The sequence below is a fragment of the Centroberyx gerrardi genome, chromosome 5 (assembly GCF_048128805.1).
Source record: "Centroberyx gerrardi isolate f3 chromosome 5, fCenGer3.hap1.cur.20231027, whole genome shotgun sequence".
NCBI lineage: Eukaryota > Metazoa > Chordata > Actinopteri > Beryciformes > Berycidae > Centroberyx > Centroberyx gerrardi.
In genome coordinates this window covers 2,295,951-2,368,039 of record NC_136001.1, presented here as the reverse complement: position 1 = coordinate 2,368,039, position 72,089 = coordinate 2,295,951, and the positions used below count along the sequence as shown (strand labels likewise).

The 72,089-nt window shown below is 40.9% G+C and overlaps 1 protein-coding gene across 1 annotated transcript; it reads left to right on the top strand.

Moving 5' to 3' along the window:
- Window positions 1–15,769: 15,769 nt before the first annotated feature.
- On the top strand, window positions 15,770–71,539 carry pparda (peroxisome proliferator-activated receptor delta a). Its single transcript, XM_071902305.2, has 8 exons — window positions 15,770–16,033; window positions 50,758–51,175; window positions 54,635–54,786; window positions 56,509–56,647; window positions 56,973–57,178; window positions 59,651–59,860; window positions 66,805–67,048; window positions 67,158–71,539. Exons 2-8 carry the CDS (start codon window positions 50,827–50,829, stop codon window positions 67,403–67,405), a joined length of 1,548 nt encoding a protein of 515 aa, XP_071758406.1. The 5' UTR covers window positions 15,770–16,033; window positions 50,758–50,826; the 3' UTR covers window positions 67,406–71,539.
- Window positions 71,540–72,089: the final 550 nt, after the last annotated feature.

The following is a 72,089-nucleotide window of genomic DNA, read 5'->3' as shown; positions in this document are numbered from 1 at the left end:
AACAGAGTTAACAAAAAGTACAGTGATCACAACATAGAGTGCATGTTATCCATCTACAATTGACTTTCAGATTACATTACAGGCAAAGAAGTTCGGTATCATAGTATCCAATATGTCATTCAGGATTCAAAGTAAAATATAGCCGCAAGCGGCGATTGAGGGGTCCAAGCACAATTTGATGAGACAGACAGATAGACAAAACATTACAGAAGGTAGAAAGACACACACAAAAACTGACATGTTGTGAAGATCAAACATGCAGTGTAACACCGGCTTTTGAGTTGGCCCGTGACTTCTGTCAAGTTCATTATTTCATTGCAACCACATTGTTGAAATTATTCACAATGGCTAGACTTTATATTAAAACACATACCACTTGTTCTTGACAACTAATGACTTCAGAAAGGACAAGCCTGGATTTGAACCCACATCTTTCCACACAAATTTTATGCATTGACTGAGTAATGACCCTAGATCGTGCGAACCGAATTTCGTACGAATCCATGTAGCCGATTATGAGATATAAACTTTTTGCATTTATAGCGCCCACTAGTGATGGAACTCCAAATGCTTTTGGGGGTGTATTCAGGCAACACTTCTCAACATGTGTTTAAAATTTTGGCTTAATTAGATGAATGGTTAATGAGTTATGGGCAATTTAGTGTTATGGCGTGTTTTGTTAAAAGTTTTTTGGTCGATAAAAGCCAAACCATTTGACCTATCAATAACCTTTTTGCAACTTTGAAAGAGGACGGTCCCAAGATTCTGCACACACAAGTTTCGTGTGAATCGGATGAACGGCCTAGGAGGAGTAGCGAAAAAAGAGTTTCGGACAAAATTCAAAATGGCTGAAAATCTAGTCAGACGGAAATGGGCGTGGCCTATGCAGATAGATGCAGAATGACCCAAGGAATCCATGGGGAAAGGAATTTTGATTCTACAACCTATGGTTCAGAAGTTATAGGCCAAAATGTAAAGCTGCTTGTTATAGCGCCACCATCTGGTCGACATAGGCGAATGGCCTTGCCTGAGTAGTGGGGGGCCATAGGAACCCACCTGCCAAATGTGCTTGCTCTGGGACTTACGGTTTCTGAGCTGCACATACTTTTAGCGGAGAAAAATAATAAGAAGAACTAGAAAAGGCTAAATTTTCTAAAGAAAATTTAAGTGTGCTTGCTGCCCTGGCAATGCCCCTGCCCTTAGACTTGGCGTTCACTAGTTTTGCTAAGCGGTGCAGCATTGCAATTGTTAGCATTTTGCTCCGTAAATCCGTCAACCAATTGAATTTTGTCCAAACTGTGTCTGATCACAAAGAGTTTTAATAATAATGTCCTAAAATATTTTTTTTATTTCCTTTATTTAAACAGGTAAGTCCCATTGAGATCGAGATCTTGTTTGCAAGACAGACCTGTACACAACAAGAAAACAAAACAACAAACAAAATCCAAGACAAGTTATTTCCAGACCATTCACATGGAGACAAAATAAGAAAGTCTACTAAGAAAAACGAGCAATCCCTATAAAATGCATCACCCAGCAGCACCCTAATCGAGCACTGATAACAAGTGTTGCTTATACAATCTGCATCCTACTACTCATGGTAAGGCATTGCTTATTTCTAAAAAAAAGAAACCCAGTTTAAATTTTAGTTTCTTAGTCAGTTCATTGACATGGGTTTAAAAGACAATTTTTCATCTAACCAGATACCTAGGTAATTGTAACACTGGCCCCTTTTGAATTTGACAGACTAGACTCAGTAAATAGAGCCAGTTGCGTTCAAAGGCACTGGGATACTTTTCTCATCACTCTACAACAACATGTTTGGTATCGAACAAAACTACAGATTCCCAGCTTTCCAAAGACCCTAAACGCATCACAAAGAGGCAGCCGAGGCTGACAGAAAGCCCATGTGGGGAACTCATGGTCTCTGTCGCCATCTGCTGGCTGTGTTGAAGCACTGAATGAGCTCGACCATTTAATTTTTATAGCCTAGTAAACTCTTGTAGCCTAAATAAAAATTTAAATGGAAAAATATAGGGCTACACACCAGGGGCAATAACAGCAATAACGTTAAATGTATAGATTACGTGTGTTTGTTTTGACTTACCAAGGTCCCTCTGTCCCAAGTGCATCAAGCCAGCTGGTAAAAAACTCTGTTCGGCGGACACAACCGGTGACGCACTGGCGTCTCGACCCGCGCCGAAATGTCGGCCGGATCACCGGGGACAAATCGGCGCCCAGCTATCGGCACTGGCCGGCACCGTGTGCCCAGGAAGCTCCGTTAAGCGTCGGCCGACGCACCAAAACCACCATACTCTGTGTGTGTACCTTAGCTTCAGTTAGCTTCAGCTACTGTGTGGGAGAAACGAGCTACCTCCCGATCTCAGCGGCGCGGTCCCTCTGTCCCAAATGCATCAAGCCAGCCGGAAAAAAACTCTGCAGTAGACTTTTATATGCAGATATATAATATACAGAATAATAGTCCAAATACATCCATACTGATCTGATTCTACCTTAGCTTCAGTTAGCTTCAGCTACTGTGTGGGAGAAACGAGCTACCTCCCGATCTCAGCGGAGAAACAAGATGGCGGAGAAAACGAAACTTAAATTTCTGGCTCTGTGATCCTATGATTGAGTCCACATGGTTCTCATCGTTTTACAATGGGTGTGTATTGCATCTAAAATGGCATTTAATCATTAATATCTCAAAAACCTTATGAGCATCTCTTAGAAAAGTAATAGCACACTTCCCCTAAATGAGCCGCACATTTTGATGTCTCATATGTCTATGTACTGTAAAAACTGTAGGAGGAGTAGCGCGCACAACTTTTGTCCAGAAGAAGTAGAAAAATAAGAAGTATGTGAGATAATAAGAGTGTGCTCTGCCTACGGCAAGCACACTAATAAGAAGAATCCTTACAAATACAATAGGGTTCCAGCACCTTCGGTGCTTGGACCCCTAATAATAAGAATCTGACCAGAAACAATAATTAAAGCTGCAAGCAGCCTCGAAAGGTATTCACAGCGCGCGACCGCCCAGTACAGCGACCGCCTAGTACAGTGACCGCCTCTGAAAATCACTCAGGACCGGTGCAAGAAGCATCCACAAGCAATCGGGAATGAATGCGAGTCCCAGCTATGCTGTGAATACCTAATAAGAAGAATCCTTACAAATACAATAGGGTTCCAGCACCTTCGGTGCTTGGACCCCTAATAAGGATTCCTTCCTTCTTTCCCACGCCTTAGAGATATATCGGGCAGTGTCAAAGTCATAGTTTCTAAACAGGTATTCTAGTCTTTGACTGTCTTCCATCAGAAATAAATCACAATGAATTAGCTTATCACACAACTCAATTCTCAACTCATTATATAGAGGGCAATAAAACATAAAGTGAATTTCCTTTTCAATCTCATTTAAACCGGAGTGAATACAATCGCTCTTCCTCTGGAGTATTACTGTATCGTCCAATTTCAATAGCGAGAGGTAATGTGCCTTATCTTAACTGTGCACATAATGATCTTTTACCTTTCGTTAGATTGTGAGTAACATATGGTTCAGGTGCAAATTGGTGCTTAATGAGCCTGTATGTCTTAGGCTTTGTCCAAACATCTTTGGCCCAACTATCCTTATATTTTGAAAACAATTCATTTTGCAAACCAATCTATTCCAAAGCCGCAGCATGTTTCCCACATGGCTCCCAGCCCATATCTCCATTAATGGCTAGAGTTGGGGTAAGCCTGTGTACACCCAGGAAACTACGAATGGCTCTGTTTTGGATTACTGTTTTGGGTATGCTCTTTAAATTCCCAGATGCCAGAGGCATAATCTAATACAGGACAAACACATGCTTCATGTAGTTTGGTGTAGGAATGATATCCAAGATCTTTACACACCATCTTCACAACTCTTCCCAGAGCACTACCTGCAGATTCTGAAAGAGATTGGACACCTGCCTCATAACTCAGAAATTAATCTAAAGTAAAACCTAGATATTTACATGTTGTACAATAAGATAATTCACAGTCTCCAAAGGAAAAATTAAATGAACCCCTCTGTCTGAAGTGAACAATTTGGGGTTTTTCTTGGTTTATCATTAATCTCCATTTTTCACACCATGTCTTCATGATATCCAACGTACTTTGAAGATCATTTTCCTTTTCAGCCATAAGAACTACATCATCAGCATACAAAAATATCCCCAGTATCAGATTTTCCACTCTAATTCCCAACTCACTATTCTTTATTTCAATGGCTAGGTCATTAATATAGGTTGCAAATAGAGTGGGTGACAAAATGTCCCCTTGCTTGACTCCAAAAGGGGTGGAAAAGCAGTTTGTCCTGAAACCATCAGTGAACTTTGTTCTGAGTCACCAGCACGCATAAACAAACAGAATCACATATACGCGCGAGTTTCTCCTGGGATTACAATGGAATCGCCAGGCCTTGGATGATCTAACACACTCTTCACTGCATCACAACCTTAACCAGGAGGCTTTTGATCGGATCAACAGAAATAACTCTGGGAATACTTATGTTAGAAAGCGTGGGAAAAAAGGTAGTGTGCGCCAGCGCATCAGGAAGCAACAGCGAAATGACCGCATTCCCCTGCCTTCTATGATCCTTGCTAATGTACAGTCTTTAAGGAATAAGATTGACGAGTTGCAAGGAAATGTCAATCATCTTCGCCAGTACAGGGATGCCTGTCTTATGGCGTTCACTGAAACTTGGCTCACAGACTCGGATATGGATTCGACTTTGGACATTACCGGCTTTGGGGCTTCTCTTCGACTAGATCGAGTCAGTGAGGTAACGGGGAAATCACAGGGAGGAGGTGTGTGTCTGTACATAAATCGCAGATGGTGTAGCAATATCACTGTGTGTGAACGGCTGTCTGCCCGACATTGAGTTACTGTCTGTGTCGGTCTTTTTACCTCCCCAGAGAGTTCCCCCAATTATTCGTTACCGTTGTCTACATTCACCCGAAGGCTGATGTCAGATCTGCTGCTGACACAATTTTTAAAGTGACACAGAAACTGCAATCCATCTCCCCTGATGCCCCTAACTTCATATTGGGAGATTTTAATCACTGTAACTTAAAGAAATCCTTGAACAGTTTTTATCAATATGTCACATGCCATACACGCCGCTATAAAACCCTTGACCTTTGCTATGGCTCCATTAAGGGGGCGTACAGGTCTGATGCGGGACCCCCACTAGGATCCTCTGACCATAATACAGTGCACCTTCTGCCCATATATAAGACTGTCCTGAGAAGGGAGAAGGTGCTCAAAAGGCAGGTCAGAGTTTGGACTGAGGACAGTTCTCTTGCCCTTCAAGGTTGCTTTGATTGCACGGACTGGTCAGTGTTCCAAGACGCTACTGACAACATTGATGAACTCACGAATGCTGTGTGCAGCTATATCTCCTTCTGTAAAGACTCTGAGATCCCTACCAGAGATGTAACGATCTTTCCCAATAACAAACCATGGGTTTCTAAAGCTTTGAAGGGTCTTATATGTAAAAAAAAAAAATTGCTTTTAATGAAGGTGATGTTAATGCCGAGAAGGAAGCAAGGAGGGAGGTGAGGTCTGAAATAAAAAAAGGCTAAGCTGAGGTATAAGGACAAGATTGAGGCAGAGTTCAGCAGTAACAACCTAAGGAGTGCCTGGAATGGGATGAAAATAATGACAGGATCACATGATCAGGGCAATAGGGGGATCAGCCTTGATGGTTCTCATTCAGATAAACAGCTGGCTGATGAATTAAATAGGTTTTATCTAAGATTTGATAATCAGTGTTTTACAACACAAATTAATGAGATTAGGGACAAGACTAAGGCCGGTCAATCACTACATATTGATCTTAAGAGTGTTGTAAACCTCTTCCGCAATACTAAGTGCAGAAAGAGCCCAGGACCTGACAACATTTGTGGCAAGGTACTTAAAACTTCAGATGCAGAAGGTTCCAGAGTTATGGAAACACGCCACAATTGTCCCAGTTAATAAGAGTAAAACCCCCAAAGTGTTAAATGACTTCAGGCCGGTAGCTCTCACTTCATTGGTTATGAAGGCATTTGAAAAGCTCATAAAAAAGGAAATTTTAGGGCAGGTGGAGGAATCGCTAGATCCCCTGCAATTTGCTTATAGGGCCGGCAGAGGTGTGGAGGATGCCACCCTTACATTATTACATTTTCTGTTCCAGCATCTTGAGGGCCCTAAGACTCACGCCAGACTCCTATTTATAGATTTTTCCTCCGCATTTAACACTATCCAGCCACACCTGCTTGCAGAGAAACTTCTGTCATTTTAAACTGGATCTTAACATAATTGGCTGGATAGTGGACTTTTTACCTGATAGGTCACAGTGTGTGTGTCACGTATGTGAGGAGGGGGGCTGGACCCAAACGCAAGACCGGCTCAGACAACTGGGGTTACGAAAAAAGGCTTTAATGATGAACAGAGGAACATACAAAACCAAGACAGGCAAATCCAAAAAGGCAAAAGACAAAACAGGCCGACAGGCAAAAGGCAAAACAAACTAAAGGCTATCCAAAAGTAACTAACCACAACCAGGCTGGCAGAACAAAGGCAAACAGAACCAAACCTGGGTAGTGACATGGCAAGGAGATAGGAAACACAGGGTCAGGTAACACACGTGACAACAGAACACTGAACAACGAACTGGCACAGACTACAAGGAAACAAGACTAGATATACACACAGACAGATTACAAATGAGGGACAGCTGTCCGGGAGGTGATAGGCAGAGGCAGGCAGGAGAAGAGGGAACAAGGTAACTGGACTAATAGGTGATGGAATACAGGTGTGTGGGAGCAGGAGGGGGGGAACAGGTGATGAGGGGAAGTCCGAGGACATCTGGTGGTTGGCAGGAGGAAGGCAGGGCTGGGGAGTGAAAGGAAGCAGGCAGGGGCAGACAATGACAGGACACAAGGGCTAGGGCTGAGTAAATGGCACTCTCTCCAAACGGCTCACCTCATCCACTGGTTCCCCACAAGGTTGTTGTCTTTCCCCCCCTGCTTTACAACTTGTACACAAATGATTGCCGCAGCAACTATGACAACAGACACATCATAAAATTTGCTGATGATTCTGTTATCGTAAGCCTCCTTGAAGGGGAGGACCAGGATCATGGGCCAGTGGTTGATGACTTTGTGTCATGGTGCAATGAGTCTTTTCTCCATTTAAATGTGTCCAAGACTAAGGACATGATTGTTGATTTTAGGAAGTCATCACCCCGCCCCAAACCAACAGTTATCAAAGGTGATGATATTGAGCTGGTTGACAATAATACCTGGGTATGGTTCTTGACAACAAACTGTGCTTTGAAGCCCATGTGGATGCCATCTCAAAAAAAGTGCAACAGCGTCTTTTTTTTCTGAGAAAAATGAACTCTTTTAATGTTTGCTCTGAAATGATGACTCTCTTTTATAGAAGTTTTATTGAATCTGTTTTAACTTTCTGTATTGTAGCCTGGTATGGAAATCGTAACCTGTCCAACAAGTACAGACTTGGTAGCCTCGTTAAAGTGGCAAGTAAAATCTCTAGAATGAGTCAGGCCCAGCTCATGGAGATTTATAATAAGCAGGTCCCCAGGATGGCCAATTCCATTCTGGTTTGTCCTGACCATCCCCTGCAGAAGGAGCTTGAGCTCCTGCCCTCAGGCTGCCGTTTCAGGGTACCTGCTAGAAGGACTAAGAGACATAAGGTCTCCTTTGTTTCTGTGGCTATTGACAGGCTTAATAATAAATAGCCGTTGTATACTCATGGCTGTATAGCCTTTGCATACTCGTTGTATTTCCTCTTTGACAGGAGTTTGTGTATTTATTGTGTTATTGCTGTTCCTAATGTTTGATCATGAATGCTGTGTTGTGTTTTGTTATTGTAATTTGTTTTTACTTGTGTAATTCCCTAACCCCTGGCTGCAAACCAGTTTCCCCTAGTGGGACAATAATGTTTTTGAATTGAATTGAATTGAGATCATACCAAACATCAATATCATTCTGAGATGTCAAGCCTTTATGAAGCTTATTATCAAGCTTCATCAAGGTAACACAACAGCTATCAGGTGATAAAAAATTGTCTGGAACTTGTCTCAGCATCTTCCTTTTATTAACAACACTAATATTGTTTTTAAGCTTAAGTGTATCATTCTTTTGACATTCGTCCATTAGGCCTACTTCAAATTTCAAAACAAGCATAGAGCAGTCTGGTAGTCTACATTTATCTCCAATCAAACTCATGCCTTTCTTCCCTAAACGTTCGACCAAATCAGAGGGTGTGATTACACTGAACTCAACACAATTCTTCACACCGTCATGCGGTAAAATAATATAGTCCACCACAGCTCTCCCCCTGGCTGTAAATGACGTAAAATTATTATTTTCTGGGCATACCCTTCCATTAAGTATACAGCACTTGCCATCCTTAAGAAATTCTAGAAGAGTCTGCCCATGCTTGTTTAATACTGTGTCTATACAATCTCTTTGTGTTACATCGTCCACATCAACAATATAATCCTCAAGGTCAGCTATTCGACAATTCAAATCACCACATATGTAAACTGCATCGCATTCAGAGTAGGTGTACAGTTGAGCCAAGAGGTGGCTAAAAAAAGTATGGTCATCACGGCCCCATGTTGAGCCCTATGGCGGTAAGTAACATGAAAAAATAAGGAAACAATAATCTGAGACTGTGCTCAAATCTCATCCCCAATATCCCATCCACTTCTTTGTCAACAACATCCACCTTATAGTCCACCTGCACACAGTCCCTTATCAATAGTCCCACTCCTCGTGGAGCCTGAAGGGGCTCTTACGTGTTTGGGTCAATTGTGCCCATACCAAGTATATCCAGTCATATTAATGATATTTGACCCCGTCAGATGTGTCTCATTTAACGATATAACGTTTGGGTTCAATGATTGTAGCATCAATGTTCTAAGCTCACTGTTCAGTGCTGTCCATCCATTTATATTCCAATGAGCAAGACAAAGAGGATCAGCACTTACAGACTGGGCACTTGGTGTTCAGGATTCTTCTTCATTTCGACGGACCCGGCCTCCATCCCTTCCCTTTGACTGACCGTCGGGGCTGTCAGAATGTAATGGCTTACATTCTGATGCAGGACTTTGTGGGCAAAACAACAATGGAATGATATTAATTGTGTAGAAAAAATAAATATATTTATGTCGTGAGCAGAGTGATGCCTCTTCAGAGCAGTCAGTGGAGCACAGGGCCGTTAAACTGTCAATCATGAAGAAATTAATGGAAATCAAACGGCAAGATGTCCAATCAACACTACTGGTCCAATACAGGTGCTGATAGAGAGAGAAAAGAAAATAGAGGATGTGCAAACACAAATGAAAGGTATGTTATTGCGCCAAGGAGGAATAAATGTATGTAAAAAGTTAGTTTTCTTATATCATGACTGCCAACAACAAAAAGTCAACATGCTTTGTTGCCACTGCCTCCAAAAAGCACAGATAGCTCTGTCCGTCAGTTATGTAAAGACAATATTGGCCTCTGTCTATTTGCCTCAGTCTCCTGTATGCTTGTAAGTATGCAATCTTTCTCTGATATTATTACAGCACTATATTTTTGTCTGTGCTGATTTTGAAAATGGCAAGGTAGGTTAGGCCTAGTTGTTTTGCAGCTAAACTGACTGCAGTCTTGTTAACATGGTTCGGTAGCTAGCTTCAGTAGGGCTTGAAACTAACTCCGTCCTGGAAGCACAAGTAGCAGCAGATAGTCCTCCTACCGCCTCAGCAAAAAAAGGCTGAGGTTAGCCTGCTGCCAGCTGTCTACGCTGGCAGTTACCAGCATGACTATGAATATGTTAGGTACTCAGTAAAGCTAGTGTTTGGTGACCATCAGTTTAAATACGTAGGCTACTGTGGCTACTGAACTGGGTGAGGTAATGTTAGCTAACTTTATTCTTCACCATATTGGATAGCTTGCATCTTGTCTGAAATGTTTCTTTGCATGGCTCATTATTCTACTGTAATAGAACAGGTACTGTGCTGGCTTTTTGTATGTACTTTATAATTAACATCTTTTCAAGCTAAAGCCAGTCAGTGTTGTAGCAAGGCTTGGAGAAAAAACACACTTAGCTCTTAAAAAGGACCAGTGCACCGCAAAAAATAAATGACTAGAAACCAGATAATATCAGTGCAGTTAGTTGGAAGGAAAATACAACTACATAAAACACAGTAATACCAAGATGGAAATTATTATTATTGTTATTGTATTATTATTATTATTAATGACAAACAGGGCTAGATAGATTGGCTGAAAGCCTGCTGTAACCAACACCGTCACCATCGGATCTGTCACTTGTTTAGCACCTGAGTCATTCTTTCTTTATTTCAGATAGCCTTTTTAAAAGTTACTAGAAATGAGTATTGCAGAGCTGTTTTTTTATTTTCCTCCCGGGGGAGCATGCCCCCTGACCCCCCTAGTCAAATCTGTCCCCCCCCAATGGCCAACTGCTTCCTACGCCCATGGTGGCTAGTGCATAAAAAAGTTAATTTTCCACCCTGCTCCTGAGGCATAGGTCTGGCACACAAACTGAGAGAGTTCTGCCCAAAGTGACTTATAACACTAATCACTTACTTACAAGCCTTTCAAACAAAGAAGAAATTGTCCGACGACTTTGATATAGAGGAGGAACAACAATTCTTTGCCCAGCCTTATTTATTTGAACTGAATACACAGACGAGGAATTCAGAAAGATCGACGAACCGGCAGCAATAGCAGCAAGGCAAGATCCGATTATATGATCATCGGTACAGTCCTTATAGTGTTATGAGCGTTTTTGTTGCAAAAAGATTTCACTGTCAAGCTGGTGGCTAGTGCCTCATCGCTGTACCTTCATGTTGTCCAGGCTCCTTATGAATAACAACTTGACAAATGGTCTTTGCATGGTCACACAATGGATTTGTTTTAACATTTAAATATTAACATTTACATATTAACAGTAACATTAACATTTAAAAAGTATTTTAACTAAAGCTTCAGTTCATAAAAATCAAAACATAAAAATTGAAATAAAGCATTCACCATTCCTGCTTGAGCTGTAGGAAGATTACAACATTCAACATAACTGAATAAAAAATTGTGCTTGAAAGTACCTTTGTGTACTTATTCCTTTGGATCGGAGTTTTCAAGCTTGAGGTGCCACCACTGCCTCAAAGCTGGCATATAATAGAAATTGCTATCCCATTATACAGGTTATTACTTTGCAAAAACCTTCCCTGCAATGTTATACAGGCGTTACTGAAAACTGTAGGACCAAATACAAAAGCCTAAAGCTAAAAATAATTTTAAAAATTGTTGACACTCACCTTGGTGTAGTCAAAAGGTGCCTCAAGCACAATGTATAGTGCACAGTGGCAGTTCTGGCGCTTTTGGCGCCCTAGGCAAGATAATTTCCTGGCGCCCCTTCACAGTGGGTGAAGGAGTGCCCGCGCTGGCCTGTGTGCATCCCCGACATGAGTGCAAAATTGAGAGGGACTGAGTGAGTGTGTGTGTGTGGGCACGGGCACATGCAGGCAGCGGCCATGCGCCCAGGGGCTCTGTGCCCCCCAAGCAATTGCCTATGTCACCTATGCCAGAAACCGCCAGTGAATAAAGAGTTGGCAAGTTGGCCTACCAAAAGTTTGTTCCCTTAACTTTTGAGTTGATGGCTACAAAGATTGAGCACAGCTGCAAACAGGTGACCTGTCATCCTCATACACACAGCTTCACTGAAACATAGTACTCTTTATTTTCCAACTACTTTCTATCTACGTTTTCCCTTGGAAATACATATCAACTCCACCAATTGAACCCTTAGTACATAAAGTCATGTTCTTTCCAGGAAACTTCCAAAGAAATTAACAGTTACATAGGCTATGAACTCCTTTCTAGGAAATTATTAGGAAATAGTGGACCTGGAAAGTAGAGTGTTACCAAACCCTTCGCTTCCTCATTCGACTACATGTCAATACAGATACACAGTACTGTTACGGTCAGGTGTGGTGAGGACCCAAGTGCAGACACAGAGACAAGGGGCTGGAGCACAGTTCAAAAGACAGTTTAATACTGGACTGGTAGCTGGTAGCTGGAAGCTGGAGCGAGGGCCTGGGCAGGCAGTCGGAACCCTGGAGCTGAGGATTGGCACGCAGCTGGGCCAAGGCAGGACAGGGAAAGAGCAGAGGTAAGCCAGGCAGAGCGGGCTCCAAAGAGCGGGGAGCCGAACCGATCCGACGAGGGAAGCAGGCGAGGCAGGAAGGCTGGAGTCTGGCTGGCAGGCTGAACGGTAGCCGAGTCCTTGGAAAAACCAAGTGTATGATCCGGCGGAGAGTGGATGGCAAACTGGGGATAATATACTGTGGGCTGATAGGAAGCAGGTGAGCAGACGAGCAGACCGGTGATGAGCTGATTACAGGCAGGTGTGGAGGGAAGGAGCAGAGAAGGGAGGAAAGACCAAGGGCATCTAGTGGCTGGCAGGAGGATGGCAGGACTGGGGAGTGAAAGGAGTAGTGACCAGGACACAGGGGCAGACAGGGGCAGACCATGGCAGACACAAGGGCTAGGGCTAAGAGGGCAGACACAAGGGCTAGAGCTGAAAGGGGCAGATCATGGCAGACAGGGGCAGACCATGACAAGTACACTTGAGGTTTGTTTGTGGAACCATTCCTGGACAATCTTAGCCTTGTGGCATGGGGCATTATCTTGCTGAAAAAAATCATTTGCAGATGGATACACTGCTGCCATGAAAGGATGCACTTACATCCTTAAGGATGCGCTCACATGTTGCTCCACTTTTATTAAGGGGCCCAATGTGTTCTGGTGGCTCAGCCGTCTAAGGCGCATACCATGTAAATGCAAAGTACTGGGTTTGAATCCGGCCTGTTTGTGACAGTCCAGCTCTACATATTATCGTAATAGCTATTGTTTTATGCACTCAAACCGTTAAATTCAGTTAAATAGTTTAGGAAGTATTTTTTGTGACTTTCAGTAGTCTAACATTCACTCCTCAGAATGCCTGGTGAGTCTAAACAACATTGATTGCTTGGTCTGGAGGCAGAGAGAATATACAGAGCTCTTGCACTTGTAATGTTTTGGATAATTCAACATGCAGTCTTTCCTATGTGTTCATGTGCAATACGGCATTATGCCAATGCCACTATACCATTATGTCATTGTGAATGTCATTATGCCAATGTGCCATTATGTGCAATATGTCAATATGACAGTATGTCAACTGGGGCAACATTTTAATTGACAACCAACATGTGTGCACAGCATGCCAAGATGTTGACTTGAGGATACAAATCAGGATGTGGATAAAAAAATTGTGCAACATCTTTCTTGTATGTGTGTAAAGTTTGGAATTTTTGTTTTGTAAAATTTTTGTTGAGATGATTATTAAATTTTAGTATAATTGTTTATTAGAATTGTTGTTTAGTAGTATATCTACTGTTTATTGCTTACCATGCCAAATGTTGATTTTTTTGTTGGGCAGTATGTATTGTGGTTAGAGTTTGGCATTTTAATGAGTTGGGTGATCAAACATGGGAGTACACAAAGAATTTAGATTTTTTTTAGCAGCTTTATCATAGCGTTTTGTTATGGGATATTCAACTTTACCTGATATTAAATAAACAAAAAAATAATAATTATGTCTGTCACATTAATTTTTGTCTCAAAGCGAATTATCACCTATTTTGCTATGTCCCTCATCAAATTCATCTTGTTTTCAAATTTGGTCAGAAGGGGCATCTAGTGGCAGATCACACATAGTAAAAAAAAACCAAAAAAAAAACAAAAAAACTCCATGAGCAAGTTATTCTGGCAGTTTACAGATCTATATGTTATAATCTAAACAGGTGGTCAGTATTTGCACTTGACAGTGGCACAGTCCTAAATACTAAGAGTAGAAATTTATGGGTTAGGCATGTATGAGAGGTGTGTGGGGCTTTATTCAGACTTTTAAAACTTTGCTGTTTACAGTGCACACATGAAATAATTGCACATACACATACGAAACATTGCACTATACATAGTCATATTTACTTGGGCTGGTCATAGACTGGTGTCAAGCCAGCCGGAAGATAGGACATCCAACGAAGTGTTGGTGTACACTATCAGTCAAAAGTTTGGACACATGCATTTTTCTTTATTTTTACAATTTTTCACGTTTTAGAATAATAATAGCAGCTAAAGACATCAAAACTATGAAATAACACAAATGGAATTATGTAGTGACCAAAAAGTGTTAAACAAATGAAAACTATCTTATATTTTAGATTCTTTAAAGTAGCCACTGTGCGCTGATGGAAAGGCAAAGGCTTAGGAAAGAAATTCATATAGGCATCAACTTCACAATTTATTTTTCTCTAAAAACAAATTTTAAGCATTTAAGAATAACCCTTTAGATCAAAATGGCTTTAAGATAATGAAAAACATAGTACATTCGATCAGGTAGTGTATGTATTATTTTATAAAAGTTTATTTTAACCCATTTTCAGTGGCACAATTGTTCAAATTTTTGTCCTTCTTTCTCTCTCTCTCTCTCTCTCTCCCTTTCTTGCACAAAGACATTGCACAACTACCAGGCATTGTCAATGTTTGAACACAAAGTTCAACGTTAAGTCAACAATCTGTGAACATTCCCATACACAAAAGTAAAGCAACAACCAATAATAACAATACTACTACTACTACTACTACCACTACTACTACTACTACTACTACTACTACTAATAATAATAATAATAATTTATTATTATAGCAAAATAAAATAAATAAAAAAGAGATGACACCACATGAAATACATCTTTGCAACAACTCAGTGTATTCACTTCTATTGTTAAGTAGCTTTAGTAATTCTAGCAAAGAGGCAAATTCATGACAAGGCTTGAAATCTGGGTTTCACTTAGAATTGACTAAGGTGTTGTTTTTGTCTTATAGAGATAAACGGCATTCTTTGTATTCAAGATCTAATTGTATAGTATATGGTTAGATCATCCCAGAATTTTGCAGTAATATTACAACCCCAGAATAAGTGACATAAAGAGTCTACTTCCATCTCACAGAAAAAGCATTTTATCTCAGTCTCTGTAAACTTTGAAATGAAAATGTTTATGAGGTAAAAAAGTGATGCAAGATTTCGAAGTGCACTTCTCTTGTCTTATTTGGTATAGGATCTACAAGTTAACAGCCATGCTTTTCTCCAATTTACATTTTGTTTATGTTTTTTTGTATTCTAATTACATTTTCCTCTTGGAATTACTATGAAACATCTCTAATTTGCTCACTGGCGCACCTGGAATCATTTATATCAATCCCTCCCACAACTAATTTATAATCCAATTTTAATATCTCACCAGCCGTTATATGGCTTGGCATTAGTAGTCTGTAAACGACAGGAAAAGTGTGTTTTATCATGAAGCTTTTGTATAAGTGGATATTACCTGAACTATCAAACAAGTTAGGAAATCTACGTTATAGGCATGCCAGGTCAAGAAGTTACAAGTCAGTAAGAAATTCAGCTTCCCTAGTTTTTCCAACACATAGTTTGGAATGAAATACCACATTGAATCAGGTGATACGATATATTTCTTCAACCAGTTCACTTTAAATGTGAAAGAGTTTACATCCCCGCGTCTCTCTCATAGGCCCAAGGATGCGCTATGATACGCTGTACGTTCGTGCGTCATGATGTCAGGACGCAGTGTGCGTGACAGATCGAGAGTAAACTAGAGGAAAACAACTGAAGTTTGAGAATCACCCCCCACGATTAGCTAACATGTATTATCATTAACATGTGCAGATGACGAAAATAAGCAGTTTAGTTAACGAGAGTGAGTTGGGGTCGGAGTCGTCGGGGGTCGGAGTCGGCGGTCTGGTATGCGGTTAGCCAGCCTGGCACATCGAGCAAAACAAATCTGACTGGTGGCAAGGACATGACTAACCTAATTGTTTACTAGCCGGTCGCTAGTTTTGGACCTATTGTTATGCCTTCAACGGTAAGTATTTCTTTTCCAGCTATTTCGTTGTAGCCCATTTTCATTAAACTAACATAAACCTCTCACTTTAAACAAGCACTGTTGCATAAGTTACGAGTGTAATAACGGGGGAGTTGGCTATGGGTTACTGGCTAAATAACTGTTAGCTTGCTGCAAAAGTGGATAGACAACACATCACGGTAGGGATGTGATCCGTTTGCCACCTCGGTAGGCTGGTATGTTGTTTTCAGCGTTACTAGCCGAAAGGTTGCCATTGATTTTCCCTGCTAAAGCTAATGTTAACGTTTCAGCAGTGCCTGGATAGCTGCCCGGCTATCCTTAAGAATCTGTAATCACCATGGGACTTCCACACACACAAAATTGACTTTAACGATGAAATCGGTGAAATGTGCGCAGGTAAACCTATGGAATCGTTTTATATGTGCATTTACACCTGAAAATGGTTTCTGCTTTATAAGACAGAAATTATAATACTAATTTGGCAATGTTAACGTGCCTTCTTGCCTGTAGTTAACTCTGAAATTAATTGAATCGTAAGACATCTAACATCAGTATAATCATCAACATGCATTTTATCACAACAGAAACTCATTGATCCCAATGGATAGTCTTTGATTCTTACTTTGGTCTATTCAGGTGACCTAACACATTACAGCTGTAGTGTCATTCAGAGCCAACCCCTGTCTGGATAACATGGTGGGTGTTCCTCTTCATTGGTCTTAGTTATACTGTGGGAAATAGCCTCTAAATATTTAATTAGGAGCAAACAATGGCATTTCTATTTGAAGACCTCTACCAAAGATCTTCTCTACAACAAAGTGAAGTTTGAGTTTTTGAGTTCTGTTTTGAGTATGAGAATAAATGCCCTACCAAATATTCAGCCGTTTTTCCTGCCATGTATTTGTTGTTGTTGTTGAAATGGTAAATGTGACTTCTCTTCTGGTTCATTGTCTTTTTCTGTCCCGCTTGAGCTAAACTTCCATTGGCTGTTGCCAGGATCAGTGTCAGCTGTCAGTCTTGGCGAGTCTTGGACTGTTTCACACTACAGGAGTCTGAGCAGACTGAACTGACCAAATCAAACATGTTGGAAAAAATCTTGTCGAGCCCTTACTGGTCTAGAGTCATCCGAAGTGTCGAACTTGTTCACACTACAGGGTATTCTGACTGACTGTTGGTCCTGACTAGCCCAGAGTCACCTTAGGCCTAGATCGCTGATCCCCAATGTGTGTGTTTGGGCACACATTCACAAACACACACACACACACACACACACACTGTGTGTGTGTGTGTGTTTGTGAATGTGGCACGATGATTTCAGTTGAGACATAGCTTTTATTTTATTTTATAGTTTAAGCCCTCCCAGTCAAGAAAAAAACAAAAACACACACCAACTTATTTTTGAAGCTGTGTGTATGTGTTTCAGTTTTAGCATTTCCCCCAATGTGTTAGTCAAGATTGTAGTCGCTGAGTAATAGGGCATATATCCCTCCCTCTGAGATGATTCAGTGTGCATCTTGATACATGCTCAACGTTCTGATGTATAGCCTACCTTTTAAGCAGCCAACAATTAGATAAGATTCAATTCAGCCCTTTGATGCGATACGATTCAATATGATTCAATATAATGCAAAGGGTTCCATTTTAGTTATACTACCTCCTTGACACTGATTGCAAGAAGAAATCTAGTAGGCAGACTTAAATCTATACAATCTAGTTAGCCTATAGGGGAGAGAGTGAAAGATGTACAAATGACACCAAATGTCATGTTCTGTCTACCATTTCTATGAAATACACAAGGGCAATTAAATTAGTTTGCATTGCTATTTGAAAAGTCAGTTTTGCATCAGCTTACTTGCAGGCCAACAAAATATACCGGTATCCCTGATGCATTCGTCCAGTCGCTCAACCCCAACCTAGACTGGATGCCCCAGTTAGACTGCTTTTTGCCGTGGGGCAGGGGTATTCTCCCTCTATGCTCTGATGGTGCTGCTTGGAGCCTTGTGGACAATAAATGTCTTGATGTCGATATAGGCTAGGCCATGCACAGACATGAAGTAACCAGTAAGCTGTAGTTGATTTCTGTAATTAACGTCTGTGATGATCAGGCCAAAATGTCTTTACATTTGCTGTTTGGATAATGTAGGCCTGCCAATAGACTAAGGGCACGCCACCAAACATGTTTGGACTGGTTCAATGCGCACCAAATAATGGCAGCGAGACTGCCTGAAAAAGCGGGTCTTGGTCCTCTTCCAAGCTGACTGTAGTGCGGTTCATTAGAATTGAGAACATGAGTGAGAACAGTGACAGATAGCCAGAAGTTACTCATGCATGGCAAACAAAATGAGGGCAAACCATGATACTCATATTCAGCTCTTCCTTTGTGTTCTTACCTGTTATGAAGACCAGACATGGTAACTTATGGCAAAGAGCACAAGTTCATAGTTAAAGTTACAGGAACTGCGTTTGGATTTGTTTTGACTAAGGGTGCTCCGATTGATCGGCCACCGATTGTTATCGGCCGATATTCGTTCTAAATAGTTTGATCGGTGGTCTCTATAAAGGCCGATCAGAAGCGCCGATCAGATGACGCAAAACACACGAGACAATTTCTCTACGCGCCGCTAAAATGGCTTCACCAGTCTGGCAGTTCTACCAGGTGTCTGAAAAAGACAATACATTTGCAAAAATGTTAGGGAGAGACGAGTTGGGAAGAGATCCAAACAGAAGTAGTCTCTTTGTGCGGTCTGTCTCTCTCTCTCTCTCTCTCTCTCTCTCTCTGTGTGTGTCGCGCTCTCTCTCGCTCTCTGTCTCGCTCACTCTCTCTCTCGCTCTGTCTCGCTCGCTCACTCTCTCTCTCGCTGGACCCGTCTGTTCGCCTCCCATTGCACACGCGGGCGTGAGGGATATTTTTTTTTCCATGCCAAGAAGACGACCGGCTGAATTCCTAAAAAGAAGAACTAAGGGTTATTAACGTTATTCGGAATTAGGGCTGCAGCTATCGATTATTTTAGTAATCGAGTATTCTACCGATTATTCCATCGATTAATCGAGTAATCGGACAAGAAATACTTTTGCTTTATTAAAGAGCAATAGTAAATATACAAAAGAGAAAAGCTGTCCGCACGAAGCTGTCCATACGACACTGTGATTTACTGAAAACGAGGTGAAATAATTATTATTATTGATATTTATTACTAGGCCTAAATATCATACAAGTTCATAAGACTGGCTAATGTACATTTATTTACTATGTTGAAGGGTTGCCCTACAATATACCTGCTGTATTGGACTGGTGCATTTTAGGCTCCAATTGCTACTTACACCACCTGATATTTTGCTTTCTGGGGTATTTTATGCATCACTGTGAGGGGAGTAGGTGTGTGTGTGTGTGTGTGTGCGTGTGTGTGTGTGTGTGTATGTGTGTCTGACTATCATAATAATAACATGAATGAAGCTCAGGCTTTCACAAATTGACCGCAGCATTTTATTTTCTGTGGTTATTTTCTTGAGCAAAACTTAGCTAACTTAGGGACATCATAACTAGCCACCATATTGATTTACGTTCTTAACTAGCCATTACATATAGCCATAATTAACGTGCATTCTTTACTAGCCTTCATCTCATCCCGTTTTAATATTAAGTGCTGACTCCGCCCACCCGGGCCAGTTTCGGCGTACGCCGGTAGCAATTACAAGTGGACCCTATCCTACAGTCCCTGTTCTCAGCGGAGGGAGGGAGCTACACTGTGTGTGGGAAGCGCTGTGATCGTCAGACCTCTCTGGATTAGACAAGCAAGTAGAGAAAACCGGCATCAGCCGAACCAATTTATTGCCAAATGCTTTGGGATTCAACACATTAACATTGCTTCCCATGGTCAGAAAAAGTCGGCAGATTTGTCGCTTGTCGCTTTTGAGAAATAAAGTCGCCAGGGGGGTCTGAAAAGTCGCTAAGTCTAGCGACAAAGTCGCCAAGTTGGCAACACTGGATCCGAAACTTTGGACACTTTCTGTCGTTTTCTCTGGCCTGTCTCTTCTCTTCGCCCCTCGCTATTTTCTCTCTCTTTCTCCAGCGCGTTGTGCAACAGTAATAATCATCCGTGCGAAACACTGAGTGTGTATATAGTTATATGGATTAAACGAAGCTTCGATGCAAAGAATTTGCATCGATGATTTTTAGTAATCGAGTTACTCGAGTTTCTCGAGGAATCGTTTCAGCCCTATTCGGAATACAGCTGGGTTTCCGAGACTAGCAGATTAGCTTTATATAGGCTACTGTAGGTACTAGTCAGTATCCACTGAGTGGACTGAAAATGTTAATATTTACTTTTTAGCTCTGACTCTGAATGCTCCCTCAATCCAGATTAATATTGAAAAATATTTTGTTATGTTTCAGTTTTTATAGTCTCTAAAGTTGGAGTAAATTGATAAAGGCCCTGTGTTTTCCGTCTATTGGAATTGATTTTTGTTGCCTCAGTAGGCCTATATATAATTTATTGTTCTAACTTGGTGTGTTGTGCGCATTTAGCTTTTATTCTAATTTTTATTTTATAAAATTTTATTTATTTTATTCCACAGGAAAGCTATATTTGTTAAGCTCTAAGCTGCTCCCAATAACCAAGCATAGGCTGCTATGGTTTAAGTTGTGTCTCTAAGAGAGAGAGTGGAATATGTTGCACATGTTGCCTGCCAATAAACAGTTGTCAATTCATGATACTTTCTCATCTGTTAATTTTAATACTTAATATACAATGTTGTTAAGAATAGTTAAATAAATAAATAATGCTACACGATGAATAGAAGGCTTCAAATAGACCCCGTGATCGGTATCGGCCGATACTGCTTCCAGCGATCGGTGATCGGCCCCAAAAATCCTGATCGGAGCACTCTTAGTTTTGACTCTCCCGCTCCATGGCTGCCAAAATCTTTGATCTTGTGGTATTACAGGTTACCAAAACTTGGGCAGTGTGAACCTAAACAAACCAGATACAAATATAGCTGCATGGCAGCAATACACCAGGGTTCACTACATGAGGACAAAAGATGGGAATGACGTGGTTGCTATTGGAAATGTTTGAAGCATATGGAGTTACAGTTATGCAGTTTTGCGGAGCAGATTTACTCCAATTCACAGGTGAAGTGTTACATGAATTTTGACATACTAAGTATTGACTAATAATATGTTTTCCATATAAGATGTCTTCTACGTGAGATTGAGAAGTACAGGTGTTGCTTATTTCCATTGATAAGCAGTCTGTTATTGTTTGGGCAGAGATCCATAGCATTTATACTTATGCAAAAGATGGTGAAATAGAAGTGCAGTGTGTGATGTTAACATGGGTCTTTGATGTTACAGAGTATTTGGCTAGTTAGACAGAGATTCCAACCACTACGCTTTTTGCGTAGTTTGTACAATTTTCATGATCAGCTACGCTACTATGACACACACTAGGACTACTACGCTTTTTAAAAAAATCCACCAATGTGAAAGTGATTGACATGACGCCTCATGGTTACGCATTTGTAGCTGATATTCATATTAGGCTACCTTCTCCTGTATACATCACTGATGTTTTTGTCAGTTTATTGATAGCCTACAATATGGTCACTGTTCGTTTATTGCAATGTTTTTTGTGTGACAAATAACCGTCAGCCCTAGTGTAGGAAGTAGTCAAGTTCTTAAATACTCAACAGAGTTAAGAACTGACTAGGCCTCCTATGACAGAATGTGTAGATACTGGATACAAGCAGTAGAGTGCTGTTGTGTATTTGGTGCTATTTGGTGTCATTTTGGTGCCATTGTCCAGTGTGGTTTTATTGTCCAAAATCGCTTTGCTGAAGGGAGAGCTTGGAAGATGTAGTGGCCAAGGTGGTAGGGATCGGCAGGTTGCAGCCGATTATCTTCTCTGCTGACCAGATGATGTGTTGTAGTCTGGTCCTGTCCCATTTGGTTGCTGAACTGAACCAATCTAATCTGATGGTAACTTGGCAACTAACGGACTGTGGAAGTGTCTTCTCTTAATTTATTTTTGTTTTATCAGTGTATTTTCAGCACTGCTAACTAGCTGAGTTCGTCAGTGTTCCCACAGATACAGTACCTTGCAAATGTTACTTGGCAGAAATGAATACAGTAGTCACATTTCTTGTAAAATATAATGTTGGCTACCTATGCTTTGTGAAATAGGCTACTTACAATATTTAGTATTGTCATTGAATTTCAAGAAGTTAGTTGTGACCCATCTTCTCTTGTACGTATACTGTATATCTTGTTAATTTGTAGCTCCATATACACGATATTGTTTGCCAAGTTATGTTAATCTAGTGCAGAGAAGGCGAAATTCCACGTCTTTGCAGAAGTGTTAAAAAAAAATATCAAAACTTAGGCTACACATTCATAAGTCCTCCAAAAGATAAGAGAATAGTGTTGTCACATTAGCCAGAACTGGGGTTTGCAAGTGTGTTCCTCCACAGGTTGGAAACATGTACAGTGCACACTTGTGAGTTGTCATGGACACTCGTTTCCCTTGCTTCCCACATATCAGAGGAGTGAGGAGCACACTCTGGAGAGGGTTGTGTTGGCCCACCTTTGGCAATAAACTGATAGACCCCGATGCCACAGCTAAAAATGAAACTAAACACTAATTCAAAAGGCCTTGGTAAACCTGATCTGAAAAAATGGTGGTTTTGAGCACTAGCATATTTGTTTGTCTGTTGAGTTTCAGTGGAAAAGAACTGGGTAACAACCTCTTGCTATTGAGTTGTTTGCATTTCAGCTCAGCTCTTCACCCACTAGATAGACTTTAATATTCAGTGGCAGATGTCACTGGGATGAAGGGCATAAAGCCACAGTCATCTATTTGTTGCTGCTTCTTACTTTACTGCCTGAGATTTTCTTTCCCTTTTTAACATACAAGCCTAACTGTATGTTAGAGATCAGTTTAAAGCCACAGGAAACTGAAATATGATTTCTCCATAGTTGTGTTATCTTGTTACCTTTTGGGATTTAAAGGATAATACCAGTGTCATTGTTTTTTCCTATCGCCATTAATGTCTATGAAGAGTCTAAACCCACCAATGTATTTACCACATTCAGAAACTACTACTGTCTGTTCTACTGCAGGTTTGCCTTACTTCCCAGGAGTCATTGGCTCCCATTGCTTTTCAGAAATACATCAAAAACAGCAGAAACATATTGCTGCCTTGTCTAACGTAGTCCATCATTTTAAATTCCCAAACTGAAGATGGATGGGAAAGGCAATTTCAACCAATTTCTTCACTGGGATTTGTAAGTTGTCTGATCAATCTCTGGGTTGCCTGGGCTATGGTGTATGATTGTTAAAAGACCCAAAACGCACACTGTATACTAGGGTTGTCGCGATGGGCATAAACTGGGAATACCGTTATTTTGTGATCCAAAAAATAAAAGCATATATTCAGAGCTTCCATGTTCAAGTTAGGCTACTAAATGATAAATGGACATACTGGCAACATACCAGTCACTAATATCTAATCACTAATATGACAGATTAGGATGAATGGGATTAATTAATTGTCCTTACCTACATTGACAGTAGTGGGTCCAGTAGAATCCAATGGTAAACAAGGGCAATATGCCAGAATCTGCACTGCACTCTCGTTAACTCTGTGTTGAGCAGCATTCTAAATCTCTGATTAAAAAGTGTTACTGTTTACAAATACCGTTACTAACACATGCGAGTTTGGAGCAAATAGTAGAATTTGAAGTTTCACTTTTGTTTTTGTGACTCTGACTTTCATAGCGCTTAGACCACCTTTTAGTGGCGAAAGGCGATATCACCGGTATTCATTAATAGGGCTGGGTTTAAAAAATCGATTTTCCGATTCAAATCGATCTTCATTTGAATGATCTGATATCGATTCATAAAATCCCGAGATCAATCTTTTAATATATGCCCAATATATGCCTGTAGAGTCTGTAGAGTTGCACAACTTGCTAGCGCCGGCTGCCGGCTATTTAGCCATCTACTCACCTCTGTCTGGCCGGCTGCTTTTATAACTGAATGTCACTAAATGTTCACACTACCAGAATTTGGTAGTGACAACATAATTTTTGAATGAGAGTGACTGCGCATGTCTGGTAGCCTACATACTGGAGCAGACTTAAGTAAAATAACTACTGTGTCTGTATGGGTAACAGGAGTCACTCCACTCCTCCGATCTCACGATGGCTGGAAATAATGTCTGTAACCATAGTAAAGTTTACTTCAGACCAATATGGCGGCTACCATCGCCTGTATTTTCAGTTTATTTGACACCAGTAACACCAGTAACCAGAGGCGTCAGTTTATCCATAAGATCTTAATAAACCGCCACTGACAGCGGCGTCATATTCTCTTTTTCCATCGCAGGAACTTGATACTTTTAACAGCAACATTTGGGCCGAAGGCCGCAGAACTGGAACAACCGCAATGTTGAGGAAACAGACTGGATTAGGGCTGCATGATATATCGTTTCAGCATTGTCATCGCGATGTGCGCATGCGCAATAGTCACATCGCAGGACGTGCGATGTCAAGTAAGGCAAATTAACTCAAACACGTCATGCTACAACTTTTTTGCTGCTTGATACAAAAGGAAAACTCACACGGTTCTCATTTTCCATGACTAATCTACAAGAGAAGTCTGTCTGATATAACATAATTTACTCCGATTTAAGGGTTTGTTATAAGAGTAGCGTATGTTACCTTTCCAGCTTTCGCGGCTTCGAACCGTAGTTGGGAAGCCTCTGGTGTTGTGCTAGCCTACTTTAGCTTAGCCTGGCTCGTAGCTGGTAACAAGCTTTTTACTAAGAGTCCGGACCAACTCTGCAGTGGAGAACTGGCACTTTATTTCGGTACAGCAGCGAACATAATGCACGGCCTCTCAGTGACGTTCTAAGCTCTTTTCCCGCTAACTATGGTAACTTTACTCACTTAGCATCCTGCAACTCACTCTGGCTGCGGCTAAAAACACACTCACTTCCTACTACGTCACCCGCGCAGGTTACCCACAAGGCCACCTTCTTAAAGGAGCAAGGCTTGATAGAGCTATTCAAGTCATTTGGTGAAAATTCCTGTATTTTTTCATATCGCAATATATATCGCAGAAAAAAAAAATATTGCAATGTCAGTTTTTTCCAGTATCGTGCAGCCCTGGATAGAAAAATTGAGAATGTCTCACAACACTTACCTCCGTCTCTTTCAAATTAACGATGATACGTTAACGTCACATAACCAGCTGTCCAGTCCCGTTCTGGTTCACACTATTCGGACTAACCGAATCCGCTCTCAAATTCAGTATCAGTACCTGAATTTTTCAGGTAGTGAGTTTGGTTATAGAATGCGGTTGTCACTCTCCTTAATAACTGAACTGTGTGTGAAATTGCAAGGGGAGTTGTGCGTTTTTTTAGATGTTTCAAAATAATAGCGATCTGTGCCGAGTCTCTGCGCAACGTGCAGCAAACGGTTGCCATGGTAATGACAGACTCAACTGAAGTGTTACAGCTGAAACTACTGTATAACGCTAAATACAAGGCCTTAGCTGAGGAGATCATTTTAGGGGCTTCATTACCATGACCATGTAAAATCATTATTTAAACTGATTTATGTTTCCATCATTATTGGATCTCAGTTCTGTGAGTGCAGTAGTAGTCAGGAGAGAGATCCAGTCTTGCTCTGAGAAGACTACAATATGCACTTTGGTATTATATTTATTACTATTTGTAGTAATATTTTTGTTTTAGACTACTTATTTCTTCTGCACTGACTGAAGAAAGTACATTAAACATTCACAATTAAAAAACATTATCAGTTTATTTTTCAATTGAGCATTGATCCTGTAATAAAAATGTTTATGTTATTTTAAGTCATGCTTTCATAAACATATTTAAAGGTCCCATATTATGAAAAACACGTTTTTCCTTGCCCATACACATATACTTTAGTCATCCTTCAACCTACCAACCCACAGAATGTGAGAAGTGAATGCCTCTGCATTGTTGCCCTGGCCTCCTTCCTGGGAAAACATGTGCTTCTACAAGCCGTTTTGATTTGGCTCCCCTTGTGACGTCCCAACGGGAGCAATTTGCATATGCCGACCTCCGAGCTGGATAACCACTCCCACTCCCCTCTGCTCCTCTGTGCGCTTTCGGCCGCCATTGTTTTACTTCGCTACTTCGCTTAGAAGATATCAAAAGCAAGAGCAAAACATGCTAAATGTTGCGTTGTTGGCTTCAAGGCTGAACACAAAGCTCTACATTGCCTCCCAGCATCGGAAGATAAAAATATTGTTTTTACAATAACGTTCTGACTACAGTAAACTTAGTCCAAATTTGCATGTTTGTGCTAACCGCTTTACCTCGGACTGCTTCGTAAACGAGTGTCAATACAAAGCAGGATTTTCATCAAAACTGCTCCTGAAAGATGGATTTATCCCAACTGGATGTGGCCCAACAGCAAATGTGCAATCGGTAAGTGTCGCCACTTTGTGATAATATTTACAGTTGGGTACATTCAGCTAGGCTTGACAACATGTCCCGCTTTGCTAACGTGTGTAAAGTTATGTTCCATTTGCTTGTTTGCGACATTGTTTTCATGTTTATTTTTTAATACAGTCTATGGTGCTTTGTTGCTAAATCCGTTGCCTTGTCTGGAGAGATGTGTCCGCTAACGTAGCTTGAGAATGAGAAATGGATACGGTAGTTCATGGTATTTCAGTCCGATTAGCATCGGGTAGCGATTTAGCTCCAGTCTGATGAGAGAGAGTTTGATGGGGGCCTGTGAATACGAGGAAGCCTGTTAGCCACAACGACAACAGTTAGCAATAGGGGCAAAAACATGTGCAGCTAGAGTCGGTTGTAGGCTACCTCAGCCGGCCAAAACGAGCACCTCGTCTCGTTAACCCGGTGCCGTTAGGACACATGTACTATAATCAAGGTTAGGGGCTAGTTGAAGCAAGCTAATCTAGCGTTAGGGCTAGCTAAGGTTAGCTCCTCTGGCTCACTTTGCGGACACATCTCTGTACACGAGACAACCGCAACTGTAACGTGGCAAAACTCGAAAAGTACTTTGTCGATCAGGGACTCTTGTCATCATGAATATTTCACTTCTAACACCAAATGAATGGATGGTTGATGAGATGTAACATTTCACGTTCTTCTCTTTGCACCTAGCCTTGTAAGTCTAGTCTTGTAATCAGCTGGGGTTGTGGCAACCTAGAAAACCTAGAAAACCTGAACGATGACAAGAAATACTACCTCTCTGGAGGTTATAATGTCCTATTTTCCTTGACTGTGGAGGAGACATTTAGAATCAACTACATAGTAATTATTGAGGCTGTAGTTTGTGGTAATGTAGTTTTGGATTGCAGAGATTTCAGAGTTGGCTCTTCAGCTGTCCCCTTTGTTCCTCCACAACCTTGCCCCACCTATCAAGAGACCATCCAGGAGACCCGTCTTGACCTAACAGAGGAGGAAGAGGAGGATGAGGAGGACCCTGGGTCTGCTTAGCCGACCCCCTGAGCCAACTTTCAGTATGTTTACCAACACATTTTTATTGCACACACAAAACTTTGTAAATATGAAAATTAAATAAATATACAAATGTCATAAAGTATAAACTATAGTATAAAGTAATCTATAAATGACATACACTATACTATACACTATACACTATACACTGCAGTAACTGCTACAGTGGAACACTCCCCTGTGTAAACTCACAGATGTAGATTGAATGTGAGATGTAGATGAACATAACAGCACCCCATTATGGTCCTGCAGCAGTGTTATGTTTTTACATGTGCCTTTTTTATGCCTTTTCTATAATAAAATAATTTTATTCTGTATGAACAGTCAAGTGTTGTGGTTACTTTTTGGTTTCACGTTTAATTTACATGGGTGTGTAAAGGGAAAAAAATATATAACCCCACACACACTGTCTCCACTTACATGCAAGTGTAGACAGTGTGTGGGATTATATTATTTTTTTAGTAACTTTTGTCCGATGCCCCTGTCACTAAAAGACTTTTAGGTGTGCTACAGTTGTTTCTCTACATGGATGTGTAATAAAGTAGAACAACACAGATATTTTACTCAAATTTATTGTCATGTACAGTATTATCCAAAGTCACATGTTGGCCATATTATTTGGCAAATCAATTCATGCACAGAATGCATAAAAGAAACTTATTGTTCTATACCTCTGCTTTATAAATGTTCATTGCATTCTGCAGTGAGAACACATTCAAACATACAGGCTCCAGACCAGGATGATCAACATGCATGTAGGTGGATCCTGAAGCCGATTCATTCTTCTGGTAACCTAAGGAATGAGAAAGGGTAACTTATTGAATTTTGCTAGCTTCATAAGAACATTACACTGACAATGACGTTTATATTATATGTTTATCATTTAGCACAGACAATGCAGAGTAAATGTGAGTACTGTACAAACTAATGTAACATACGACATAAACAATAAAGGTGTCAACTCTAAAAGAGGTAAGATGTTATGTACAAGGGGAATGACCAGCAGGCCTCCATGAGATGCAATGTTTGAATATTTCAGCTACAGTTCTAAAACTGTTGAGCTAGCGTTATAGATGAATAACACTGGCATAAATTACGACAGTCATATGTCCAAATGGTAGATAGCGTGGGACATAACCATATGTTTACGTAATAACTACATAATGTCTGGTGTGGATTTTTTTCCTATCGCTAGCCAGTACAACGGCAATTGTAAGACACTTCATGGAATAACATTACAGCAGCTAAGTAGCCAGCTAAAAGCTACCGACACCTACTATGTTGACTAGACAGCCTCAAACCACTGGCACCGGTGAACGTCAGGCTAAAAATGAATCAAACAAACCATACGGTACAGTTACCGTGCGAGACACTCCGGCAGGTAACGTTAGATATCCTTTTTATGGGATATAAATTTGTTCGCTATGGCTATCCAGAAAGACAACATAGCCGACGCAACCACATACACACGCACGGTAAGAAAGTACGAAAACAGTGAAATTTCAACCTACCGTTCAGAGACATCCTGCTGTAACCGTGTCTGTAAAACTTCGGCAGTTGCCTCCTCTTGTTCAGTTGACAGATTCCTTCTCAAACATGTACGGTTTTACATGTTGTGTCACGGAGTTTTCTTCTACAAGGAGCTGCCATGCTGGTTTTGGGTTTTTTCCGTGTCTGCACCCTCTCCCCTCACCCAGCCGATCAGGCGGCCAATCAGAGCAGCGCCTCATTATCATAGCAGCCCCACCCACTCAGAACAGCGCATAGTTAATGAGGGGAGAAACTGAGAGGATGGAGAGGCTCCACAGAGCCTGGATTTGTGTGTTTTTTTGCAACAGAATTCGTAACCTTGTTTTAAAGACCACTGAGAAATGTTTTAAACAGCTAAAAAGAGCATAATATGGGACCTTTAAGGTTTGTTTATTAATTCGGTAAAAATGCATCACCGGAAAAATGTATCTTGCCATCGCAAACATCCCTTAGCCGGCTACTTTTCCCATCTGGCTGGCTACTCGCTTGCACTATATTGTGTTGACTGCTGTAGTGTGTTGGAATGTTATATAAAATTATCATGTTAAATAAAAAGTACATTAATGTAACTGCTTTGGGGTCAATTCTTAATGTAAACATTAATTTTTTTAATAATGCACCAGGTTAGAGGGTTCCTTGTACACTTTACAGCATTAGTTCTCTGAGAATTTCTTTCATATCCAAGCAAAATTGATATTGTAACTGAAATATCCCTAACCGAATCGATATTGAATCGAATCAAATCAAATCGGAAATCAAATCGAATCGGGACCTTGTGAATCGGAATCGAATCGATTCGGTAAATCAGTGGCGATACTCAGCCCTATTCATTAGTGGGGTTTACTACCTCACTTTTACTGCTTGGCAACACCGTCCGCTAATGATCATTTGCATGTCCTGTTAGCGATTCATAAAAGCACACCACTGCGCAAAAAATAGCACTTGCTCTGGCAAGGCGGACTGCTAGTTTATCACTAAACTGGAATGCAGTTTGTAATGACTAAACGAAAAGCTACAGACAGTGCATATTAACTCTGATTTAATTTCAACATATCATGGCCGGTCGTGGATGGTAGATTAATTACTTAAGCAATATCACACGAGGGGGAGTGCTGTTATACTGTATATCAGCACTGCTGTGATTCGGTCGAGTGTGATATTGCTTTTATACAGTTCTATAAACAAAAGTATTTATCAAGTAATTGTAAGTTGAGACAACAGATTATAATTTTTTGTCTCCACCAACAAAAACCGTTCTCAGGATTCCATTACCAAGTGTTGCCAAGCAACACATGAACTGTTATATTAACATACCTGTAAAGCAGAGTGACACGTACAGTAAAACATCCCAGAGCTGTTATACTGTATATCAGCACTCATGGAATGCCTCCTGTCCAGTCAAATTACTCGACCGGAACTAACTGTGAATAATTGTCCTTACCTACAGTGACAGAAGTGGGTCCAACGTAATCAATGGTCAAATAGGGGAAATATGCAATATGGGGGGGCAAAATGGGAGTCTTTGCACTGCACTCAGAACTTTCTATGTGTGTTGGGCAGTTTTACATATCTCCCATAACTAAAAAGTGTCAAGTTGCTGTATACAAACTAGAGATGGGACCGATCCGATCCAATATCGGTATCGGGTGCCGATACTGACGTAATTCACTGACGTCGCCAATCCACGTACCGATCCAGATTCCATTCCATAGCTTGCGCTGGACCATGAACCTGCCGTAACATAACATGAGACAGTGCTAGTAAGTAGTAGTAGTAGTGAGCTAGTAACATCTTGCCGGCATAGAGGTGTCCGTGTTGCTGTGTTATCGCTGCATTTGCTCTCTCTCTCTCGCTCTCCCTCTCTCTGTTTGTGATGTCGGAGGCCACCGATAGTAGTATTGGTAGAGTTAACACATAGCGACACAGTCGTAGTTTTACGCATTTACACAAAACATTAAAATAAAAATACGAGACGTATAGTCTTGGCAATTAAATGTATATTTATTAATATACTTTTCACAAATGAATTGTTTGTCACCTGTCTTCTGTGCTGCACTGGACGATCCTCTGTTTTAGACCCGGAAAACCCGAGGCAGAGCGTTCCACTTCCTTTTCTGGAGGGGGTTTCCGGGGGATCGGACCAAGTGTGATAAAGTGGCAGGGGTGTTTAATTGTGGGTTTGTTGAAAAGTTATTTTAATACTTTTGAGTGGATCAATTGTTTTGGAAATGTCTAATGACCTTTATTAATTGTTGAATTTAATATTGTGGAATATTATGAACCAGGTAACTAATGCTATGAGATAATTGATTACCAAATACTAATTGATGTCTCTTAGTAGGAGCCAGCTACTATATAAAGGTGGAGGCTGGAGCTCCTTGGGAGAGTATACCAGACCTTGCTGGCAGAGGCAGGCCAGATCGCTGTCGTATTCAGAGGGCCCTTATCTAAAGGAGCATTGCCTATAGTGCAGATTTGATTTATAAGTATATCCTTTTTTGCCTTGTATATTTTTCTTCGTTTTGTCTACTTTTTGCAAGTTGTATTTTTTCCTTTTTTCATCAATTGGCCAAATTTGTATCTGTATATTCAAGAAAAAAGCTCTGGTATCGGTATCGGCAGATATCCAAATTCAGGTATTGGAATCGGATCGGAACTGAAAAAAAGTGGATCGGTGCATCTCTAATACAAACACCTTACAAACGTGAGTTTGCAGCAAATTGTAGAATTTTAGGTTTCACTTTAGTTTTCACATCGGGGGGCTGTGTCAAATTGGCTGCAGTGCAACAGAAGAAAAGCTCCTTTCTCCTGCACTGACAATACTAAAGATAGAAGTCTGATGTGTAACTACATACAAGGCTCCTCATTAAAAACAAAAAAATACCATCACAAAGTAGCCAGCAGGAGAGGAGTCAGTATCTGCTATCTCTGTCATCTGACAGTTTACTAAGGGCAGGAGATACATAGCTTAGGTGTTGCATCCCATGGTTTGTCAGACAGCACAGAGGGCAAAACTGACACACAAGCACTATGTACAGTAGGGAGTAAGCCACCAATGACTAAATGAGTGAGTAATGTTTCAGATAACAGAGTGGAAGTGATGACACCAAAAGTAGAAAAGAAAACTATGCCTGAAATAGGCCTATGCTTTAGAATTACTAAAACCAGACAGGTTGGGATTGTGGACTATTTGTGACTGAATTGCTGAAATTCACCTTATGTATCATTAATGATAGTGAAGTCAAACCGCGCGCTTACCTTCCTTTGTGCTATATGCCTAAGGCTGTAACTGCAAATGAATTGAAATGTGCTACTGACTGAATTTTGTCATAGCCTAATTGTTAATTAGGAGCTGTGGTTAGATGTGATCAGTGGTGGGGAAATTGTTATACCAAACCAGCATTAGCCTTAGCACCATTGTAGTTTATGCAGCTCCTGCTGGAGAAAGGGAGTGCAGGGTAGTTTACGGGTTTATGCTGCTTGCTATACTGAAAATCTGAGCTGCAGCCTGGGCTGTGAGTTGCAACAAAGGTGTGGGTCTTCGTTTGGAAAAGTGTTGAAATACTGTACTTAAGCAAGCATTGCCAAGTAAGATTAGATCATCTGAATTTACTGGATTAGGCCCTATAAAGCATTGGCAATTTGTGATGTGTGGATCGTATGGATCCTGCTATCCCGGTGGGAGTGCCGATAAAAACACTGGAGAGTGGATGAACTTTAGAGCCTTTAGCTCATATTTATTCAGTCACACAAGATGAACAGTACGAATGAATGTGAACTCAGATGGTTTGAAAAGGTAAAACGCATCCATCCTGCTCTTCCTCCAACAAACCTTTGACTAAAGTTGGCTTGTTGGGAAAACCAGGTGTGAGTAATCAGGTAGTTACTGGAAGTAAGCCCTCCCCTGGAGACTGCTGATTGGGTGTTGTTTGGGGATTGACAGTGGTTACAGCCTACAGTTTAGCACAGGCCCTATATGGCCTTGCTTCCACTTAATTAAGTTAATATTATTAATATTTTGTGGATAGTTTACTTGTTTTGTCTTGTCCATGATTAATTGGTTTCTTAACATATCGGTAATGATTAAATAATATAGCTATGCAGTATCATTCAGCCCACTATCAATTAGTAAGCAATGTATATAATTAATTAATCATGAGTTAGGCTAGTTGTTACTTACCCATTAAAATAATAATTAATAAACATAAAGTAAAGATTAATGCACCATTTATTAATGATGCTGGTTCTGAAATGTTGGGCTACCTGAGGATAGGCTATACTGGAAATTGCCAGAACAGTGAATTTATGCCCCTTAGTGATTATTTGGAGGTGGGGTTAGAGTTAGGGGCATGGGATTCACATTGTGTGTCAAACATCTCCCCTCTCTGTTCAGAAACAGTGATTAGTCGCTAAGCAGGGTTGATTGGCTCTCTGTATCAGCACCTGCCACAAATTGCTAAACAGCCAATCAGATGCTCAGTTGTCCTACTTAGCTTATTATGGGTTTAGTTTTAGTGAAGCTAGTAAGCTAATAGAGGTGCTTAGTGGTCTCCATTTGGCGGCTGGTCCAGGAGAGGGGTGTAGACTGATGGTTTGACGATAGAAGCATAATACAGACATTACATTATGTGTGCTCCTGTTAATGATCTAAATTATGATCTTTTATTATTGTACATATTTTTGTATTTGTCTTTTTTTTTTTTACCGTTTTGTATGTTTTATTGTGTAATCCCTGCTGCTATTTCTTGGCCAGGTCTCCCTTGGAAAAGAGATTTTGAATCTCAATGAGACTTCCTGGTAAACTAAAGGCTAAATAAAAAAATTAATCAAATAAAATTACTTGATTGTCTTGTAGTTTGTGAAACCAATTAGCCTTAAAGTAGTGTGGTTTCTCTTACTGAGTGATGCTCTTAAATGACTGAATGGAGGTCAAAATGGTCTGATTTTCATTCTAAAGCATGAGGAAAAAGGCCTAAATGATCTCCAATCATCCAAATCAACTTTGTGAAGCCTCAGCAGTTCTTGCATTAGTTGATGGCCATTGGGATGAAACAATCCACAAAAAGTCATGTTTTGATGCATTTTAGGTAGGATTGGGAGAAAATGCCTGCTGGTGGCTTTATTCCTCCTTCCTCATAATCTACATTCAGTTTCCATTGACATACAGAATATTGTGTCATGAATATATAATGTGATGATTCCACTGAATATTTTGGTATGATTTTTGCTGTTCTGTACTCCCAAATTCTTGTTAATTATTATTATTATTAGCCGAACATGTGGTATTATTCAAGTTATCTGTGGCTAACTTGATGCAGCTCATTGTCTATTTGCTGCAGAAAAAGTTTCTTTGAGGGCGTGAATTGTTAAACTGTATGCACAGTTTGCAAAACTGGGAGTACAGATTTCCACATCGACTTTTTCTCTGCCAAGTGGCCCCCCCGGGCCTCCTTAGATTCCTGTTAGCCTTCTGGGGGTTCTGCTGTTATCTGTACTATGGTAGGGTAATAGCACTACCAAGTTGGTGGAACATGTTTCATGGTTTCATACATTAGTGGAAAAGGCAATAATGACTCAACAAAATCCTTCATTACTTGTGTAGTCATTGTGGTTTGTTAGCTTGTCAATGGCATAAGAATGAAATGTCAGTTTTGTGGTCTTAATGTCTTCTACAGCCTGTGTATTAGTATTCTAAGGCCACAGTCCTTAAAGATTCATCCTCGAACACAAGCCAGAGATAATGTGTTACTCTGGGACCCAGGCTCATTGACACATGTTGCTACCCTTGTCATGTGGGCCATTAGAGGTGAACTTGTGAACCATTTTAGGTTATGATCCTTAGTGATCTGCTTAGTGATATGATCCTCCTTATAACTCTAAATTAGCCTATTTTGTAACAAGTCTCTTCATTGTGACAAGTATGATGTGATGTTAGAATGTCTACCTCCTTTATTCTTCATAAGGAAAAGAAATAGGCCAGCATTGCTATTGTTGCCAGCCCTGCACAGTTTGACTGGTTTGTGTTGGCTATGGCCTATGGTGCAATCACTTTCAGGGTCACATTAGGCTTCATGAGTGGGCTTATGGACACTCACTGTCCCTGCTTGTAGTAGTCAACAAATCAAGGTTTTTACTCAAAATGAGGCAGAGGTGATACTTTAATTGAGATCATGTGTCACCTGTGCATGTGCACCGTGCCTTCATCTGGCTCAAGCACCACCGTCTTCAAGCAATATACTTAGGAATTCTCATAATTCTATGAGATATAATATGCCAAAATGACAATTATATCACATAATTGTTTTTATTTATTTTAATTTAATAAAATGAAGGCTCTGTTTAACATAAAATTAAATATAACCTTAAAAAAGCCACTTTTTTCATTTACACACGTCACAAAAGCGGCCTGTTACATGGCAGTTGAACATAAATATAGAATAAAAGCCATTGTTTTCACAGTTCACAAACAGCAACAATTGGCCCTGTTACAGGAAGCTGAACACTTCATTTGCACAGTTCACAACCAGAAGCAGAACATTTCAGCCTCCTAGTTTTCATTTTTTTAAAACTGCTTCAGGCACTCCTTGTAGTCCAAGGACTCCTGGGCTCCTGGCCTCATTTATGAAACACGGCATGTGTACAAAATCGTCCTAAAAAGTGCTGCGACACTCTTCGCCCAGATTTTTGTATTTATAAAAACAAACTTGGCAACTTCAATGGCAAAGTAGTGAAATGACCTTTATACTCATTTCCAGGCCTACTCCACATCAATTTAGAAAGCCCTTTAATAATAATCTACTAATAATCTACTTTCTTCTAGATAGTAGATTATTAGTTATCATTATAGTTATTATAATATATTATAGTTATAGTTAATTATTGTTATTATTATTATTATTATTATTATTATTATTATAGTAGATGGATAGTAGATCTTCAGCGGAGTAATTCTGCCTTTGCAGTTATGAATGACTGAATTCCACAGAGCACAACGCTTGTAATTAAATCGTTTTTATTCTTCTTTTTTTTCCGTTTCATGCAGACGCTGGAGTTTTGTCGCGATCAAGGCGGCGCGAAATTTGATCGAGGCGGCCTCCTCGTAATTTTCTATACAGGAAAAACCCTGCAAAGTCTTTGGTTTTGCTTTGCAAACAGTTGAAATTAGCCCAACTTTATGTCTTCAGTTGAAGACATAAAGGACATCAGGGATTGTTTTTAATTTCTTCACCAACACAACCTGTTTCTGGCTGTTGGAATTGATTGAGAAAGATTGTTTACCTGTCATGACACAGGTAGCTGAAATTGTAGATTTAATTCTTGATTGACAAAAAGAAGCTACATTTCACAGTTAGGGCACACTAGAAAAGGCAGTCATAAAATTAGATTCCAAGCTAATCCTGACAGTCCAATAGCCTCCTGCATATCAGAGCCAGTTTCCTGTTGACTGACATCAGCATGAAGCTAACCGGCTATGTCCAGTTATTCCCCAACTCCTTCAAAGTTGTCAATGAGTCAGTAGTCCTGATGAGTTGGTGAGAGGCATGTGCTTCCTCCTCCCCCTTTCAAACACCCCCCACTGGCTGGACAAAGTGTGTTTAGCAGCAATGTGTGCCAGGGGTGAAAGATCATGTGTGTGTGTGCTCCTCCCTGTGCGACCATCAAAAAGCCTATTCGTAGGCTTTTTGATGGTCGCACAGGGAGGAGCACACACACACACACACACACACACACCACAACCACACGCACGCACACACAGAAAGCAGGACAGAGTTCAATATCGGATCACTCCTTGTTTGGAGAGAATCTCATTTTTCTCTGAACTGTTGCATTGTACTGAAGGTTCAAAGGTTGATGAAAAGCAAGGAAGCAAGGAACTTGACTTATTTGAATTAAATCCTTCTTGCCATATTCAAAGTCACTGAAGATTCTCAAGGAATAGCAGTGTTTCCAGCTCCAGGTAGCCAGGTGTGCTAGGAGTAATTGAATTGACACACCAGAGCTTGTTTGGACCATGGAAAGTTTGGATGGCTAATTGCTGTGGCAATAAACAAGAAAATGCATCAGTTAAAAAAAAAATCTAAATGATCAATTTCAAAATGTTATTTTAGTCAGTGAGCATTATGATAGCTCAATGGGCCTCATGCAAGAACCACTCGTACGCACAGATTCGTTCTTAAATCACTCGTACGAGCGATTTACGAGAACTTGCCGCATTCACCAATTTTCTCGTATTTACAATTTTCTCTTAGGTACGAACAAAATGTACGAGTGGTCCAGACCTGTCGTACGAGTCATGTACAATCAACCTGCCGTTCTCCAAAGCAAAAAAAAAACTTTGTTGTTGACTAATGGATTGTATCTCTGTCACTTTGAAGAAATATTGAGTTTGAATATATAAATGATACTGTAAAGTAATGTATAATCATGTTGAGATTAACCAGTACAGTGGTTAGTCATAGGAAAATTAGCAAGGGAGCACTGTTGGCTTTTTCAAAAGAAGGTAGTGCGTAATTTATTTTACCAGAGCCGCATAAAATCTCATAAGTAGGCTATCCATGTGGGTTACATAGTAGCCTATAAGTGCGCTCAATACAAAGACAAAACAAAAAACACTAATTTGCCAGGTTATTTGACAAACACTCAGGTGAGACAGAGGCAAGGTTAGATTGTATTGGGGGAAATACATTATAGAGGGAGATAAATCTGATTTCTAGGCTATTTTACTCCAGTTGATAACGTTAATGTGGGTGCAAGTGAATCTAAACTTTAAAAAGAGAAATGGCTTTAGGTCTTACCAGGTTGAGGTGCAAGTCGCTGTCCAGGCCACATCGCTGGACACCTGACACTGCTATATCACCAATTATGGCAGGTATAGGCCTATTCTTTCATCTGTCTGTGCAACGGAGAATTCCTCCTGGCCCCCTCCTGTTGCAGTCATGGATCGCCTTGCTTTTTGCATCTTATTTCATGTCAAGCCATTTCTTTTTTTTTATTTCTATGACGGTGCCCTAATGACAAATCACTATAGTCCTATAATATTCCTATAATACTCCGAAATGGACTTAGAGTGTCTGTGGTACTCAATAGTGAGTTTATAGTGACCTTATCATGGTATTTTTGTCTTCTGTAGTATCACTATAATATTCCTATAGGGAATTATAGATTTGTTGGGATATTTATTCATCTAAAATGTATAGAAATACTATAGTTGTTTTTCGTAAGGGAACGCACAACAGACAACACTGCATTAACAGCACAAGTTATTTTTTTCCCATTCCTTGGCTTTAGCAGGACCTTTGATTCCACTATTGAATTATATTAAATATTATATGCTTTGGTTGACTTATTTCTGATAGTAGGACTTCAATCTCAGAGCTGGTAGACTTCTTCTTAGTCTTCCGTGTCATTTTTTATGAATGAAGCTTCCCGACATATGGGCCGGACGCCTAACCTTATATGGCATTATTGGGGCGTCAATTATGCAAATTCACAATTCTCATGAACGCGCGTTCATTTAGAACAGGTGGAATTCATCATGTTTACGCAGGTCATTTACGACAGTTTTCTGAAGATACAAGCGTTTGGTGAATCTGACGTGGCACACTCGTACGAGTCCACCTCACGAAAAAAGTACGAGAAATTTACGATTAGAATACGAAAATGTTCTTGCATGAGGCCCAATGTTTTTCACAAGTACTGGGGATGTGAGGTGATCTCATCTGGCAATATGGCTGTTTTCTTTGCTTCTCTGCTACTTTCTGGCTTTCTGTTCTTTTTCTAACTAATCAGAGTTTGTCAATCCCCTTATCAGGTCTGATTGTATTGGCAAGACGGACGAATGAACAGCCTCATTACCACTCTGGTTTTTGTTTTGTTTTTTCCACGTTACCTGTGGTTACATTTGCACAAATGCCTCTATCAGTTAGTTATAAGGATTATCCATACTGCACTACAACGGCAAATTTATACTTTGAAGTTGTTAAAAATTATACATGTTAGGCCTATATGTATTCACAATGAAACAGTTATTCATTTTTTGTTTATTTTATTTTTAGTTATTTTTCTTCTGAGTATTATCAACTGTCAATATCCTACATTTAATAACTGACTTACCTTGAGGTGTAAGAAGTGGTGACTTTGATTTTTTCCTGCTGGGCCAGTAAAATACATTTGGGGCAAGCAGAAAATAATTAACTTTGAACCCTGTCAGAACTTGTTGTTTTTAAAGCACAGGTGATACTTATGATTCTACGTGTTTGTAATGGTGTGGGCTAGACAGTAACTTGACACATTTTAGTTGTCAGAGATGTGTAAAACTGCCCATCATTTTGTAAGGTGAACATGAGTAGCCACGATGACATTGCTGCTACTCTAGTTTGCTAGTTTGATTTGACTCGACAGACTACACTGATAATTGGCAGGGGTTATTGGTAAATCACATGCCTTGGTAGACTGCTAAAGATGTGTTGTCTGGCTGACGTCCAAATAGTGAGTAGGATTGGGCTGGTGTAAACAATGTAAAACCTGTTTGACATGTGGCCGAATAATGGCTTACACCAGTAATACCGACTTTGACCACCAGGTAGGGCTGGGCGATTAATCAAATTTTATTTTTGATTACGATTTTGGCTTCCCACGATTATGAAAACAAGAAAATCGAGATAAAACGATTTTTGTGCCGCATTCCATTGAGCAATGTTGCTCTCGTTTTGTCTTGTGTTGTAAATCCAGCGCACCCCTTTCCCTCGCAGCGGTGCGCTCCGCCCCTCCTGCAAAGCCCAAACACACTGTGGTGCGTTGTAGTTTCAGCTCTAGTCGAGAACAGAGAGCCGGCGCGTTTCTATGTTTATTTTTAAACCTTCCTTGGTAGAAGATGACAGAAAGAGAGCCGTTGGTCGACAGGAAAGGTAAAACAAATTAATTGGTGTGGAAACCCTGTACAGACCCACGGTGCGTGTTCAGTTCTATGCACTGAAGCACTGACACACGGGTAAATTACCTAATTCCACTAATGTTACTTCAATACCACAAGGTAACATTAAAGTCACCTACCGTTAAAGTCTGTAGGGCAGCGAAGACAAGTTACTGTCTGCAAATCCCCGTTACTGACTGTGGAATGTTAAGTTTCACTTTTGTTTTCACACCGGGAGACTCTGCAAATGACATGATGCGCACATCAGGCGCATTAGAGGTCAATTTAGATCCATTTATATACGTGAGCAACTTTTGATTTTGTGCCTCTGTTACCTGACTGACTGACTGACTGACCTATAGAGATATAGTTTACCAATATGTTGAATATTTCGCAGTAGGTTGTGACAGTGCACTACAACATAGTTTGTGTTATTTATTATTTTTTATATATTATTTTTTAGTTATTTATTTATTTATCTCATTTTTTTACTTGTATTTATTTATTTTCATTTATTTCTTTGTTTTTCAGTTCAATTATATTTAAAGTTCAAAGAAATCCAGTGTTAAAAAGATTTTATTTTTTTTAAGTTCAATAAATGCATTATGTTCCCAAAGTCAATGCGTAATCGTGTCAAATAATCGTGATCTCAATATCTATCAAAATAATCGTGATTATGATTTTTGCAATAATCGAGCAGCCCTACCACCAGGTGGCAGACGCAAGCTGCTTCTGACCAACAGCGATTTATTTTAAATGAACAAACTTGAAGCTCTGTTTATAAACCAACATATTATATTTATCACGTTTTCATGTTGCATATTACCAGTGCAATACAGTTTAATACATTTAGAATCAGCATAGATAGCTGATATAGGCAAGGGCTAGTTTTTAATTTGCCAGATCATCTTTGTGTTCCCCACAGTTTGACAATTTAATTGTGGCGGCGGGCAAGATTATTTTCAATATCATGTCCTGTCGTGGATTATGGATTAATAACTGGTGAACTGGGGCAATATGCAAGTTGACTTTGTTAACTTATATATTGTGTACTGTGTACATATATAGCCTACTAGGGCTGTCAAAATTGGCCAAAAATGACGTTCGATTATTCCTTCTAAAAAAACACATGGGTTCGAACCATTCACATATCATTTTTGCGCATTATGTCCATAAGAGGGCAAACCAATACAACGAGAGACATAACTACTTGTATAGGTATATTTATTTCAACATAAACATGTCTTTTAAAAGATCTACATACCTACACATTACAAAATAAACAAATAAAATAATGTCCTATACCGTAAAACTTCATTTAAAGACCGTAGACCTCTCTCTCTCTTGCTCTCTCTCTCTCTCTCTGGTTGGTGCTATAGTGAGAACTGAGAACGCGCTGTCTCTCGCAGCAAGATCAAATGAATGATTCGTAATTGATATGTTATTCGATAGCCTAATTTTTATACAGGTTAGGTAATATTCATACTGGTTTAAATAACAATTTGATAGTATTTTTCCATCTTTGCTGAGCAAGAGTTTTGTGCGAAAGGAATTAAAGGTTCCGACTCCTGTCCCAAATATAGGCCGGTTGTATTCAGTGATTGAAGCAAATAAAAGCCCGGGCTATTAATTGAAGTTTTACGGTATATAGAACGGACATTCAACGCTCTGAGCGAGCTGTGTTCCAGCGTCTACTGACCAAAATCCGAAGTATTTCCAAACGGGGCTTTTTAGATTGCTCGGAGTGCAAATCACTCTCTCTGCGGCCGAGTTGGGTTGTGAACTCTCTGCCATCATTACCACATGGTTGTTGTTGAATTATTCGCTCGTTTCAGCTTGACCTACATTTCATTTTCAATCAGTGAAAGTGATGTTGTGTGACTCCTGTCCGTCATGCAGTGCATTCAGTGCAGCGGCCCAGGCCCACGCGAGAACTCACGAGGCAGACAGCCGCGGTAGTGCTGCTTTTTTTTTTTTTTTCCCCAATCGAATATTAATTTTCACAATCAAATGTCTGTTTTTTTTTACAATTCAATTATATAATCGAATTTAGAATATTTGTTGACGATGCTTCCGGTTTGAGCGGTGCCATGTGAGGATGTCTTTTGACTGAGCTCCTCGATAGGGCTATATTAATGTCGTTTTTTCTTGGTGTTTTTGAGAGCTTCTCTTCAAATATTTAACACACGCTGGTGGAGGAACCCCTGGCCTGATGGTTTGACCTGCGACTTGTTGCCGATAGATGATAAAAATGCCCGATACTTGAAGCAAAAACCAGGAGGCTAACGTAGCCACCGCTGCTAACCTGGGCCCAGTGGAGCCGCTAGCTAACGTGGACAAACAGGATGCCGTCCTTCGAGCAATAACAGATCCTAAAGCCGAACTACTCGCAAAAATCGATGAAAGGGCAGAACTACAAGCTATCGAAATCAGAAACCAGGTCGGCCAGCTACGGGAGGAACTGAAACGCACTAGAGAGCAGGCCAACGTCAGGTGTGAGGCGCTGGAGGCCCGAGTGACCTCACTGGAAACGGCGGAGAACACTCATTCAGACGACATCGTGGTAATACAGCAGGAAGTGGCCCAACTAAAGAAAGACGTTGCTACATTGAGAGAACGAAACGAAGATCTGTAAGCGCGGTCCCGCAGATGCAACCTGCGCATCGTTGGAGTTAAGGAAGGCCGGGAAGATGGGAAACATATCCCTCAGTTTATCTCCAAGATGCTACAGGACGCATTGGGGCTAGAAAAAGCCCCTCTACTAGACAGAGCTCATTGCACACTGCGCCAGAGACCGGGGGACGGCGAGCCCCCGAGAGCTCTCGTCATAAAGTGCCATTACTTTCAGGAAAGGGAGGCCATTTTCAAGAAGGTGAAGACCGCAGACGGAGATGTTATCCGTATTCAGCCAGACTACACACAAGCGGTAGCTAAACAACGAGCGACCTTTGGGGAGGTGCGGAGTCTACTAGGAATACGTTATGGCCTGTATTACCCAGCCCAGATGAGGATTACTACAGCGGATGGTGTCCGACGAAGTTTTGGGGACCCGAAGCAGGCCAAGGACTTTATACTGAAGAACCTGACGTAATGAACCATGCTATATTGTTCAGACAGTTGTGTATTATGAGGCAAAGGTTTTTCCTAACGGAACCAGCTCTAACAATTGAACTATTGGACTATGGCCAGCTGATGCGTCAAGTCAGGTAAATGATGATGGTCTTTGTACATTGCTCTCTTTGGGGGAATAATGGCCAAATTCTTTGGGGGTTGGTCCACTGTTTGATTGCCCATACTGTATTACTAAGATCCGACGGGATATAAATATTGGGTTGTTTTGATGTTAGAGTTAAACTTTTCCGTATTGACAGTCCCGCACTCTATTTTCTTCGATGTTATCTCCTTTGTTGTGGTATCTCCGTTATTGTGGTATCTGTTACGCGCGGGAGCGACAACACTCCTGCCCAGATAGTGCCGTTGCAAATGTCATATTCGGTGTCTGCATCTCCCCGTGTATACAGCGGGCGAGCTACGAGTAACTAGAAAGCGATTATATATTTTCTACAACTGAGGCCTTTACACCTGTGGTTCACAGGATTGAAGAGAAATTATATAATTTTGTTTTAACTTTTACCTTTTTTGCTCTCGTTTTTTCTCTTTATCTTTGAATATAGCTCTAAGTGAGACTCTGACTCACTAGGTAAGCTTATGCAGAGCAGGGATCTGCAACTGGGGGCATTCGCGGCCTCTCATTTGGGGAGAGGCCAGCAGGGGAAGATGTTAGTAGATTCTGTATTATTGGTGTTTTGGTTTTTGGGTTGTTTTTTTTGCTTGTTTTTTACCATTTGTTTCTCACATTACATTGCAGGGAGAGTTTAGCTGTGTTACTACATTTCAATCTCAAGGGGACAATGTTATGATGGCTGTATATCTATACAGGTAACCATTAGGGCAATGTTAGATGCTACTAGGCTGACAGAGGCTAACACTAACTTTTTAAGTTGGAATGTGAGAGGGCTTAATCACCCAGTTAAGCGGAGTAGGATTTTTTCCCACATATTGAAGATGAAGGCGAACATAGTGTATTTACAGGAAACACCTGCTCATTAAGGATCATGCCAGACTCAATAGAGGGGGATTCTCCAGGATCTTCCACTCTAATTTTAATGCTAAATGCAGAGGAGTGGCAATTTTGATACATAGAGAAGCAATTTGAATTTTTTTGCAATTTGAACCATCATCAAATCATAAAGATGGGCGTTTTGTAATAATCAGAGGGACATTATTCAATACACCTGTTGTACTTGCCAATGTGTACGCCCCAAACTGGGATAATGCCAAATTTTTTTGTGACTTTTTTGCATTGCTCCCGGACCTGGACAGTCACTTACTTATAATTGGAGGGGATTTAAATTGTGTCCTGCACCCCACCCTAGATTGTTCTAGACCGAAAAATACAAATACACCTCCGGGGCTAAGTAGATCTGCACAATGTGTCAACCACTTTCTTCAGCAGTACGGGGTGACAGATGTCTGGACATTCAGGAACAGTGCATCTAGGCAATACTCTTTTTTTCTCTCCAGTACATCAGTCTTACTCAAGGACAGACTACTTTCTCCTTGATAAGAGGTTGCTTCCCCTGCTGAAATCGTGTGAGTACGAAAGTATCATAATATCTGATCATAGCCCTGTGACAATGGCACTATGTTTTCCAGGGAATGAACTGCCCCAACGGGTGTGGAGACTAAACTCGAAACTTTTATCTGATGAAAACTTTGTCTCTTTCATGTCTGCCCAGATAGACTTCTACCTAGAAACAAACCAGTCACCGGACACGAGTGAATGCAACCTCTGGGAAGCAATGAAAGCATATTTGAGAGGTCAGGTCATATCCTATTGTGCTAACATGAATAGGAAGAGAGTGGAACGTCTCGATTAACTTATTTCTCTAATAGCTGTTGTCGATCAGAAGCATTCGGGGGTTCCCTCTGCTGCCCAGTACAAAGAAAGGTTAGCATTGCAGACTGAATTTGATGTCCTCTCAACAGGGCTTATTGAGGAACAGCATTTGAGGTCACGTTATGAGTGTTATGAACATGGGGAGCGGGCGAGCAGGCTGCTTAGCCAGCAGTTACGACAGTCTGCGGAGACTGGGCTCATAACAGAGATTATTACACCAGATGGTGTCACTACAGATCAAAGATTAATTAACGACCAATTCACGCAGTTTTATCAGGACCTTTATGCGTCAAATGCTGGAGATGATAGTCTAATAGAAGAGTATCTTAACGATCTGGAAATGCCAACCGTTGAACCCTCTGTTGTGGAGGACCTGGATCGGCCCATATCAGCAGCGGAAATTGATAGAGCAGTTCAACAAATGAAGAGTGGTAAAGCCCCGGGGCCAGATGGCTTTCCAATTGACTTTTATAAGAAATTTTCTATCAAATTAACACCTCTCCTGTGTAAAGTATACGCAGAGGCTCTAGCTCGGGAATCACTACTGCCTACAATGACTCAAGCCAGGATTTCGGTCCTTCTGAAAAAAGACAAAGACCCATTGAAATGTGAGTTGTACAGACCGGTAAGTCTGCTGTGTTGTGACTACAAAATCCTAACCATGGTCCTGGCTGCCAGGCTTGAGCCAGCCATGTGTACAATAATTCACCTAGACCAGACCGGTTTCATGGCTGGGCGCCAGTTGTTTGGTAATGTACGCAGATTGTTTAATATCTTATACTCTCCCAGCAATGGGCAAACAGCAGAGGTTTTGATTTCCCTAGACGCTCATAAGGCATTCGACCGGGTAGAGTATAACTATTTTTTTCAAAGTCTTGGAAAGGTTTGGGTTTGGGCCATCTTTTCGTTCATGGATCAAAGTCTTATATAACTCTCCTCAAGCATCAGTTCGTACGAATAAGATTATATCTCAATACTTCTCTCTTTATAGGGGTACTAGGCAAGGATGCCCGCTTTCACCTTTCCTATTTAATGTTGCTCTTGAACCACTGGCAATATCTATCAGGGGAAACACAAGCTTTTCCGGTATTAGCAGGGGCGGGCAGGTTCACAAACTGTCACTGTATGCTGACGACCTCATACTCTACATGTCGGACCCAGGTACTTCTATCCCTATAGCTATGAAGACTATTTCTAAATTTGGAGTGATCTCAGGTTACAAGATACATTTTACCAAGAGTCTATTATTCCCAATCAATGCACGAGCACAGCAAATGTCGTTTGAAAAATTCCCTTTTAAAGTGACCCAAGACCTTTTTAGGTGTCTCAGTAACCCGGGAATATAAGGGCCTATTTAAGAATAACTTTAAGCCAGCATTAGACAAAGCTAAAGAGAACTTTACATGTTTACACTGGACGAATTAACTCGGTGAAAATGACCATCATGCCTAGATTTCTGTTTCTGTTTCAGACGGTGCCGGTTTTAATTCCGAAGGCATTTTTTAAGGAATTGGATGCAGCTATATCTACCTTCATATGGAGCAAGACTGTCCCTAGAATAAGAAAAGCATATTTGGAAAGGTGGAAGGAAGAAGGGGGCCTGGCATTGCCAAATTTCCTATATTATTATTGGGCGGCGAATATCCAGAAATTATCCTACTGGGTCTCTGGTCTTCATGATGGGAAGGGACCAGTGTGGGTTCAGTTGGAGCGAAATAGTGCTTCTCCCGTGTCCATCTTGTCATTACTGTGTGCTCCCCTGCCCCTTAGTAAACATAGACACACGAATAACCTGGTTGTGATTGGCTCATTGAAGATATGGTCACAGTTTAGGATACATTTTGAACAGAAAAAGGCTCTGCCCTCCATCCCTATCACAGTCAGTCCTTTCTTCCCTCCCTCTCTCTTGGATTCTGCATACCAGGCTTGGTCAAGGGGGGTTAACTTGTGTTAAAGATTTATTTAGAGATAATATCTTTGTTTCCTTCCAGAGGCTAAGGAGGGAATATGATATTCCACAAACACATTTTTTCAGATATCTGCAGATCCGCAGCTTTGTTCAAAAACACTTTCCCTGCTTCCCATCTTCTCCACCCGATAGCTGGATAGAGGAGTGTATACATTTAGATCCACTAGACAGGGGCCTTATATTCAGATTGTATAGTATGATTCAAATGGTTGCTTCACCTGCCCTTGATCATCTAAAGGAGTTATAGGAGGAAGACTTCGCAATTGAAATCTCAGACACTACTTGGCCGTTAGCGATAGAGAGGATCCACTCAGCATCTATTTGTATTCGACATGGATTGCTGCAGTTCAAAGTGTTACACAGACTAGGGTTGGGCGATATGTCAAAATTTTCCTACCGGCCACCGTCAGCCCAACAACCGGCGATTGCCGATATATTCGCCGGGTGTAAGAGCGGCTGAGATTGTGACTAACGTTACAAAGAGAATAGCTGGTCCACCTTAAAGGTCAGTCCACCTTAAGTGAGCTTGGTCAGGTTAGCCATTGTCGCTAACTTCGGGGCTAACCCCCTTCACTTTAATCAAAAACTAAACTGTACACACTGTCGCTGCCCGATCTGAGTCAACCGTAGATGACAGTCGCGCACATCTCACAGCGACAGTCAACTTCTAGTATGTAACATTAGCTAACTAGAGAAAATGTCCGCTAGCCGTGATGCTAATTTTCGCTATGTTCAACTCTAATGACTTATGCTAAAAACGTTAGCGATCTAAAAGTCCGCTAGCTGCAACGCTAATTAGTGCCAAATCCCATTTGATTATGCTAAAGTGTTAGCGACTTAAAAACTGGATCTGAAATGGGTTTGTCGCTGCCCGATCTGAGTTGAACATACCAAAAATTAGCATCACGGGCTACAAGTTGACGCTGTCGCTGTGAGATCGGGCAACGACACACACATTGCACTGCTACATTCACAGCTGCACTGCTACATTCACAGCTATACTGCTAACTTCATACTCTCTGCTCCGGATCACGTCGGAAATCAAGTGTGTTTATGTTTATGGTTGTACTAAACGCTAAACGTTTTCCGAAACGGAAGGCGGAGTGAAAAGGCAACTGTCATAGAGAGGGTGGAGACGTGATGTTTAAATACGGGATAACGGCGCCCAACTCCAACAGCCAGTTCCTATTCGCGCACGCTTTGAATTGCGCTTTACAGGTTAATTATTTACTATTAAATTAGACCATTAAATTAGCTAAATAAAATGACAAAAATCGCCCAAAAAAATCAACCGGCAGTGGACTCAGCCAATCGCCGATAGCCGATATATTCGTCCTATCGCCCAACCCTAACACAGACTTCACCTATCCAAGAGTAGGCTTGCCAGGATGTACCCCGGCTTGGATCCAACATGCTCTAGGTGTAAACGGGCCCCAGCCACCCTATACCACATGTTCTGGTCATGCACATCTTTGGTTCCTTTTTGGTCCTCCATCTTTGAAACATTCTCCTACATCTGTGACAGGGACATTGGTCCAGACCCTACTATTGCTATTTTTGGAGTAGCCCCTGACGGGGTTACACTCTCTGGGGCACAAGCTGAGGCTGTAGCTCTCTCATCACTTCTGGCCCGACGAATGATTTTATTATGCTGGAAATCAGCTGCCCCTCCATCCCATGCATGTTGGGTCAGGGATGTTATGGCGCATCTCAAATTAGAGAAACTGAAGTACATTACGCGTGGTTCGGCTCAGAAATTTTTTAGAGTGTGGAGTCCGTTTCTGGATCACTTTGACTGAAAATACCTCTCTCCTCTTAATACTGCCTAGTAGAAATTCAGGGATTTAAGTGTCAGCGGTTGATTTTGACTGGGATTTGACATGCCCTCTGTATTACAGATATAATAAATGTGCATTGTGGATATACAGTATTTAAGATTTGGCTTATGTAGATACAGCAAAGCTTTTTTGACAGTGGTTTGCCAGAAAACATGAGTATCCTCAACAGCTAACACATCCCCTGCAAACTTTATTGTAATTATTGTAATCTTGTGGATGCTATAGTACTTAAGATTTGGCTGAGGTAGCTGCAGCAAAGCTTTTTGACAATGGTTTCCGGAAACATGAATGTCCTCAACAGTTAACACATTCCCTGCAACTGTATTGTAATTACTGTAATGTTTGTGGATGTTATTTTGAGGTTCTTAGTTGTTGTGTCTCTTTATTTATTTATTTAATTATTATTTTGTGCTTCATGCCTTGGTTTTCCTTATGTCCTATGTATGTGTGTATTATGTTTCTTGTAATTGAAAAATTCAATAAACAAATTTTGAATAATAATAGAATATTTGTTGACAGCCCTATAGCCTACACGTCACAAATTAGGTCACAAATTAATTTGCACATTTCTTAATTTTTCTGTGGTTTCATGTAGTTTGCAGATGTTTTTGTGACTACAAATTCCAAAACATAAACTCAGGTTTGTGTTCTCAAATGGAACGCAATGAATGAATGAAATTAATGAATGAAAAATGGATTTGCCTCTGCCATCAGCAGCTGTCAGCCAATAATTCAGCTTTTAGTTGAAGCCCTAAGCTGCTCATTTCCCTGTCAGCAACATGCTATGCCTGTATGCTCGATTCATGTGGAATGATGGATGAAAATAGGGACAAATATAGTGTATGTGCCACACTTGAAGGCTATGATTGGTTGCACTGCACAATATGAATAGCAGAAGAATCTTAATAGAGCACTTCATGTAGTGAAGGGGTTTTCTCAATGATATTATCATTAAATAAAATAGTTAAATAATATGATTATTAATTGTGGAAATTAAAATTGCGATACACAGCCACCCTAACATTCACACATGCATGCACATACATACAAGAGGACAAGGCCAGTGGGGGAAAGGGTAAGATGATCAGCAGGAAGTGGGGAATGTGGGGAAAGGTCAATGGTGTCAGCTGATCTCTAGCAGAGTTTGGCTGGGAGCAACAGCAGTACAGACAAAACCAAGACATTCCCAGCAACATAAGCCAGCCACCAAGCTGCCTCTTCTGAAGCTTCCTCAAGCCTTCAAAGCTGCTTAGCTGCTTGTATAGTCTGAAGCAGCTCTACGCTAACGGGAAGAAATTCTCTCTTGCTCTATTGCCGATTAGCGTAATGACAGATCAATCACAGTGATATTGTGTATAAGAGCTGGTTCTCATTTGTAGTGAGATAACTTCAGATATCCCAGACTTTAACCAGGGCCATATGTAGCTCATTTTGAAGGGATGGGCATCGCTCTCTCTGTAATAGAAACGGTAAGTGGGCCAGGCTCACATGCACAGCTGTCTGTGGTCACTTTTGAATGAGACATGTCAGATCCACTTCTTATGTCCACTTGTCTTATGTCTATTACCCAACTCAGAGCCTTTCATCTTTTGAAAGGTTCAACAAAAGGCATGTGGGATGAATGTATTTCTTTTTACTTATAATAGGATTTGTTTTTTTAGTGGATTATGTCAACGTAGTTGTTTAGATGAAGTAACTTGGAGCTCTCCAGTTTGTGATTACAAGGTTCAGAGATCTAAATGTGAACTGTGAATTCATAGCATCAGCTAAGTTGGAGAAGTATGAGAAGAGACTGGCATTCTGTGACTTCCATAACATAAGAATTACCTTTCCTGTAAGTCATTTTTCCACAGGAATGTTCTCATCTTTACGTGTTTTTTTGGACTGAACTGAAATTAACTGAAGTGCTATGAACTGGAAAATGAATACCATTGAATAGTAGAGGTAACTTGCTCCTCTCTCTTCCTCATCCAGGCTGGAATGTGGTTGCCATGACTGGAGGGGGCTGAGTGGCGGGGCTGGAGAAGCAAGAGACGCAGTGGTATGGAGGCCGCTCGGGGCGGCCAGAGCCAGGAACCCCAGCTGGAGCCACAAAGGCAGCATCCAGTACGGGGAAGAGGGGTCCGAAAGAAAGGGAGTACATCCCCCATGGGGGAGGTTGATGGTGAAGGGGGGCAACAGGGGTCTCCTCCCATGAAGGGGCAGATGCAAGGAGAGCCAGAGGGAGAAGGAGAAGAGGAGGTGTCCCTTGATGGAGAAGGTTCGGCTCCCGGGGACATGGATTCGCATGGTGAGGAGGATGAGGCTGCAATGCTGCAGTCAGGGGAGGAGTCGAAGGGGACGAGCAGTACGTCCAATAAAGATAGCCCTGCCCCCTCCAGCAGCTATACAGGTGAGACTACTCGGGTGGGATTCAGATTGATTGGGAGATTGGTATTTGACTGGTGCGTAGGACAAAAAACAAGAAGGTAGATACTGAGAAAGAAATATAGTCCCGCACACTGTCTGCCCCTGCATACTTTAATGCGACGTCTCGTTCAATAAGACCTTCATTAAGCAAACATGAAACAACCACAAAACATCCCAGAATAAATAGAACAAGGTAAAGAGGTACAGACCAATGAGGAGAGGTTATTCCTCATTTAGGTCACATGGCCCAACAGGCGCACCTAAGGTAGTGAGCTAAATTCATAATAATTTATATATATACAGTGATGTAAATAGGTTTTCAATGTAGTGAGTCCCCGGGACCCACAGGTGGTAATTTGAGTGGGTCCCAGGGAAATTGAGTGGGTCCCCAATACATTTTTTTTTTTTTTGACAAATTGTAGTGTTAAACTCATGTTTGATGTTATATGGTTATAATTATGGTTATATTCATGTATGTTGAAAATGTATCTGTAACAGTCGCAAATATGCCTACTATGCTTTTGGAACATTGTTTGGTTGCAGTAACAGATTAAGTCACTGGGTGACGCGTCTTGTTTTTTACTGAGACTGAGTTACAGCAACAGGTTGAGTAGGCTACTACCAACTACTCCCAGTCTACCCAATACTGACGTCGTCTCGCTCTGTCATGCTATCCAGGAGTAACGTTAGTCTACTTCCCTAAAGCTAACGTGTTACAGTCTCAGGTCCCGCCGGGTTCGGGTCGGGTTGCAGACCTCTAATGTGGAGTAAATGAAACGACTAGTTAGTGAAATCAAAGTCCTATGTTGCAAACAGAATGGGCATTTTTATCTTGTGGCCATCCACAATGATATGAATCGATTTGAAGAAACATAGTGGCTGACGCACAGACATGTCAATCATGGCTTTTTTTCCCCGAATAATAATGAGCAACTTCGGGTAGAAGAAATATCTGTTTCCATCGCATTAGCCTATCTGTGCTTTCCCGAATAACGGATTCGGATTCGGGTACATCCCTACCTGCAATAGTTTGTTGGCCAGCAATATGTTTGATCTTTTTCTTTGGTGGCATTTTAAAATGTTTTCCTTTCACTCATTGAGACTGAACAAAACGGGAGATATGCGCGAGATATATTCGCAGACGGTGAGAAAATCGCGGCCGGTGGATTTTTTTTTTTTTCAACACGGCGCGTCCCCTGGACGGTAAAGCATCATCGGGTCATTATCGACATGAGTGAATACAACATCCACGTGAGTTTATTTACCAATTACCAAGTTTGTAGCCTTGTTGAAATTAAATCTGTGCGGCGAAAGTAGCGTTGGATGCAGGCCCAGCAAGGGCATTAAGTCTCTCCCGCGATGATTGAGACTATTTTCTAGGAAAAAATAGGGTGCGTCCCCTGGACGCGTCGATAGTGAGTTTACTGCGTCCTTTCGGATTTTAACGCGTCAGAGACGCAGGACGCGCACCTATTTACATCACTGTATATAAAAAAACAAAAATCAGTATATAAAAAGGCATAAGGCTTAGCTTATCAGTAGCCATCACAGTACAATGCTAAAGAGATTAGGCTACTACCACAAATGCACAATAGATGCTAATTGACTTTCAATATTAGGCATAAGAGAAATAAGAGACCTATTGCAAAATAACATGATAAATGTACATTAGAGTCAAAGGAATTACAAAATCTTACAAAGATAGAAAAGTACAAACATATATTAGAGCAAATATGGGATATAATACATTAGAGGAGGTTTGGGGTATAATATGGAACTGATACAGGATCCCCCGGCGGTCTACAACCATATCGGCCACTGTCCCCTATGGCAAAAGGAAACGACCAAGGACCGCCAAAACATTACTCATTTTAATCGAGGCCTACCTCTCAAATAGTTCTGGAGGCTACCACAAACAGAGGAGAAATTCACACCTCTTAAAAGATGCTTGTGCAGGTTCAGCAGCACAGCTCGGGATTGGTCATATAATGTGAATGCCTCTGATTCGCCAGTGCACTCAGCAAGCTCAACGGATATGTCTGTGATTGGTTACAATTTCCATTTGCTGTTTTAAGCAGTGGTTTAGAGCAATTTGTAACTATGTTAGAAAAACTTGATTTTGACACAGCAGGAGTAGCCTTTTAAATGGAATGCAGTAATCGCAACTTTTCATGATTACCATATCTCAAGATATCTCTCATCTCCACAAAACTTTTTCAGAAAACTTAGCCATCAGTCCACCGTCTGCTATTTTCTTTGCCACTAAATTAATATTTATGTGAAGAGTATTTTATAATTTTGAAGTAAAGAAAGGTGCTCAAATAACAGTTACACAATGTCAAAGAACAAGCCCAACGTAAATTAATGTGGTCTCTCACCTCTAACATTACTTGTACACAGAGAATCCATGGCATTTTGCAGGCATGAAATTACTGAATAGAATTCATCAATACATTTCTGTATTATGAACACCTAAGACAATATTATCCTATCACTAGTCTCACTACTAGTCTTACTAATACTAGCCTTGCCAAACTGCACATGCAATGGGGCCTACTCTAGAAACAGAGCAGACAGAAGAGACCTGCTTTGCTTAAGCCTGAAATTGGATTGTCCTTTCTCAGCCTTGGGTCTGCGGGGTCTCCAACCTCTGGCATTCTCAGCATACCTCTTAGGCTCTGCTGGGAAGGTGGAGTACCTTCCAGTGGTAGCAGGGCCGGGGGAACTTAGCAGGGCTAATCAGATCACTGAGCCTGCACTCTCTGGCCCTGACATACACACTGATAGAAGCACACACATGTTACATCACAACCCTACTGCTTTCAGTGCACACTCAGCAAACCTGTGTTAAGCACATTTTATACTTTAATGAAAATAGCTTCTCTGCACGTAAACTGACGCCATTTGACGCGTATTTGGGGTTGAAAAGGGTCTCTGGGTAGGTGTTGCATACCTGCCCAAGAATCTCAACTTTGCATCATTTCTACGCAGAGTTGCGCACTCTGATTGGTTGATCATATGGGCGATCATAACAGCATCCAACACTTCAAGCTCCAACTGTTCCAACACACCCCATTCCTCCAGCTGCATTGCTATAGTCACATTCGTTTTTACCAGTGATTGTCATCACGTCTGCTTCCTGTTCCTCTCTTTTATGTTCCGTTTTGGTGCAGTACGATTTTTTTTAAACACTGGCACCCTGTGTATGTGATTTCAACAACATGCTACGCGCACATCAATGCAGAAGTATAAAAACTTTAACGAAAGCAACGCCACATTGTTTACATTTGTGCTTTACATTACGTTTACTTTATATTCAACGATAAAATGTGCTTTACATTTTTTACCTGTACGTATAAAACAGCCCATTTCCTTAGTGGTGGCAGTTTACAGCACACACACGCACATACGCATCCTCATCCTACTTTGTGCTGTCTTCCAGAGGTGTCCCAGACATCACCCCTCTCCCTGTCAGACCAGCTGCTATTGGTGAAGGATGATGGGATTGGAACAGGGATCAATGTAGAGTGCAGGATCTGTGGTGACAAGGCCTCAGGCTTCCACTACGGTGTACACGCCTGCGAGGGCTGCAAGGTACCGCACTACATTTCTGGATCAATATATTCATCTGAATTTCTCAGCCCATTACTGATGCACGATATAATACTTGATGTAGTCTGCTTTCATAAGAAGTAGAAGACACTAAAACTCTGCTCTGAAACCCATACTAATTATTTTCTTTTAGGTCGGTGATAACTTATAATCAATTCATGTGCCCATTCCATTTCTTGTGTTTAAAGAGTAATCAAACCCCACCAAAATCTGTGGTGAAGCCTGACACCTAATGGTGAAAAGTAGGGTACTGCACTGGCCATCTGCTATTGGCTGGTGTTTGTGCCAGGTGATGTCACCTTCCATAGAGTACAACAGGTGGTGACATCACCAGGCACAAAGACCAGGGGCCGTATCCACAAAGCTTCCTAGTACTAAGAGTTGGTCCTAGTGTTGAAATTCTTTATTAAACACTACAAACTATATCGTGCTAGGATGATGTTTGTGCTTGATCTCATTAAGATGCCCTCACATCTCCCACTCAACAAAGTAACGCTATTACACCGTTAATGCTGTTATTATTATGGAAGTTATCACAATGTTAAGATATTTGGCAACAGGCAAAATGCAACAGTAAAGCAGTGATAATTTAGGTCTATGCAACCGCATAGCAGAATAATCATACAAACAATTACAGCTCTTTGACAGCCTCATATTGTGACGCAATTTATTTAATTCCCACTGGACGTGTGCACCTTGTGCGCCAACAAAACAGCATTTATGGATACAGCGGGTTTTCCCGGTATTGTCGGGTTCACTGATGGGACAGACGTCTGCATCATCGACAATATACTCTTGTTCAACAACCCTATTCATATAGGCGTGCCAATAAAGTCCATAAATCATACTAATACTACTAAGTCTTGAGCCATTTTCACCAAATCTTAACATCAAATTGGTAAAGTCATAATAACATTACTGTATCCACCCAAATAAAGGCATCACACGTCAGCCTGTGAGGACTGTACAAGTATTAAAAAGTTAAGCTACGTTTTCAAAGATTTTGTCAAAATCATTAGCTTGCTCTAACTACTGATTAAACGGGGATTTTCATATTTGACAGTAAAATTAAAACACACTTTAATATAGAGTAAATTGTGTGATTATCTTGTGTGATTCCTTGTGTGCATTCTGGATGAGTAAAAGAGGCGTGTGGAGATTTTTCTTGATCAACCAATGGCAGCGTCTAAAAGAGAGCATCATACCTAGCGACGGGCTCAACCACACCTCGTTACTAAGATAAAAGTTCATGTCCATTCCTTGCTCATAGTTGCTCTGAGAACTTTCCTAAATCACTCCTAGGATTCCTTGCTAGGAAGTTTTAGGCTAAGTTAAGAGCTCTCTGAGAGTATTCTCAGAATGTTTGTGGTTATGGGCCCAGATGTCAGGCTTCACCACAGATTTGAGTTTGGGGTTTAGTTACTCTTTAAATAACAAAGGTCAGTGCTACCTGTAGTCAGAGATGGTTATTCCCATGGATCTTTCAATAATGATCAGGCTCTTTACTTACTTCAACATGAGTGACTTGCTTAAACTCATATTGGAGGTGGGTGACATGACTGGCCAATAATCCATTTTTTTGCCCCTCTTAATTCCATCTCTGGACTCCTGTGGCTTATTGTTATACTATTTTGTTTTATTATTTTCTCTGTCAGTGTTTCCCTCTCCTTCTCTGCACTTATTTTTACATTGCTGTGTGTCCAGGGTTTTTTCCGGAGGACCATCCGTATGAAGCTGGAGTATGAGCGCTGTGAGCGCAGCTGTAAAATCCAGAAGAAGAGCAGGAATAAGTGCCAGTACTGCCGATTCCAAAAGTGCCTACTGCTGGGCATGTCCCATGATGGTGAAACACACGCGCACACACACACACACACACACGATTTTTCTCTTACTCTGGCTTATTGGCAGGCATACTTACTAAGCAAATGCCTCATTTATTTTTGGCCTGCTGGATGATTTGATGAAGGATGAAGGAGGATGGCATCCTCCATCTTTGCACAAATAGCATCGCATTTGTTAACTTTGATTTTAGAGAAGATTGTGAGGAGAAAAAAAATGTTTCCTCACCATAACTCTTGTTCAGTTATGTCATGTTATACATCCCTATCCAGTGTTCTACTCATATCTTATACACATTAAGCTCAGGTTTTCCCTGGCCCCTTCCCCAGCTATCCGGTATGGGCGGATGCCAGAGGCGGAGAAGAGAAAGCTGGTGGCGGGCCTGTTGGCTGGAGAGATAGGCCAACTGACTAATCCTAACGGCCCAGACCTCAAGAGCTTGGCCAAGCGGGTCAACAACGCCTACCTGAAAAACCTCAATATGACCAAGAAGAAGGCCCGCAGCATCCTCACTGGAAAGACCAGCTCCAGCCCTGTATGGATGCATTACACAAACTTCACATTACATTACAGAACTGTATTTGAAGTGTTTCATTCCAAAAAGAGATATCCACTATTTGAAAAACGTGACACTAAAGGCTGTATTTACTAATAAGCGCACTAATTACTACCGTTCACAAAAACTTAACGAGCACAACTGTCTCCAGTTTAGTAACTGATTCATTAAGACCATTTATACAAATCAAGTCAGTCACAATGGCACAACCGTAGTCTGACACACTGCAGCATTGTTCTCAAAACAACAGACAGTGCAGATGAGACAGCAGATCCCCACTGTACCTGCCACCGTTCGCTGGAATGAGCCAGAGCCCAGGAGATAAAGGGTTGCCGGACATTTTATTAATGCGGGTATGGCATGAGCTTCTAGTTCATTTTTTACTTCATGAAGCAGTGATAATATAATATGACTTGGCAAGCTATAATTTCTTTGAGTGTCATCCTCTCACATTTGAAAGAGTGTATCTCAAAAAGATCACCTAACTGATGTCGTCTCTGCCTGTTGTGCCTTTGAACAAATAACCCAGCAGCCATGGCTTTCTCAGGGTGAGAGGTTAAGGCATACTTTTTCTGGGCATTAAATACCATGTGCAATTAAAAGTGAAATTGATGTGTTTTTGGTTTAGTAAATCGATGGGATGGTCATTTCAATAGGTTAGTGGAAGAATATCGGCACTTTATATCACGCAGCTGCATTAATGGCACCATAAATGCTTAGTAAATACAGCCCTTAGTCTTCCAAAATGATTGATGGCCAAATTCAATCAAATGACATACTTTCTACTTTCTACCCACCTGGAGTCTTTAACATAGAAAGGGACAGCGTTTCAACCCTATGGAATTTTACACGTTGAATTGATGTTCATATTAAATATAATATGGCAGGTACAATATCAAATGAGTGTGTAATGTCAGACCAACATGACTGATGCGATATACTACATTTAAAATGTAATTGTACGAAAATTGTATAAAGAAGAGCGAGTGCTCTTCTTTATATAATATCTGTTTCAGCGAAGATATACTGTGATTTTATTTAAAGGAAAATTCCACCCTTAGATACTCAGTCTGTGATGTTCAGTGCATTCCTTATTATCCTTACTATCAGTTATTTTGTGATCAAGTGTTGTAAATTACTTTTTTGGTGCACCCATTTTCCCTCAACAGTGGAGAGAGCAATAGCGATTGCATAGTAAGAGTATGAGAGCGAGTTTTTCCAGTCAGGTGTGACTGTTCTTTTATGGGCAATGAAGTATCTATCTAAAAAGTGAGTCGCAGCCCTTGCACAAAACACATGTCTTGTGGCTGCATTGCATTCTGGTCTATTGAGGCTACAGTCAGTGGCGAAATGAATATCTGTGCCTCTTCTGTGATGGATTTCTCCCTGTATGGTTGTTGAACGTCGGTGGAAAATGTCTACAAAAAAAGAAGCCCTTGGTTCTGAGGGACTGACACCAAAATCTGATGTTTTCAGACATTAAACTCCGTTATAGCTGCACTGGAAATATCTTGATGTGATGCCATGTTATCTACGGGAATAAGAACAAGACTAAGAGTCTAACAGCCCCGGGACGTTGAATTTTGTGGAAGCATATCTGCCGGGAATGGAACTTGGGTCTCTCACTTGAGAGTCTGTAGTCTAACTCCCTGCAGGCCATGTGACCTATAAAGTGATGAACAGAGCAACTGACCGACCGACCGACCTACAATACCATCCATAGAGCTAAAAATACACCACCAAACAACAAAATAGGCCCAAAAATGCAAGTTACTTGTACGCCGGTCTTAAGTGTTTTATGGTGGATTTTTCCTTTAAAGTAAAATGATACCTGTGACTAAACCAATAAGGTTATGTCATTACTCAAGGCAACACATTATGAAGTGTACTTTCTACACTGAAATAGACATATCAAGAAGTGCAGGCAGCACAAATAAGCCCAGCTGAACTGAAACATCACCTGTGTTCATAGTCAACATGAACAGCTGGCTGTAAGGCTGTTTAGCAGCACAGCTGCATGTAGCCCCATAATAAACCTCTCAGGCTCTATCTGTGTTTTGTCTAAGATGGAGAGGACTGGGGACTGAGCAACAAGTCAGTGCCACCTAATAACCACCAGTCTCTGGTCAACCAGCAGTATCTTTGTGTTTGGGTTGCTTAGTGAATCCTGGTTCAAGCCATGGCTGATTGGCTTGAAACATCAGACACTAGGTTAGACTCTCCAACTGAGGCAGTGAAAAGGCAGTCCAGAAATGGCACAGCTTGATTCTCTTTGACTGCTTTTCTAGTCATTCTTGATAGCTCCTCCTCCTCTCCTCACTGGTATTGCTGTACTCCTCCTTTCTTTTCGTATTTTATTCTTTAACACTCTGTTGTATCATTCACACACAAACACACACCATTTCACTTTCTCCCACCCTCCCTCAACTCAGCTCTCGTCCTTTCTCACAGCCATTTGTAATCCATGACATGGACTCACTGTGGCAGGCAGAGAATGGCCTGGTGTGGAACCAGCCGATCAATGGCAGTACGCCGCCTAACAAGGAGATTGGAGTCCATGTCTTCTATCGATGTCAGTGCACCACAGTTGAGACTGTACGGGAGCTTACAGAGTTCGCCAAGAGCATCCCAGGTTTTGTTGACCTCTTCCTCAATGACCAGGTAAGGTCATGCTGAAACATTTCTTTTTTAAAAGTATCTTTATTGGTGGAAGAGGTATTTACAATGCACATTGACTCACATTGTTACCACCATAGTTTTCTTTGTTTCATAGACCCACCATGCAACACTGAACCCCTCAAAACAGAAAACAAAACAAAAGCATATAGCTGAAGATGCAAGTCTGAATAGGTTAGAAAAATACCAGGTTAATTGTAGCACAAGAACCAGTTACATGGAGCAGCCCTGGCTGTCAAAGGACTTATTCGATGGGAGAATATATAAAAATGTGTCCAAAAAAAAACTGCTTTCTTTAGACCCTTACGTTAGAGCTCCACTACCAGCATTGCATCGCATTGCCATCAGTGTTGCGCCAACGTGACGTTCTCCCTGCTCCACAGAGCGCGTTGACATTTGAATCGATACACCAGAAAACAACCAATTCAACTTTATTTCAATGAGGGAGAATGCGTGCGTCAGCGATTTTTTCGCTTGGACGCAGCCATCGGACGCAACGCGAGCAGTGGAGCATCTTTCAGTGCTGGTAAAGGAACCATTCCCCCGGTGGCTGACGGCTGATGGCTGTAGTGGAGCAGGGCCATTAGAGGGCAAAATTTAGATAAGACATCACATCTTTCACCTAAGTAGAGGATGGTTGCAGAATTATAGGCTTAGTGAACAACACCAGTCAAGTGATTCATTTCAACAATTTCCATTTTATTCTTTTTATTTATATTTCTTTATAAAATAACCTAACAACTGGCTGAGGTAAGCCTATGTAGCCTAGGCTGAGGCTTAACAACATTGTTCAAATAAATGAATAACTAGGTAGGCTACATAAATTTAAGAAATGAAATGGCCAAATATTACGATAAGAGAGCACTTTATTGATCCCCTTGGAGAAATTCAGGTGCCACAGCAGCAATTGGCGGAACAGTGCCAAGGAAATCAGTAATAAAAGAAAAGAGGTAATAAAATAAAAAATAAAGGTAATGTACATAACAGGGCTCAACATAAGCACTGGCCCGGTGGCCCGACAGTATGTTTACAACCCCAGGGCCAGCCGATAAAGCCTTTAACTGGCCCGGTGTGCCAGTAGGATCCATAAGCCTACAAAGTACACAAATGTAGTAGCCCTCCTGTCCCGTCTGGGACTGGACCGATTACGTGGGAATCCTATGATGAAGAAAACAGCAAAGTCTACTGCAAACTGTGCAGATCCCACATATGCTAACAAGTGAGTCAATGTGGAAAAATTGTGACAGTAAGGTTGAATACAAAGTTTGTAGCGAGCTAGCCAAACGGAGGGTAATGCTGGAGCAAACACGTAGCTTTCCTTGCAGAGTTGCCACATACCGGTGAACCCAAGATAACTTTACCCTGTCAGTGGTTAATGTTAGCTTGGTAAACGGTGCCACCTAGCAATTTTTTAGGCTAATGTTACATAGCGCCAGACTTCTAGTGGAAAGGGAATCAGTTGGCTTAATCCTAATTATCTACTAGGCTAAATACATCTCCCCAAAATAGTTATACAATAGTTACATATAGATATGCAAGTACATAAATATGTCATTGTAAGCATATCATGTATGTATTTTTAGGGATTCAGCTATCTTCAAAGTGCAGCCTGTAGACTGGTGCACAGGTTTTGATCCCCACGCCCAAAGTGCTAGCCACATTACATGTGAGCATAGGGAGAAGGCAAGCCAGTCAGCCCCGCCAGTGCTAGCTGGTATTCATGTTATTTTGGTCTATATTTTTAGAGTTTATAATAGTTCTAATCATCATTGAACACACAATAAATTTGATGTTAAAATAATGCTGAAACAACTAATTATTTCAGGGCCAGTGGCTTTATTGTAAGGGCCAGTGAATTTGGAAAGTTACTGGCCCAGAGAGCCAGTGGGAAATTTTGCTCATTGTCAACCCCTGCATAATATAAAACTATAGAGACAGTGCAAATAATAAATGCAGATTCGGATTGTAGTTCGAACACAATAATAACTATCTTTATTCATATAGCACTTTTCAAAACAAGGTTTCAAAGTGCTTTACAACCAAAAAAATCTAAAATTAAGAAATGGCATATCAATAAAACAGAAAGAACAGTGAGTTCACAATCAGGAAAGAAGGCAATGTTTCTAGACTTTCTGCTCCTGGAGGGCTGCAAGTCTTTGGATAACCTGTTCCAGCAACACAACAAACATAAATTACTATCAGCATAAACCGTTGTATTATCACTCACAATAATGTTGCTAAATACACTCATATGGGTTATAGACCTAAGTAGGCTATTCACTCAATTGGAAAAGTTGCATCTTCTCTCCGAAACTTCCTTATGGATGTCAGGTAAGATGGATGTGATTTTGATAGGCAGGCAGCCCATCCTAAAGCTGATTTGTTTCCTGCATCTTGATGGTATTCATGGCCGAAACTGAGGACTTGCAAGTGTCAATTAAAAGCCGGGTCTCCGAGGTCGACACGAACAAATAAAGGCCGGCCTCAAATACAGGCCGGGGAAAAAAACAAAGGAAACAAGACTAGGTCAAAACCTAGTATATGGCTGGACCATGTCCGTCTCCTCTCTCCGCCGCTGTCCTCTCCACCGTGCCCACGGCCCGTACCTATCGGGGACACCCGGTGACGCATCGGCGTCGGGAGGCGGGGTCCCGGGAACACGGGAACAAATCGGCGCCCAGCTATTAGCACTGGCCGGAACCGTGCCCCCGGGAAAGTCGAAGCTCGGCAGTAAGCCCTCGGCGCACCGAAACCTCCATGCCACCGACAGAACAGAGGGTTGTCAGGTGGACTGAGCTCGCGCATCGAAATAAACGGCGATATGATATAATTGTATAGATTCTACTTTAGCTTCAGTTAGCTTCAGCTTACATGCAAACAACGGTGGATACCGGTAAACTCCTGGTGCCTGTTATACATGTAACTGTAGTTTGTAGTAACGTACAAGTGCCACAAGATGGCTCGGCCGGCGGAAGTCTCTGGAGCATGCCGTCGTCGATTACCGTAATTATCATAATGCATTACAGTAACAAAAAAACTGCTACCTAACGTACCCCAACAGAAGCAGATCAGAAAACAAGGAGGCTTCGTACTAAAATATGAGCAAATATACTTATCAAACAGAGGGAATTAGGAATAAAGGCCTGTCTCTAGTATAAGCCTGCTTCCAATAAAGGCCTGGTACCCTCTGCAGTTGAGGTAAATAAAGGCCTGGGCCAATATTAGAGGAAATACGGTATTTGGAATTCAGTCAGCTCAGTTCCAATTGCAGCCTCATCCAGAGTTAACGCTTTTAGCATAACTCAATGGAGTTGAACATAGCGAAAATTAGCATCACAGCTAGCGAACTTTTAGATCGCTAACGCTTTTAGCATAACTCAATGGAGTTAAACATAACGAAAATTAGCATCACAGCTAGCGGACTTTTAGATCACTAACGCTTTTAACACAACTCAATGGAGTTGAACATAGCGAAAATTAGCATCGCAGCTAGTCAGCTAGAGTCATCTGCATCTCTCCACCATATAGCTCCGAGCTTCCAAGATGAACCTCTCGTCCATGCTGAAAATCCTCTGACCGGTTGACTTCTGGCCTGGTGCCACCGGTTATGACGTTGATGTAGTGATGTGATATATGATCGGGAGTCTGCACAGGGTGTTTTATTTTGAAAATTGACCGGATGCTCTATGCCTTTCCTGTGTCTGACTTCCTGCCCAGCTCGATCTGCTCTGTGCAGCTTGACGCGGCTCGACGTGGCTTCCGTCAAAAATAGACTAGGCGCGTTTAGCGGAGCAGAGCACAGAGCCGCTTCTGGGACGCTTCTGGGACGCTTCTGGGACGCTTCTGGGACGCTTCTGAAACGCGCTGCGGCACGTCTGGTGGAATCACAAGCATTGTCTAGAGTGGCCGCGATAAGCTACGGCGGCCGCGTCGCAGCCGGAACGCGACGCAGCCGCCCCCGGTGGAATCCAGGCGTTAGAGGATCATGACCAAACACAATGATGTCCTTGGGAATCTTGTGATCTTCAAATTATAGTGGTCAAGTTGGAGACAAATTGTTAACCCAGTCTGGAATAGACTGTCGATGGACAAAAACAAAAAGGAGCACTCCTAGATCTGCACTTACAGGTTGGATTTAATGGACCACAAACAGGCTGATGTTTCAGCAGCATACCAAGTTTAGACTATACAAAATTGGCTGTCACAGACAAATGTGACATCTGAGCTTGGCATTAGAGCCTATGAGTAATGGCAGTGAGTTATATTTATAGTTTTCTAAAGACTGCCCCCTGTGGCGGTAGACTAATATAATAGCTAACTTCGTCATGATGAACGCTGCCGATGCATCTTCTGGGACCCATGTGGGTTACATTTGGTAACACATAAGCAAAATGCCAGCTGTGCAGTACAGCCTGCAATTACTCAGTTGACATATTAATGTAACACAGATATGTCTATTGCTATATGCAACCCTTAATTCTCTAGCTCTCAAGCTGTAGTTAGCTGCTACGAACTCCAACAGCGAGGGGGACTGCAGCCGAGTGTTTGACTAGAGCGTGCCAGAGCCATTTGTCCCCTGATTGGATAGTAAAACTCACTCCCTGATTAGATAGTCAAAAGAGTAGCATTCCCATTGGCTAGTCAGACTCCCTAGGCAAAACAGGGTCAAAATTTGTGCTTGTAACCTCAATGTCACATGAACAGACTTAAAATTTGAGCAGCAATGTTCACGCACAGTTGAATCTCTGAATCTGTCATTACACATTGACAAAACTGTATCTGTTTGCTCCGATTCTTTTTGCATCCTCACATTTGAAATCATTTGTGCACAGATTGTATTTACCATAAAATGTCCTTTACAACTGCAAATCTTTTCTACACATTTACAAATTATTTCTGTTTGCTTAAATCTTTTTTACACATTCAAATACATTCATGCACCATGTTCACAAATGGTGATATACAACTGCAAGTCTCAAATTATTTGCAAAAATAATTTCACAAGCTCAGAATCTTTTTTACAAGCTCAAAATCTTGTAGACCCTTTATTGATCCCATACGCTTTGGCCACTCAAAACGGTTTTTAAACTGTCCTTTATGTCACTCACAACATGACACATGACTTTGGCATTACAACCAGAGCACCAGAAACGAAAATGGAGAATGAAAACAACAGCCCCTATACAGACACAGAAATTGCATGTCTGCTGGCACTTTGGAGGAATAGGCCCTTTTCACGTCGTGAGAAACTGGTGCATTACAACTTCCTGTGGCAACTTTATTTTTGCGAAGAGGTAACTTTAGACGAAGAACTTGTAGTTTAGATCCAGGAGTCAACAAAAATAGTCTTTGTACTTCACCAATGTAAATTTTGGGCCAATTGTGGAGCGATTTAGTGAAGGCCAGAGCTGGCAACAGGAAGTTGTAATGCACCTGTTTCTCAATGCAGAAGCTATTACCATGACAATGTGAAAAGGGCCTATCTCCACCACAACTAGATAGTCCTATGGCACGAAGGCAAAGATGACACATCTCCATTCTGCATTTGCAACTTTTTGTTTTGGTTCCATAATTGAAAAAGGTGACATCAGGTACGTACACACGCCTACATCGTTAACACAGCAACCAATGCAGATAGCTTAACGCTGCCTGAACACACAAATCCGACCTGATCAACAGTGTGGACAGTCAGTCCTAAAGATTTGATTTGAGAAACAAATCAGATTTGCCTGCAGTCTGAACAAAGCCTTTGTCAAAGCCAATCATGGCTCATTCTCGACCCGCAGGTTCTTGGAATATTGAAAAGGTCTTCACTCCTCCCAGACGAGGCAACAGTATCCTGAAACTTGTCCACAGAGAGGCCCTCTGGATTTATTCTCGGGACACTGTTGAGCCCAAAAGCCTCAATGAACAGTTCTCACTATCTTGTTTCCTGTGATCTGTTTAGCATGTCCAATGTATTGGCGATTTTATACTCTCTATATGTATATTTATATGTACTGTACAGCATTAACCTCTTTTATAGTACTTGAAATTGTTACTAAGACTAGAATTTGTCAATATTCAAATTGCCCTTCGGGGATTAATAAAGTTGTATTGTATTGTAATATTCACTGTATTTCCTAACACTATTAGTTGGTTGTTGCTGCAGAAAGGCTATGTTGAAAGTACTATGCTTGGATTCAAAGTGACGTCTGAGATTGTAATCTTTACAAAGAGCAGTACCTTCATTGCGAATAAAACGCACTGGCTTTGCATTGGCCATCAATGCCACGATGAATATATATGCATATATCTGTCCATTCTTCTTTGGAACTTCTATTTTCACTATCAACCTTTCTTGATTCCTTTTGAGAGTGAGCTCATTTTGACAAGTGACAGTAGCTTAGGTAGCTAGCCTACAATAGCCTACATAGAATATTTCCCAACAATCAACATACAGAGAAATATAGGTCTCATTGCAATTGAATAGATATTAGTGATTTTATCAGATTGAAATTGTTTAATTGTCTTATTCAGGTTTTTGAATCAGATGAGTGAGCTACATTTTTGCTGTCCTAATGTTAGGTCTATTAATTGCAGTGCTTTTATGTCCTGGCCCACCAACTAATCGCTTGGAAAAAAATTGGCCCCAGGCAAAACTTAGTTGCTGACCCCTGTTCTATACCATATTGGGTGATACCATGTAGCTTGAACAATAATTGAAGAAGTGGAGCATTTACATAGGAATTCCACTCAAATTCAGAATTAAAATATGTTATCACTGTGGTCTGTGTTAGATGAGTTCATCAAAATGACACGTGTTGCTCCATGAATCAAGTGTATTCACATATGCAAATAAACTGTCGTCAGGTACAGCAATATGCCTCCATTTTAATAAAGGAAATAAACATTGTAAAATAGCTCTGACCCCCACTCTGGACCCCCAGGTAACACTGCTGAAGTATGGTGTGCATGAGGCCATCTTCGCCATGCTGCCATCTCTGATGAACAAAGACGGGCTGCTGGTGGCTAATGGTCGAGGTTTCGTGACCCGGGAGTTCCTGCGCAGCCTTCGCCGGCCCTTCAGCGAGATCATGGAGCCCAAGTTTGAGTTTGCAGTCAAGTTCAATGCTCTGGAACTAGATGACAGTGACTTAGCCCTCTTTGTGGCCGCCATCATCCTCTGTGGAGGTAGGGAAGCTGTTGTAAGGCATATACTAGTCCTGCCAAAGAGATATCTGTCTGAAATTAGGCTGGTACTAACTCCCTTTCCTCTTTGTCTCCTCCCGGTGTCCCTCAGACCGTCCAGGGTTGATGAACATCAAGCAGGTGGAAGAGATCCAGGATGGAATTCTCCAGGCCCTGGACCAGCACCTGCAGGCCAACCACACCGACTCCATGTACCTCTTTCCCAAGCTACTGCAGAAAATGGCCGACCTACGGCAACTGGTGACTGAGAATGCCCAGCTGGTTCAGAAGATCAAGAAGACGGAGTCGGAGACCTCGCTGCACCCACTGCTACAAGAGATCTACAAGGACATGTACTGACTAGGCTGAAACCACATCATTCACAGAATCAGAGGAAGACGGACACCAGTGGAGGATATTCATGAAGAATGGAAAACCCACTACTCTGATACATCTTGCAATGAGTGTTAGGCTTGATTTTCTTATACAAATCAAACTGAAATCTTCACTTGTGCATATGAAAGAATTGTGGTAAGATAAGCAATATGGTGAGCTGTTCAACTCTCCAGTCAGCCCATACCAATTTGCCAGACTGATCAACAAAATTTTAAGGGGTTGATTTGGAATCCTGAAACAGTTGGACGGATATCCTTACTACACCCTTTTAACCAACTGACATGCATATCTTGGTGTGTGCTCAAAATCAGTGGAAGCAGACTGTTCAAATAATGAATAGATGTATGTACCAGGAATTGCACTACCTGGACAGGACTAGTCTACCTTTTAAGATGCCTTTTGCAGTTTAAAACTGATCGAGTTGTCACTACAAAGGTATTCCAGGAAAACATGCTATATACAGCACACCTAAGACATTATGCTGAGACTCTTTGTTTTTCTCCCCTTCTATTTTACATTGAATGATCAGCGTTGCTATTTTTATAATATATTTTTTCGTAGCCTCTTTCCACTGAGGTGGGAGTTTTTTTATACAATGGTCAAATAAATTCTCAACCCTGGAAGCCAGGGCTTATGTACCGGATTTTGTATCACATTACTGATGGTTGAATGTGGGGGATACTGTTACATAGAAAGATGCTGGTATCTTATAAAAGAGGACTGTCTTGTATCATGATCTGTGTTCCGATTCATCCCCACATATACAACTAGAAAATGTGCTCAGTAGAGCACAGACCTCCGCCATGTCTGACAACCACCTTTTGGTGATATGCCATGCCCAAAACCACGCCCCCTTTTGGCCAATCGACATGAAAAGTTAATCAGTTCTTCCTTGGTCCATAACCAAGCTTCATAAAAAAATTTGTGCAAATCCGTGCCCTTTTGAGATATCCTGCTAACAGACAAACGCGGGTGAAAACATTACCTACTTGGCGGAGGTAATAAACTATTAGCACGGACACAAACTATCTGTGCAAACCTCTTAAGCCCCACACAAAGCCGTCACTTTTGCTATACTGCCCAGCCAATCATAAAGCTCATCAATACCATCTGCAAAACAAACTTGCCATTAATCACATTGTCATGTGTACCAATCAAGTGTCCAAGCCCTTCTAGTTACCATATGGGTTTTTTTTTTAGCACTTAAAGTTAACCCTTAGATGCCTTGATCATAATAATACTTCCCAACTAGCATTGAAGCTCTTCCCTATTCCTGACCAGAAAGTATCATTACAGTTTCATTCTACTTCTCAATGGACATATTTATTGGCTCATACAACTCCCTAACCTCAGTACCTTTTTATTAGTGTTTTCTCTTGTGTATTCTTGTATTCCTTTTGGGTTTTTGAGTTCCAATACTGTGAAGTTATGCTTGATCCCAAGGTCATGTGTATGATGTGTCATTGCCTAATTTTACATAAATGTCTACTCATTTTTTTAATTGTGAATGATTGAGGCATTGTATTTTCTTTCATTTGTGAAACTTTTTGTCTCCTGCAGACTTGTGCAGTCTGTGTCTAGTCTGCACAATTGATAAGCCAAACTCTGAATGGTTAATTGTGAATTTTCCTCCTTCCTTGGTGCTAACCCTTCAAACTGCTAACTCACATCTTAGGGCTTTTATTCATATTTGATCATTGCGCTCTCCTATGAGGCCAAGAGCCACTACCAATATTTAGGAGAGACAAATAGCCAATTATAAGTAACTGATTCTTTTTTTAATACAATATGATACATCTTAGGCTTACAATACTGAATGAAATGCAAAATATGCTCATTTGGACTTTATTAACTCTGTCAGCCTCCTCCACCCTTTACCCATTTTATATATGATCAAATTGATTTTATGAACTAATTGAAAAAAATAAGTTGGCAGTATGTTTAATGACTGATAGCCTAATCATAAATAATGATTGAATAATTGCCATTTTTTGTGATTTCTTAATGTATCGCAGCAATGTCATGTCACCAAAACAAATACATAGAGTGCTTGTAAAGTGGCTGCCTTGACTTCTCCCAGTCCAAACTTCCATGTGGAGCTGACACTGTACATATGGAGAGACAGCTTCCCGGAACAGTATCTGAGGGTTTATTTTCAAGAGTGTAAGTGGCTGTAATTGGTGATCGATTTGTGTTGACATCACACAAGTAATGGCAACAAAACATACTCTGTTTGGACAAGCTATCACTGTTGATTTCTCCAATCTGTATAACATTTTGGATTAGAGGAAGCATTTTTGATGAATATAGAAAGGTCAATGAATAGAGCAGTTAATTTGCATTGCTACCACCACTTGCATCTACAGCAATTATCAGTCAGAACTAGGAATTCTGGATGCAGGAGGACCAATGCAATGTCATGAATGAAAGGAGTATTCCTCACTAATGGGTCTATCAACCAAGCAGCTTATGATATTAGGCACTTCCTACATGGCAAATATGCCATTGATGATATGCAAAGTATTACCTCATTTTAATTATAGTCTATGCATCAACAAAAAGTGGTATTTTGGCACAAGAATTGAGAGGTATTGTGGTAAAAGATAAAAGATGGGTATGCCAAACTGTTGGGCTTTGATTTAGGCTGATGGTTGACCTAAATAAGAAATATTGCCTGTCTTTAGTCAACTCATTTACTCTGTAAATGGTTACTAATGTACCTAGTTATTTCTAACACACCCCCATTTTAGTGTCCATGGTCAAGTTATTATTTATTGGCTGCTTCAGATGTTACTAAACATAGATGGGATTTGGTGCTGTATTCTTTGTTTACGCTCCTATGATGTCGCCTTACCTCTCACCTTCAGTCACTATGGTGCCCCCCTGTAACTAAAATTATCAGCACTGTTTACTTGAAAAGGTTGCCAATAATTACAAATGTACTTTTTCTTCTTTCACTGAACTGTACCCCAGTATAATTACGTTACCATCTTTAAAAGTGTTAAAAATGTGTTTTCCACCAGCAATGTTTTTCAGTTTTTGACTAATGGATTGGTCTGTTATAGAAATGGAAAACAGGAAATGGTTTAAAGTATTCCACGATCTGCTGCAGCAATACACTTTATTTCATTGCATTTAATAACTGTTTAAAAAACAATGGTGTCAGCTTTCATGTGGAAAATGGGATTTCTACCTTGTGTATAGAATTTCCTATAAATGGTTGAATAAAGAATATTTGTTAATTCCTTACCTTTTCCAGCTGCTGACGTCATGAATTTTGAACTTTAAACAGTCTCATTGCTTACTCTCCAATGTACTGGTGTTATTAATGCAAAATACCAAGCAAACCGTTTGATTTATGATTTATATGTTTTCATATATCATGGACCCCCTCACTCTCTAAACAACCTTATGTGTACTGTTGTGTATATGTGTATGCATGTTAGGTGTTGGACATCATGGTGGGTCTCTCGCTTCCTTCCTGAGAATGTTTCCTTTGTTGAAGAATACTTTGTGTGTGTGTGTGTGTGTGTGAGAGAGAGAGAGTGTGTGTGTGTGTGAGAGGGAGGCTGGCCACATGAATGCATTCTGCAGATGCCTCAGCACAACAACACCAGGGACTTCAGGAGGGAAAAACCAGTGACAGATGTTGAGCAACTTACCGTAATTGAAAGTTTCGACCAATATTTTGTCTACATTGTGTTTCTATGTTTACTGAAATAACCAGTAAAATTATTATATAAAATGAAGTGGTTCCCATTCACCAAGGATTGCATATAGTTTGGCATTTGGTGATGATGTAACTATATTTGTATAACACCTTTCTTTAAAAAGTGATGCATGATAAAAGAATTAAACACTGTAACAAACAAAAAAATGAGTCTTTCTGAGACGTTCTCAAAACTTAAACCAGCATATGTTAATATTGTTCATGTAAATATACCACATCACAGTGAAACTAGGTAATGCCAAGATTTACCCAGATACTCTAGTCAATGGAAGATCTGAAATCTAAAGGCAAATATTTTGAAAAAAAAGTGTCACTTCTGCATAATGTGATGTGGTGACATCAAGGTGGACAGACTCACCAGTGTTGATTTCTGGTCAAGATTTTCAAAATAAAACTCCATGCACCATAATACAATTTTATATTGTTTATTTTTCAGCTATAGTTTCACTCCATATAATTTTAAATGATTATACTAACTATTTTCATACAAATGTAGGTGGGAATAATGTAATGTTTCAAATGCTCAATGGCACTGATCCCTGGGAAACGTGTGCTATGCCTGATGGGACTTGCTGTTGCGTGAAAAGGATAAGTGGAGAAACATTACACCAAGATTTTATGTTGTGTAGAAATATATAGCTATCATGATAGAAACCCCTGTACAGATGCAAACTATTTTAAGTTATTAAGTTGGTCCAGTCCAAACTATAGAGCTGACAATTGCAATCATGCAAAAATCCCAAAAAGTTGATCCATGCAAACGCTAGTTTAACCAGTCACCAAAACAGGATGTGAAGATGTTGTTTTTAACCAATAAAATGCAGATTAAATGGTACGCTTCCTGAGATTGGTTCGAATGGTGTTCTCACCAGAAATGAACCACTCCACAGTTCACTTGGAAGCGGCCTGAGACCACCT

Excerpts from the sequence above, each read along its gene's own strand:
- pparda (XM_071902305.2), top strand. The coding sequence starts at position 50,827 with ATGGAGGCCGCTCGGGGCGGCCAGAGCCAGGAACCCCAGCTGGAGCCA. Across the intron at positions 51,176-54,634 it reads CCCCTCCAGCAGCTATACAG|AGGTGTCCCAGACATCACCC; the intron begins GTGAGACTACTC and ends GCTGTCTTCCAG. Across the intron at positions 67,049-67,157 it reads CGCCATCATCCTCTGTGGAG|ACCGTCCAGGGTTGATGAAC; the intron begins GTAGGGAAGCTG and ends GGTGTCCCTCAG.